General features: G+C 41.7%; 4 protein-coding genes across 19 annotated transcripts in view; 1 reads left to right on the top strand and 3 right to left on the bottom strand.

Annotated features, from left to right (window-relative positions):
• Window positions 1-6,861, bottom strand: part of CNOT3 (CCR4-NOT transcription complex subunit 3) — a 27,305-nt gene extending 20,444 nt beyond the window's left edge. For 3 of the 14 annotated variants that reach the window (XM_075190119.1, XM_075190121.1, XM_075190117.1), the window contains exons 1-2: window positions 6,538-6,861; window positions 631-693 (exon numbers count right to left, since the gene is read on the bottom strand). Coding sequence is in view for 7 of the 14 variants with exons in the window: in XM_075190116.1 (XP_075046217.1) it covers window positions 631-678 (48 nt within the window). In the remaining 7 variants the exon portion in view is untranslated. Of the gene's footprint in view, window positions 1-630; window positions 694-6,537 lie in introns of those variants that run through there. The other 11 variants (XM_075190115.1, XM_075190122.1, XM_075190113.1 and 8 more) reach the window with 9 other exon arrangements.
• A 23,886-nt stretch (window positions 6,862-30,747) lies between these two features.
• Window positions 30,748-38,270, bottom strand: PRPF31 (pre-mRNA processing factor 31). Of its 2 annotated transcripts, none has more exons than XM_075191188.1 (13): window positions 37,928-38,270; window positions 37,389-37,449; window positions 36,878-36,961; window positions 36,336-36,433; window positions 35,424-35,530; window positions 35,164-35,333; window positions 33,410-33,567; window positions 33,230-33,319; window positions 32,998-33,125; window positions 32,834-32,906; window positions 32,547-32,675; window positions 32,189-32,287; window positions 30,748-31,346 (listed from the first exon to the last, which is right to left on the bottom strand). In XM_075191188.1, exons 1-13 carry the CDS (start codon window positions 38,099-38,101, stop codon window positions 31,221-31,223), a joined length of 1,497 nt encoding a protein of 498 aa, XP_075047289.1. In that variant the 5' UTR covers window positions 38,102-38,270; the 3' UTR covers window positions 30,748-31,220. The 2 variants fall into 2 exon arrangements, with proteins under 2 accessions (XP_075047289.1, XP_075047288.1); XM_075191187.1 differs by having other exon boundaries at window positions 32,998-33,146; window positions 37,928-38,269.
• A 42-nt stretch (window positions 38,271-38,312) lies between these two features.
• TFPT (TCF3 fusion partner) lies at window positions 38,313-44,511 on the top strand. 2 transcript variants are annotated; one of them, XM_075191189.1, is made up of 6 exons: window positions 38,313-38,506; window positions 41,238-41,484; window positions 42,059-42,129; window positions 42,896-42,965; window positions 43,724-43,966; window positions 44,061-44,511. In XM_075191189.1, exons 2-6 carry the CDS (start codon window positions 41,248-41,250, stop codon window positions 44,193-44,195), a joined length of 756 nt encoding a protein of 251 aa, XP_075047290.1. In that variant the 5' UTR covers window positions 38,313-38,506; window positions 41,238-41,247; the 3' UTR covers window positions 44,196-44,511. The 2 variants fall into 2 exon arrangements, with proteins under 2 accessions (XP_075047290.1, XP_075047291.1); XM_075191190.1 differs by lacking the exon at window positions 38,313-38,506 and adding an exon at window positions 39,915-39,983.
• Window positions 44,512-48,944: 4,433 nt separating this feature from the next.
• On the bottom strand, window positions 48,945-53,247 carry NDUFA3 (NADH:ubiquinone oxidoreductase subunit A3). The gene is made up of 4 exons (XM_075189785.1): window positions 53,162-53,247; window positions 52,486-52,560; window positions 51,139-51,216; window positions 48,945-49,194 (listed from the first exon to the last, which is right to left on the bottom strand). The coding sequence occupies exons 1-4, from the start codon at window positions 53,175-53,177 to the stop codon at window positions 49,103-49,105; spliced, it is 261 nt and encodes an 86-aa protein (XP_075045886.1). The 5' UTR covers window positions 53,178-53,247; the 3' UTR covers window positions 48,945-49,102.
• Between the last annotated feature and the right edge of the window lie 7,701 nt (window positions 53,248-60,948).

Here is a 60,948-nt window from a genome sequence, read left to right on the forward strand (position 1 = left end):
CTGAACAGGTAAAGGCCAATATGGTCTGGTCACACGATTTAGCATACTGAACACAGGCAAGCAGCCTGTGTGAACAATCATATAGTATTTATGTACTAACTCACTGGTTTGTAAAGTATTTTAATTGGCTGATACTGTTTATTTGTCTGGCGGCTGCAATTACTGTATCAAAAATGACACTTGTACAAGAGCCCAATAACGTTTTTGTAAAACAGTTCTTTTCACAAAGGCTTAAAATGATCCAGATACAATTTTACTTACTCTGGGGACTGACAATTGTATTTGATTACAAACAGACATTAGTTTTTCTTTTTATTGTGATTTATCCTTGGACTAGCACACTGTAGCCTTGTAGACCAAAACACCGCTTAGTGGTGGTACATGTGTGTGATTATCAACTTTAAAGACGAGCTTACATGCAAAAGTTATTTTAAATCTGACTTTTAAGCATTCACTTTTCTTTCAGTAAATATGTGAATTGTCTTACATAGTGTGACAAGGACTCTATTATGAAGGAGAAAAACTAATTGTGAACACAACTGTAAGACATAAACATATTTAAACAAAGACCCTGAAATGACTGATTTTAAACACAAATTGGCAATTTTAAAAGGGTTACCACAAACTCACCTTCTGTTGTGATTCTTGGCTCATGGACAATTGTTCTCTCAAGTGCATTGGTACACCATCTACCTACAGAACAAGACAAATTAGTAGCTTATTATGCTGACAAATGCAAGAAACATTAATGATTTGCATGACATCCCTCTCTAATGCTCAAATAAATTTAGCATTAGGCGGCCCTCCAAGCTTCAAAAAGGTAATCTTGGTAAAAAGTTAAAACAATACAAAAAAAGACACCAATCTGTAAGAACATATCAAAAGGCATTTGAATAAGTGTCATAAGCAATATCAAACATAAATGACAAGAAAGCAGGAACGACCTGTGGGCTGCCTCTTGCCCATCACTGGTATACAGGAATAAAAATACAAGCACTAAATCCAATGTGGCTAGCAATAGTGAAAGAGATCCCTGCCAGTATATGCTGGATCATTTAATGACTAATATTTTACAAAGACCAAATTAAACTTAAACATGTCGAAATCAACAGAAATCAGCCTACTAGTAGACAATATTTGAAAATGCTATAGTAGGAAAATGCTGCCATGCAATATAAAGCTACAGACAATAAATATATATAAATATATATATATATATATATATATATATATATATTCAGTACAAATGGTGAAAAAGGTCATCTGATTATGGGGCGAATTCAATTGTTCACAATGTTCCAAAACATACCACAACACACTTTTTCACCGTTGCAATGGTAAAAAGTAACTGAATTTAGCTTGCACATCTATGGGGCGTTACTTCTGTCAAAAAAAATAAGCAGTGCGAGGTGTCTTGCAGCCGTTCCAGAGACACCTCACGCGGATGTTTAGGGAGTTGAATCTGCCCCCATGTGTCTGAGAGGTCTTTACTCTTAGATATTCTACTGCACATCTACAGCAGTCTGAAGCTGATGTACAGAATGCCAGGTTAGATTTGTGCCATGTTATCATGAGAGGAGCCAGGAGCTGGGAAAAGTACCTACATTTTTATTACTTCGCTACCTCCTCTCCCCAACAACAAAAAGGGGAAAGTTTGGGGTGGAAATACCCTATACATAGCCTGATCCTGCTGTTCCGTTTGAGCACCGGGCAACGGATTAACATCCAACTTTACCACACATAGTGGCCAAATTGGAAGAGATGTAAACGTTAGGCCCCTAGGGCTGGATCACTTCCAGCATGACTGTTGTCTGTTAGCCTGCGGCAACCCATGAACAAAGGACAGTAACAGTTGCGTGCAGCAATCTTCTGACCACTTTTATCATATGGCTACTAATGATCTGATTGACTTATCAGATTATTAGTGATTTTCAGGCCACATTCTGATATTTGGCCAATTACACAACATCAAAGTGTGTAGCCAACATCACATAGCTACAGAAAACAAGCACAACATAAATATTATCTATACCTGACCATATAAACAACAAAATAAACTTACAAAAGCATTTATCGCTTTACCACTAGGACTGCTGTCAAAGGTTTTAATGAAATCTCTGCCAGTTAAATAGTTAACATCCCATACATAATGAAACTGATGGCTCTTGTAGAGACAACCGAAGTGCTTTGAAATCTTAATCTGATGATGTCAAGAGCCATAAACAGATTGACGATATAAGAATAAGAACAGAAGATTTGAATTAGTTGACTTCTTTAAAGCTGTTCTATATTAGGCTAATCAAATCAAACAAAACTACAACTAAAATTTGTTTCTGCAAAAACCAGTGTATACTTTTTATACTATAAATAGAGTGTATGCCATCTCCTAATTTAATGCAAAAGTCAAAATAAATATTTTAAAGCATTTCTACCATATTTCCAGTGGACCTAATAAGGGTGCACAGGAAAACTCAGCAGATTAGAGCAGATCTCATTCAGTCTGGTAGAGTGAAAATGCTTGAGAAATTGTGCAGAAGGCTGAACTGTGCAGCTTTTCCTCTAGAACTGAAATGCAGTTTATTTGGCAGAGTATGTAGAAGTTTCTCACATATCACAGTCAGTACTCTGAAAGTTCGCTTTCCATACGTAAAACACTGACTTTGCTTAATAAATAGAACTAATAGCAGTGATATAGCCTACAGCATGCTTACGTCCTTTAAAAAACACTTTTTTTTTTCTTTTTTTAAAAGATCTACAATGAGGGTAAAGCATATAGGTTATCAATGAATTGTCTTTGCAAAACACAGAGCTGTAATGCACAATTCTGATGGCAATTCCTAGCCAAATAAAGCTGTAAATACAGGTTTAAATGTCTATAACTTCACAGGAAACAACCAGTGGACCTACTCCAAAGCTAAACAGATGGACAAATAAAATGTTGGAGTCAGTAAGTGTTGATATTTAAAACACCCACAACTCTTGCCATTTGTGACCTTACGGGAAAAGGCGGGCCAAAGAGAGGAGTATTGATAACGAGGGAATCAAAAAGTTGTGCTAAAAGAGTTATATGCAACATGAAGCAAATGGAGGGCCACATGTGAGGTCCTCCAGGCTTCAAAGAGGCCACTCAAAGGAAGGAGGGAGAGCACAGTGCACTCCCGCATACTCCGGGGTATGCCGCGTGTACTCCCTCCACTTGTCACATGACACAGAAGTAAGCTGCCCCTGTTCTGAGCAGCCTGTTGGTGGCCGCAGGCGAAGCCCGTTACCCAACGATGTTGTAGAAGGGCCATCACTCAATTTTATGAATGTGGAGGATTTTTACAGGAACATTTTCAACTTTGGCTAGAATTCTTTTTGCATGAACCTCTGTTGCATTCTATCTTCGTAGACATAACCTGTAAAGTCTCAAAGTAAGTTGCCTTTTAACGGACAAACTGACACCATGACCCGGGATACAGACTGTTTTGAGACCAGGTGATGACCACATAGTAGGGAAATTGAATGGCAGAGACTCAAAATACGAAAAAAAAAAAAAGCAGATGTGGGAAATTAACTTCATAAAAAAATCCTTTAAGCTTTTTAATTATTTTTTTTGTGCTAAGGCCAAGTGTACAGATGAGGATATTTTTCTCATCTGAAGGATGAAGACTCAGAGACAGATATATTGTATTATAAGTGAGAGTCTAGGGTGGCTTACTGTATGACCATACAAAAGAATACATTTTGTAGGACCACATTCTGTATTTTGAGCATTGGCTGGGCATCCCTACGTATACACAGTAGTTTCCTTTTAACAGCAGGGAACTCAGCGTTTCTGTTATGTGGGTAGTGCAATGTTGTAGCTTTATTTTTTGGGGGCCTCACACAATATTAATTCTCACTTGTATTCCTAGAGTGTGCTATTGTGTCTGCCAGTAGATGTAGGATCGACTTAATAGCAGAAAGCAACAACAAAATGTAAATGCAATATTGCCTGAATTACATTCAATTTTATTGTTTTCTACCACTAAATTGGATCTACTACATCCACAGGGGTTTCTAAACTATGCTCTCCTTCCAGACGCAACTAGAACGCTTATTGAGTTCTACATTTACTAAAGCATTGAAAGGTTTTTTTTAACTAATTAGCACTTAAAATGCTAATCAATTACAATACCTGAACACAATTCTGCAAATTGGTGTAATCCAGGCTTTAGGGTTTCGCGCATACTTCACACATGAATACCTACTTTCAAAAATATTCAAAGTACTGGTGGTTATTGCATTGTATGGATACATGTAGATGTGTCATAAAATGTTTCTCATAAGGTAACAACCAAGCTGCATTAAGACCTGTGCTACCAATGGTTACTATGAACAATGAATTAAAAATGATGGGGTGGGGAATGCAGAATGAACCATTACTCTTGAATAAAATGTAAAAGTAGTGTGTTGTTCTCTTGCCGAGGGCTACGAGGAGTTAACTCTGTAGATAGCCTCCTTTGTGGGTGGAGTTAGATTAGTATAAAAGGGAATCTTCTTACTGGACCCCTGGTTTTTCATCTTCATTACCTTTCCTGATCTGTCAGTAAAGACCCAACCACTGTGATGGCTCTGAAATCTACAGCAGTTCTATACTATGTGCTGCACTTCACAGGATACTACATAAAGGGCATCTTGGACTTCTTGAAACAATTGGGACCTACTGTAGCAGACCTAAATCCATTAAAGCATCTCCATGCCAGTTGACCAGAAGGGACAAGATATCTGCAGGACCATGACAATTTGTTTTGCTGAAAAAGGTAAACAAGCATTAAATGAATTGGAAACTAAATGATAAATGCTGAAAAAAAGTAATAACTGCTATGGAAGACCCTATCATCATACAATAAAACACAGATTAGGACTATAAAATACAAAATATTTGCACAATCTGAACTTCCAACTAAACTGACAACAAGTTAAGAGGCTATTGCAATTGCTATTTGATAATTGAAGTTTACAAATAATAAGACATTGCTGTTTTACATTTAGCTGTCAAACTTGACAATATTTGGAGCGTTGCAGAAATTGGAGCACAATACATTTACCCCTAAGACTTGCTTGTTACTTTGATTGTCAATTTTGGACAAAAAGAGAATAAGAAAATGGGCATTACAATCCTATGTGAATGAGCAAACCATTTCAAAAGACCTTTTCCCCCAAGGAAAACACTTTCCATTGGTTGCATCAACAAATCTTCCATAAGCATGATCTATCTTTTCAAAATAATGCTTTTACAGTATGATAGACTACCTATATTTAAGGAAAATAAAAAAATTATTAAAAGAAACTAGATAGTACAAAATAAAGGGTACTAGGGCAAGCAAAACCACTCGCAGTCTTAAAAATAATCTCAAGCCATATTTGTAATTGAAAAGAACCAAAGCCAAGTGGCTCATACAATAAATTTGGAGAGGGGGGGGGGGGGGGACAACAGAAGTAGTAAAGTTTACAAAAATGTTTGCAAAACACTGGAAGACAAGGCAACAATACCTGCTAAATAATAACTGCATAACTATCTGCTTTTGTCTATAGGAGTCTTATCTTTTTTTCTCTTTTAGCTGCATTGTATACCTGCACCTTAATTTATATCTTTGACAGCAAACAAAACCTGCATTCAAAAGCAATGCAGTGCTAGGTGTGCAGGAATTCAAAGTTCTCTTCAGGACCCAGAAACCTCTTAATAGAGAACACATTTTAGAATCGATAACTTTAAATAAATCCTGATACCCCCAATATCTTCTATGGGGATACCTGTGTATCCCAAACATCAATGACTCAGACAGACTGCATAAAAGTACTCATTCTCAGTAATCCTAAGTAAATACTATACCATGCTACATAAAACTGCATTTAAGATGAAAATAAAGTCTGCTAAAGCTTATACATTTTACTAATGCACAGAAACAGGTTGAACAATCATCCTGATGTGCAAATACTTTAATTTAGACAACAGGCCCATTGATAACCAACTAGTAAGTCTGATTGCCTAGTATAACTTTTGTAAACACCTTTATGAAGCAGACAGGTCATGCCATCTCTAACTTTCAGAGCAGACAAGAATGTATGTAAACTCATCAGCATTTGCTGTGGCACTTGTAGAAGCAACACTTAAATCACACATGCCCCTGATGCCATCTGGCTCATGACAGAGCAATGGGTTAGGTAAATAAGAAAAAAAAAAAGTAAAATAACTTGTAATATAAAGGAACACACAGCACAACTGTACCCAGTTACACATGCAGAATAAATGGGCATTATCACCATGCACACTCTAGCTGTATTATGACCTGATGTTACATGCAGATCACACAGGGGGCAATCAGACGGATCGGGGGGGGGGGGGATTAATCTTATATCAGATAATTAGCCCCCCTGCCCTCTGGTACCCCCCTGCTAGTGCCCAGGCCTATCCTGCCCCAGCCCCCGCCAGTGCCCACTGCCCACTCTCACATGAGGGCAGAACACCTAGACAGACAGACAGACACAAAGTGGTGAAGGAGAAGCTCTCACCGCCCCCAGTAGGATGCAGAAAGGTGGGGAAGCCGCTTCCGGCTTGAGGGTTGTTTTGGGTCTTATTTTTCCAACGTTACTGTATTGTCACCAATGCTATTCTTAAAAACAAGGAGCTCGTCTCCCAAGGCGGGGCGAGGACGCGGTTATTTCCTTGCATGGGCTATTGGGAGCTTATTTATTGCCTCTTTCGCTCTCCGTCCACTGCTCGGTGGGATCCAAGATGGCGGCGACGGGTTCGGGCCTCCCCCCTCTCTCTCACTCGTTTGCTCTCTTTCCCTGTCTTTCACTCTCCTCCGCGGAGGAACCGAGGCACACGCCCTCCACACGTGTTCTGAGACCACACTGGACGGCTCTCCTGTCAGTTAGGACAATGCTTCTCCTCTATTGGGGAATGCGGCCGTCGCTCAAGGAAGCCCGCCCTTTCTGGGTTTCTATTGGACGAAACCGCGAGCAAAGGAGGCGGGATGGAGGTTTTCCGTTGGACAGCCGAGCGTCAATCAATGTGATCCTTACAAGAGCGGGAGGGATTATAGAAAAAAAAGACAGATTGATTGGTTATAGGGAGAGGTGGACGTCAGTCTGTGAAGGAGAGGACAGGAAGCGCTTGTGGTTTGTCTATGTTTATGTCAATCGCAGCCAGCTAGGAAAGGAAGGGGAGTATGATTGGCGAGGAGAGCACACAGCATTACCGGGGACACCGAATGGATTTGGAGTTACAGGGCATCAAAGGAAAGGCGGGTGTAGGCGCTGATTGGAGGAGGGTTCCGTCAGTTATCCCGATATGCGATACTATTGGGTACAAAAAGTTTACCTGCAGGGTCTTAATTCATTGTATGAGCGGTGGCACAAATGGAATGCTGTGATTGGCTGGTGCTATGTCACTCAGGAGACATGTGTCATTGATTTAGGTAACCTGTGCATAGTTGCTAACTGTCCCTAACCTCTAGGGACCGTCCCCGTTTTTAAATATTTTGTCCCTGGAATTTTTTTTGTTTAGGAAAATGCCCCTATTCAATATTTATTTTTTACAACAAAAGTAACTTTTATTATGTAAACCTTATATGCTTATTATAGTGGAGTGCTTGAAATTCAAAAATGCATTATAATGGTGTTCAGTAAGAAATGCTTACTAAGCATGATAGACATTGTGGTGCACCACAGTGTACTGAGACTTTAACGCATATCATGTGGTTACATGCACCTGTTCAACAGCAAAGTGTCCCTAGAAATCTATTTTTTTTAAATGCTGGCAACTATGCTTGTGATATTCAAGATGCTGTAGAACTAGAAGTCTCAGCGTGCTCTGACTGCCTTTTACTGTTGGTGTGTGTTCGTAGGTAGTTCCACAACAAATAGTCACAGTTTGCCCTCCTCTGTTTTATGCATTCAAGCCCCTGTACTTTTACGTGGCCTAGTTTGGAAAAAACACATCACCTTATTTTCATCTTCCGCCATTTTCCTCAAAAGTGGACATTCCAGTCCTGTCATATAGTCTACTAACCCATTTCGTTTATGCATTGTTTTTGGTCAGTTTTACAAAACAAAATAGTAAAAATTAAGTATTTCTCTACTACCAACTATTGTGGTTTTAATTCTGTTTCCCACATTTTTCATCAATCCCCAGCAGCTCAATGTAATACAAAGCCATTTTTCTGACATGTTACAGTTTTTTGTTTTAAGTCAATGCTGTTAACTTTTTGGAGAATTCTGTCCGCACAGCTCTTGTGAATTAAATGATCTTTCACTGTGATGTTTACACGTAAAAACAAGGTATTTTCAAAATGCTAGAATTAACCCACTATAATGTTTTCATATGCCTTTAATGCTAGCAACAGCCATTTTTGTCTGCTAATCTAGTCCTTTTAAACCACACTAACCCAAAAGTATGTGTGTGCCCAACATTTTTTTAAATATGTCCTATCAAATGAAGGAATTTGTGTAGGAAAAATCTGGTCAAATGGTGGTTGATTTGGTCCGTTTATGGTCCTGAACACTCCTCATGGGGCCTCTCATTATCAACATCAGCAACATTTATTTATATAGCATCAGCAAATTCTGTAGCACTTTACAACTGGGGCCAAACACAGTAATAAAACAATACTGGGTAATGCAGAGGTAAGAAGGCCCTGCTCGCATGCTTACAATCCATGCCTCTGCTATCAGATCACCATATATATAGGGCCTTTACCAATACTTTGTCTGTAGACCTAGAATAGAGCATCCAGTGCTGAAGAAAGTAGGAATTATTAAAACCAATTTCACCTTTTGAGTGGAAAAGTTGACAATAACTCTTTCTACTCCCACATAAGGCTGTAAATAGCACTTTGTTGGCCCCACATCCTGTCCCTATCATTGAACTGACAACATGCTTGGCGTCATGAGTTCAATTTCCAACCATGGCCTTATCTGAGTGGAGATTGTTCTTCTGTGTTTGCGTGGGTTTCCTCCGGGTGCTCCAGTTTCCTCCCACACTCCAAAAAATACTAGTAGGTTAATTGGCTGCTATCAAAATTGACCCTAGTGTGTCCCCCTCTCCCTCTCGCTCCAATGGGGAAGAGACTGATGTGAATGAGTTCTCTGTACAGCGCTGCGAAATCAGTGGCGTTATATAAATAAATGGTGATGATGATGCTTGTTCTTCACTTTAAATGACAGCAGCCATAGGGTTTTGATTAGACTGGACCGATATAGGGCATAATTTGCAGCCCGCAAATCAGATGGGAGTGAGAGTTGTCATAAAGTGGACAATCCCAGTAAATTATTTCTCTTATGTCAAATTGGAGTACACTGTGATACATAGGGGTATAATAAGTGATACCAGGAGTCCAGGCACTTAAAGTTAAGTCTGTGAGTGTAACTCCACCCCTGCTATATCCCTCCCGTAGAAAGGATATTCAGTTTAGTTTTGGTGCCCTCAGGAATCGGGCATGTTTTCCAGGGATCCTGCCCTGGATTTAATTTTATTTAATGTTTATTTTAATTTATTTTTGTCTCCTTTTATTACAGGGGGAAAATGCTAGGCTCAGGGATGCCTCCCAGGGGGTGGACAGCTTGCGGCCTTTCTCCACCACGGGTCCCTGAGCCTGGGTGAGTAGCTTTGATAGTTGCCTCATCCCCAGCAGAGCCAGCCACTGTCTTTTACTAGGGATAGTTTCTGCATAGCCGGCAAGAAGGGCGACCAGAGGCAGCCACATAAGATCTCTGTTGAATCTGGGGGGGGGGGGTGGTCACCGGTTAACGGAGAAGATCTCCGTTGTCGACGTCGGTGCAGCCATTTTTTCAAAAGGAAGTGGAGGTCCTGGACTGGTGTTATAGACTGTATATATATTTTCACCATGACTGACAAAGGGACCTCTAGGAAGGGAGCTGCTGCAGTGTCTATTATGAATTACAATTGTGCCAAATATAACGCAAAGTTGTCTTGTGGACAGTCTAGCCCGGAGGTCCTGTGTACAGCTTGTGAGGCGGAGTTCCGGGATCATACCCAGACCCAGTCTGTGTCCAGGTCCGTGGATGAAACTGCTTGGCTGGGTCCTTTGACTTCGACTTTAACAGAGCTCACAGGGGTAATATCTCACCATGAGGTAGGTCAACCTTCTACTTCTGTTTCTGCACTACATCAGTCAGATTCACAGTCCGGACAGTCCACTTCAGGGGCGTCCCAAGTAGAATCCTCTTTAGCACAAACTCTTGCTGTCTCTGCCCAGGGTTTAGTTGCGGCTACGTCCTCAATGGAATGCTTACTGTACACAGCTAAGAGATGTCATAAGTGTCTGAAAGCTAGGCATTTATTGTCCACTTCAAATGTTTCATCAGCTAAAGAGTGAGGTTCACCGAGATTCTGGGGAAGAGGATTCGGCCAGTGTGGAAGACTTATCCACAGTGCAGAGTGTAGAGGACCTGCTGCTGGGGAGTGCACCAAACATACCACCAACCCAGAGGTATCCCGGGAAGCTGGTTTTTCTCTGTTTACAAGCAGACAAAACAGCTTTTCCTTTCTCCATCTTCTGAATTAAGGAAATCATTTCAGACACCTGGAAAAAGCCTGATCGGCGTTATAGCAGACCAGGAAAATTTAAATCTCTCTACCCTCTTCCAGATGAAGATTTTGACAAATGGGAAGAACTTCCTTCCAATTGTGGACCCTCCCATAATCAGGTTGACTAGAACAACCACTTTACCAGTTGAGGGAGTTATTTACCTCAAAGACGCCACGGACAAGAAATGTGATTTTTTTTTTTTATTTTTTTTTTGCTCCGGTCGGCTTACGAAGCAGCTGGTAGTATTTTCAGGCCGGCTATGTTCACGGCCTGGGTCAATAAGGCTAGCCAAGCCTGGGCAGAGCAGTTGTCCAGAGGTTTCCGGGATGGAGCCCCTAGTGACGAATTAATAGTGCTTTCTGATCATATTAGAGAGGCTTCAGAGATTGTAGAGCACGCTTCATTGGATGTTAATTCTGTCATGGCTAAGCTCTCTGCGTTAGTCATAGCAGCCAGACATTCTCTATGGTTGTGCTCTTGGTCCACAGATGTGGATTACAAAAACACCTTGGAGGCTGTTCCTTTTGAAGGCATCTCCATCTTTGGAGCCAGATTAGCCCAGCTCATTTCGGAAGCCATGGGAGATAAAAGCCCATTTTGGCCGGTCACTGAGACCAGGCCTAAACAGCTTAGGTTTTAGTCCTTTCAGCCATTCCACAGATCCAGAGGATCCCCTGCTAGGGGCCCGTCAAATGCCCCCGCTAGGGGCGGGTTCCACAGGGGACATTTCAAACGGACAGTTGGCCCCACCATGACGTGACCTCCATACAGAGCTGTAGTGGGGGCATGTCTTCTGCTTTTTCGGGACAGGTGGCTGGACTCATCGTTAGACCTATGGATCAGGGCCATTGTCATCAAGGGGTACGTCATAGACTTACCTCAGTCTCCTCATTGCCATTTTTTTCACCACGGGGCTTCCAGCCTGCGGCATTCGGCACAAAGTCCTGCAGATGGCAATCCAGAACCTGCTGAACGCGGGAGTCATCGTTTCAGTTCAGCCACCGGAGAGCGGTTTGGGACTAGGAGAAGGTTTGAGTAAAACCCAGAGGCCGGACTACTCTTTCAGACCAATATTAAATTTAAAGACCCTGAACTTACAAGTCAGTCATGGGATTCAAGATGGAATCTCTCGGGTTAGTGATGGTGGTCATGGAACAGGGACAGTTTTTAGCTTCCCTGGATATAAAGGACGCTTACTTGGACATTCCCATTTGGAAGGGCCATCAATGCGTACTACGTTTTCCAGTAAAGGAAAATCATTTCCAATTCAATGCGTTACCCTTCGGTCTAGCGACCGCTCTGAGGGTCTTTACAAAGGTAATGGCAGCCCTTCTGCAATACCAGGGTGTCACGGTAATTCCTTACTTGGACGACCTTCTTTTGAAGACTCCATCGGCTGAGATCCTGTCACGACACATTCAGTTGACCAGATCCTTCCTGGAGGAGCATGGTTAAATAATCAATCAACCTGCCAAAGTCATCTCTAATCCCATCGCAGTAGATGTGGTTTCTAGGGTTAGATTTTGACACCAGGTGTCAGACTATTTCTTACTCCAGTCCTAGATCAGAGACTTTTTAAGCAAGAATCCGGTGTGCCTGCTGGGGACAATGGTGTCAGTCTTTGAAGCAGTGTCTTATTCTCGGGTCCATTCGTGAGCACTTCAGTGGGAAATCCTTTACAAATGGGTCATGCTCTCTCTCACATCTGGACAGGCAGATGATCATTTTATCATCTCAAGTCCGCTTGTCTATCACTTGGTGGCTGCTCAGGTCTCATCTCTCCCACGGACGATCCTTTGAGACAAGGGAATGGACGATTGTCACCACAGACACAAGTCTGTCAGGTTGGGGAGGATTTATTTCAACCCTCAGATTCCAGTGTCGGTGGGAGCCGCTGGAGTCATCCTTTCCCATAAACGTGTTGGTACAGGCTCAGGTGTTAATGCTCGGAAAGACGGTCAGAGTCCAGTCGGACAATGCGTCTGCAGAAGCGTACCTCAATCATCAAGGCGGCAGGCGCAGTGCAAGGCCATGACCAAAGCGACCAGGATAATGGTGTGGACAGAGAGACACATTCCGATTTTATATTGACAAATTCATTCCAGGAGTAGACAGCTGGGAGGCTGCTTATCTCTGCCGAAACATAGTTCATCCGGGAGAATGGTCTCTACATCCGGAATTCTTCGATCTCCTGGGTCAACACTGGGAATGTCCAGAAATAAATCTGATGGCTTTGCGGTTGAACTTCAAAGTTCCTCTCTTTTGCTTAAAGACCAGAGACCCTGCGGTGAGATTTGTGGACGCTCTAGTAATTCCTAGGCGATTTCACCTAGTTTACTTATTCCCTCCCCTATGATCCCAAAGTTTCTCAAGAAACTGAAGAGGGAACAGGTGAAGGCCATCTTAGTGGCTCCGGACTGGCCGCACCGAGCCTGGTACTCAGATCTGCTAGGAATGGTAGTAGAACGTTCTAACTACCTCTCAGGTCAAACTTAATCATTCAGGGTCCCCTTTGGTGCTACTCGTTAGGTCGGCTGACTTTAACGGCGTGGCTATTGAGACCATGATTCTGAAAGATAAGGGTTTTTCAACTAAGGTAGTTAAGACCATGATCAAGGCCAGGAAGCCTTCAATTAAGCCAATTATTACAGAACATGGAAATCTTATGTACTATGAATCAAATCACGTTCACACTTCCCATTTCAAGATTTGTAGGCTGCTGGCCTTCCTTCAAGCTGGTTTGGACAAGGGCTTGCGCTTTGCCTCGTTCAAATCACAGATTTCAGCATTGTCCATTTATTTACAGCGTAAACTGGCCTCTCACCATCTTACAGGGAGGACACTTCATATCTTGCCTCCATATGTTCATCCTGTTGAGCCGTGGAACTTGAATTTGGTTCACCAGGCTTTTTATTAAAGATCCATTTGAGCCTTTACATTTTGTGGAGTTAGTTACTTGGAAAGTGGCGTTTCTTTTGGTGGTGTCTTCAGCACGCCAGGTCTCTGAGTTGAGGGCTTTATCTCGTCGCCCCCTTTTTGTTATTTTCCTTTGTTCCTAAGGTTGTTTCCTGCATTCATTTCAATCAGAAACTTTTTGTCACTGCTTTTCCTCAAAGTTCTAGGCCACGAGACCAGCCCTTTGTGGACCCCACAGCCGGATTGCGCAAAACCACAGATCTTTTTGTGCTGTGACGCGTAGAAACGAGGTTGGCCTACTTCTAAGGTCTCTTAGCTTGGTGGATTAACTCCACCATCAAGCTAGCCTACTTGAAGTCAGATAGGCCGTTGCTGGGAGGTTTGTCTGCTCATTCTACTAGGACTGTGGGTGCTTCTTCGACAGCGCGTCGCGGAGTTTCTGCTGAATAGCTGTGCCAGGCGGCTACATGGACATCTGTTCACTCGTTTGTAAAATTCTATAGGTTACAGGGCTTTGCATCACAGGTTGCCAAATTTGGCCATAGGGTTCTGCGTGCAGCCGTGTCGGAGCAGTCACTCCTGTTACACTCAGGATACACTCAGTCTAGATTTGGCAGACCTAGCAAGGCGTGGAGTCTAACAGCCCCCTGGTTTTCACCAAGAACCACTGCAAGGTGGGATGGACTTAGCTGCTAGGGAACTGCAGGTCGCGGCCCTTGGTTTGGCCCCTAGACATGAGTGGATAGGTGAAGCTGACAATACAAAGGAGTGGAAGTAGATACTGTGGTGCTGTGGTATTCACTGGAGGATAGTTGAGGACAATCTGGACTGAGCAGGCGGAGAGCTGGATGCGACCTGATAAGTGCACAGGATAGATGACAGTCGCACTCTGGAGTGGACAGAGAGTAGTCCGGTATACAGACCGGTTCGATACACAGGTCAGATGACAGCGGTACTTGAAAACGGGAAGGAGCGTGGTCTGGTATACAAGCGAGTAGGTACACAGTTCAGATGGCCGCAGTACACTGGTTTAGGCTGAAGCGTGGTCTGGAATACAAGCCGGTTTGGTACACGAGTCAGGCGGCTGTGATACTTCGAGTAGAATTACACTCACAGACTGAACTATTTAAGTGCCTGGACTCCTCGTACCACCTACTATACGCCTATGTATCGCAGTGTCCCCCAATGGACTATGAGAAAGGTATTTTACGGTGAGTACAAAAATCATATTACACAGCACTGTACAGACAATATATAGTCATTCACATCGATCCTTGCCTCCATTGGAGCTTTCAGTATATGTTCTCTAACACACACACACACACACACACACACACACACACACACACACACACACACACACACACACACGTGACCATTTAAGCTAACTAACCTACTGGTATGTTTTTGGACTGAGGGAGGAAACCAGAGCACCTGGATAAAGCCCACATAAACATGGGGAGAACATTCCACACAGATAAGGTGCTGGTCAGAATCGAACCATGATCCTAGGGAAGAAGCATAAATACATTTTGTGGACTTTGTTTTCTAGTTATTCGTTTGACTTTTATAGAAGTAGGCATGTTAATAGGTATACTACAATCTTATGATAGCTGAACACATTGGGCCTGACTCATTAAGGAAAGTAAAACAAAAAATTAGTAACTTTGAACCTTGGCAAACCCATGTTACAATGCAAGGGGTTCATCTGCGTTTATTATTTTGCACATAAGGGAAATACTGGCTGTTTTTTTATGTAGGACGCAAATACTTAATAGCTTTTATTTTTACACTGACATTAAAAGTTGATTTAGGACATGCCTTACCCCAATTATAAATCTGTCCTCACATTATTATTATTATTATTATTTATTTGTTAGGTGCCACAAGATTTCCGCAGTGCAGTACACAAAGCAAACAGTAGACTATACAGGGTATAACAGTACAGAACAATAAGCAAAAATGCCAATGCTTCAGAAACTCCAGTTAGGTCAATGCAGTAGAGGCGGAGTAGAAGAACAGGTGTGGAAACAAGAGGGAAGAAGCCCTGCTCCTTCGAGCTTACATCCTAAGGGTGGGTGAACGAAACAGACACAATTGGAGGAAGCACATTTTAAATTTACCTTCCCCTCCAATACAACATGGTTTTGCCAAGGTGAAAACTCATATTTTTATGAATGAATAAGGCTCCTTCTCTCCCCCGTCACGTCTCTTCAGACATGAGGAGTTGTAAGTGCTAAAACTTTGCAGGTCTCAACAGCCACAAATTTATTTGCACACATTTTTGCCAGTTGCACAAATTTATTTTGCTTTACTTTTCTTAATGAATCAGGCCTTTTGTGTGCAAACACTAGAACACTTTAAGCATCATAAGTAGCCAACAAAAAAGGACAGACAAGACAGGGTATATGGTAGGGATAGGTGTCGGGGTAGAATTGAATCCTAATCTTGACGAGGGATCCAGAGGATACTTGTATAAAGAGGCTGATCACCATCATCATCACCACCATTTATTTATATAGCGCCACTAATTCTGCTGCGCTGTACAGAGAACTCATTTACATCAGTCCCTGTCCCATTGGAGTTTACAGTCTAAATTGACAGACAGACAGACTGACGTCAATTTTGATAGCAACCAATTAACCTACTAGTATGTTTTTGTTGTTGATTGGATTCAAAGCTATGAACCGTGTCCAGGGGTTCCACAGCATCTGATTGGTAGCTCTTACTCGGCTGATCATGTCCAGGGCAGGGAGCAATGTCATCTTGAATTGGTAGCTATTATGAACTCTGTTGTGGTGAGGCAGGACCACCACATGTGGAAAAAGTTGTTGTCAACTCTGTAAACACAGCTAGGAAGAAGTCAATTGAAAAACTGCTTAAACGCACTGTAGTTCAGTAACATCTGTAGCTGCTTTTAATGGTCACACAAGGAGATCCTCTCCACCATCTCCCAACACTGTCCAAAAATTAAGGAGTATCCTGATGATGGCGGCAATTCTCTGGCTGATCCAGCTTTGGCTATGCATAACCAGATCTGATAAAGCTCCATTAGGACAGTCAGATGGGGTCATCATTCAACTCTATCTACCATCCGTCCTATTCAACATCTGATGGCCCCACCATCAGATGTAAATCCAAATTTTTCTGCCTATGCTCACTGCAGTTTGTAACCAATAGGTATAAAGCAGGCTATGTCATTTTGTAGAAAGTACTAAATAAATGAAAGCTAGAATCCGATTGGTTGCTATAGGCAACATCCCCATGTTTTCAAACCCGCAGTTTAGTAAATATACCCCTTAGTGGCTGTTCAAATAGTAGTGTGTATGGACATTTTAAGTCACTGTCCCAACAGTCCATGTAAGGCAGGGGTGTACAACCTTTTAGCTTCCCTGGGGCACATTGGAAGACAACAAGTTGGTTTGTGCCGCGCATAAAATACACTAACGATAGCTGATCTTCCAAAAAAAACATAGAAAACATAGTTAACCTATTAAACTTACTTGGAAATGAAGTCCGCATGCGGCCCGCTTGGTTGGACAAGCCTGATGTAAGGATTCAAGCTCTTAATGTTACTTGATACCGCAAAATAAGATGATCTTATGAAATATGGAAAATTATTGGTGTTAAAGGGACCACATGAGAGAACGTGTTTGATCTGTAGCTTTTCATAGGAACTGGTGATTGGTACGGCATTGTCACGCCTTGGTCCCGTTTGTGGGCATTTGTACCGTTATCCCCTTCTAATAAACAGTAATGCCGGCATCAGTGGCTCGCCTATATCATGAACAGTTTGCTCTGCGCATGTGCAGTACCGTACTTCACCTATTGGAGGACTCCTCTCTTCCCTCATGGGCCGCAGTATCATGGCTCGCTATTTAAACCTCCCAGGTACACCTGCCTATTGCCTGTTCTTCAGTTCACTTCCTGTGCTCTAGGAGCTGGCTTCTGTTTTCCTCGTGATATCAGCTGCTCTACTCCAGCATTGAACCCGTTGTTCCAGTGACTCCTTTACCATCACCTGAGTTACCTGTATCGTGTCAGCCTCGGTTCTCTCCATCTGCTGTCTCTCTGAGCTCCCGCTGTTCCTGTGACTACCCTGCAGCCGCTCCAAGTTACTCAAGTGGTATCAGCCGCTCTACTCCAGCATTGAACCCGCTGTTCTGTGTTCTCCTGCATCTACCTCCAGCTACCTAAGAGGTATCAGTCGGTTCTCTCCCAGCATTGAACCTGTTAACCAGTGACTGTTTGCTCTATATGCTGCCTCCTGTATTGTGCCACTTACACCCTCCAGTCTCCATTTGTCTCCTCCTTGATTCTCTGCTGCACACACTTTCTCTCAGGACCGTGACCTGCGGGATAGGTGCCGCTAAGCCCATACTCCCTTGCGGGGGTCCCTGGTGAATACCACCTACTCGTTATACTCCGCTCCTACAAGAGAGAGCCCAGTCATCCTGCAGAGTTCGGGGATCCATCGATCTCTTAGGCCAACTGTGGCAGGCATGACCCTACAAGGGCCTTGAATTTAAGCCTTAATAAAATTGGTAAGAGTTAATGAGGCCAGATAAAATCCATTGTTTGAATACTGAGAAATGCAATCACATGGGAAAGTCAGCAAAAGAACATCCCATGAGAGAATCTAGGGCGGTGTTGGCTAACCTGTGACACTCCAGGTGTTGTGAAACTACAAGTCCCAGCATACCCTTCCAGCAATAAGCTGCTATATATTGGCAAAGCATACTGGGACTTGTAGTTTCACAACACCTGGAGTGTCACAGGTTAGCCAACGCTGATCTAGGGTATTTAAGTTTGTATTCAAAAGTATGCCAATCCCAAAGTATAGGCAATAATGTAAAGTCTAGAGTGACATAGAGGGGAGTTTTCTCTGAGACCCGGGGTTCAAGTGGTAGACGAAGTGATTCTCATTGGTAAGCCAGGGCATAGGAATAGCCGTACTAGTTGACTGTTGAGGCTAGTGGACTGGCCATACAATATCTGGTCCGATATGTTTGGGCCAGCATGTCGGGATTGGTCTAAGATATTGCTCATGATTACTTTTAAATCGCCCTCCACAATGATACATCTCCATCCAGTTTGTTTTTCTCTTATATTAGGGGCGTAAAATTATGCTATAGTTGCAACCTGCCCTGCAGGAAACTAGAGACAATCGCATAACGGTCCTGGAATCAACCAATTTATTCTCCAGTTGGAACTGGGCTAAATAGGTACTAGAAAATTGCTAAGGTTTCAGTCTTAAAATACCTCTCTAAATTGTGTTTCCTGCAGAAGGAATTTTACTACAATTCATAAGGGCAACTTTTCTTTTACAAGGACTATTGAACACACTGACAGAATGCAAGATCAAGGTAAAAAGCAGAAGTGCTCATTTAGGCAGAGAGATCGTCGGGGAGTGGATAGTCAGTCCCCTGACTCAACTCCATTCCATCGGAGGCTGAGCCACTCTAATGCCAACAGAGTTGATTCTGGTGCTTAAAGACAATAAGGGAGAGAGAAATGGGAAGAGTGACAAACAGAAGAATAAGCATAAATACTAAGATGATAACCAATATGTAGTCTGATCCTCTAGTCATAAATGGGGTGAAGCAATTTTTATGAAATGGGATCTAATGTCACTGGATATTTAAGTGAAGCATGAAGTCAGAACAAGAGGAAATGTGGTTGTTCTCAACCACATTGCCCTAAAAACTATTCTAACATTATATTCATCATCATCATCATCATTTATTTATATAGCACCAACATATTCCGTATTGCTTTGCAATTGGGGGCAGACGTAGTAAACTAATAAACTGGGTAAAACAGACAAGGAGGTGAGACGTAAAGCACTACGGAATTTGCTGGCGCTATATAAATAAATGATGATGATGATAAGGCCCTGCTCGCAAGCTTACAATCTATGGGACAAAGGGAGTTTGACACACGAGGTTAAATCTACATTTTGCATTTCGGCCCAGCCAGGCTGCAAAGGTAAAAGTGACTCATAAGCTAAATGATCCTGTCACACAACAATGTTGGTCAGGGGGTAGTTGTCTTGTGTGAAATTGTGTAACGGGTGTTAATAGGGTAAGATAGTGAGGTTAAGAGGGTGGTTGAGGAATATTATAAGCTTGTCTGAAGAGGTAGGTTTTCAGAGAATGCTTGAAAGTTTGTAGACCAGAGGAGTCTTATTGTGCGAGGGAGAGAATTCCATAGAGTGGGTGCAGTCCAAAAAAAAGTCCTGTAACCGGGAATGGGAGGATGTAATGAGGGTGGATGAGAGATGCAGATCTTGTACAGAACGGAGTTGCCGAGTTGGGAGATATTTTGAGATGAGAGGAGATGTATGTTGGTGCAGCTTTGTTAATGGCCTTGTAGGTTAGTGAAAGTATTTTATATTGGATTCGGTAGAAAACAGGCAACCAGTGTAGAGACATACAGAGTGATTCAACAGAGGAATAACGATTATTGCATATTTTTCACCATAAGGGAGCAAACAGTAGAAAAGCATTGGGTTACATATAATAATAAACTTAATTTATCTCTCCAAAATAAGCAGGTCTGGGAGGGGGAACCACACAAAACTATAATCACTCCTGTGTAGAATCAGACAAGAATGCTTATCGTATTGGAGGACAAGTTGGTCAGTAAGCCCAATATTAGATGGAGATATTCAGTCATTGAAGTATTTAATTGAGTATCATCATTTTATCATCAGATCTGTTGGCAGCAAGATCACCCCCATAGCCATTTTCATTGTGTGTTGACACTGGTTTGCATTAACAGCTTCCATTACTCTTGTATAGATTTTTTTTACCATACTTCCAGCTCATTCATATAAACAACATGTTTGGGGTAAGTTCTAGGGACTAAGGCCCGATCAATTATCTTCAATATTGACTTTAAAAGCCTTATTACATAAATGCAGCTAGACAGGAGCTCTCCTGGACCTAGATATCCACTTAACATAATTTTGTTTCCCAGTTTCTCTTACATGGACTTCTACAATTCTTTTAGGACAACCTCCCCTTCCCCCCCCACCCCCCTCAAATCTATCTAATTCTATCATTGGGTACTTGAAATGTCAGGCAAGTCCAAGAAAATGGGTCTAACTGCTTTAAGTTATGTATCACAGGAGGCCAGGCTATCCACTGTACACCAGCTATAGATGGTATGAAACAGGATGCCAAACTTCCCTATACAAAATAGTTGGAGATGTCCAGGCTACAGGTGGTATAAGCAGAGCAGCACTGTGCATTGTTGGGCTTTAAGGCTTGTGAAGCAGGCTGGAGGCCACCTCTGAGCCTCTCCTGCTGCTGAGTGGAGTGAATCACAGATTTTGCCATGGCTGAGCCAGACAGCTGCTCGAATATTGTCAATCTTCAGGTTTTGGGAGCCTGACAGAAGGTCCACCCACAGAGTGCTAATGTTGCAGAGTGAAGCAAGCTGAAAGGTGAATGGGAACCAAAATTCTGCTCTAATGCCATAATGGAAGCCGGAGAGTTCCTTGTGTGGCTGTGGTGAGGAGCTTTCAAAGTAACCTACAGAAAAATAATCGTTCGAGGTGTGATCCGAAGGAGATAAGGACGGGAGAGTAAAGCTTTATAACTGCACATTTCGCTTATTCCTCCTACTTCAAATTGCACAGTAAACTATTGATTTTTACACAAGATCCACAGAGTAGGGTCTGCATGATGATAGTGTTGGTAAGAATGTGAAAAGTCTCTTAACATGCCATAAGACAACCATGCAACAGAAAGTTGTCAACTAGGAGCACTGTGCCACTTCTTTTGTATGCTGGATGTAATTTCTAGCAGCTGTTCAAATAAGTGTGTTGCATAATTAAAGCTGTGTAAAAAGACAATAAAATATTTTAATGCCAATAAACTTTGTGTTGGTAGTTAATCTTCACACTAAAGCTGGGTACACACTACAGAATTTTCCACCAACTTTTTATGCCGATCGATTTTACATGCGATCGATGTTCTGATCGCTCGGTCCATGGACTGCATACACACTAACCTTGTTTTAGACGATAAAGGGAAGAGCGAACGTCCCTTTAGCGACTTTTTACAGCCATGTTGTCGTGAGCAATGATTGCAATTTCTGAAGTATTTGAGGAAGTATCGGAGGATTGTCGTGGATCGGGCAGAAGTTTATACACACTACACAACGGAAACGAGATTGGAACGAAAATATTTAACGGTACGACCAACCAAATGAGGCGACAATCGTCCATTTGGGCAGACTTTCGACCATCGTGTCACTACACACACTGACCCGACTTTTGAACGAGCAGTCGTATGTCGGCTGGTTGAGCCGATTATTGGTCAAAAACCCTGTGATGCGTACCTAGCTTAAGGCGGCAGCCATATTTTGGATTGACAGTGGTTTGTTCATACTATCTTCTTCTTTTTGAGCAAAGCTTCCTGTTAGATAGTGCTCCATTAACAGTCAAATTATTCCCGTCAACACTGTTTATTTACTGATCTTTGGTAAGGGAACACAAAGGTGCACTGTCAACAGTACTTTCTGATGCAGAGATTGTAGGGTAAACAGAGATGTAATTTTGGTTAAATACAGGATGTAGCTCTCATTATCTCAAGAACAATGAGTGAGCTGCCCAACTAGACACACAGCTTAATAACTCAATTAGAGAAATCCTATGGGGGTAAATAGGGGTAATATGTCTATAAAAGTGACCTGTATGACAATTAAATAGTGAACTTGGTTTGTACAGAAAAGTATTGTGACTTGCAAAGTTGTAGGCCTGAACCCTGAACAAGTTTTATTAACAAGTTTCAAGGACATGCAAGAACTGCCAGTATGATTTGTAACAGGGCATGTATATCTTTCTTTGTAATATTTGCTGATGTTGGACTTTGTGTTTTACGCATGCGCAGTGTCAAAATGTCTACGTGACTAAAACATTATATATAGATGAGGATTTGTTTTGATCAAATCAGAGCATATACTACACTCCACATGTGCATGTAATTTATTGTCTCTCTGGCCGTTATGATATATCTTATCTGATACCTGACCACTGAAGAAATATCACTATCAGCAAGTAAAGGGGTTGAACATTGGCTGTTTACAGATTTTGATTTAATGTTCTTTTTAATTAGGGTGGACCCTAGCAAAGTCACAGAGATCATCTTACATTCACTGACAGTCTCCCATCATCCACTGAATAGAAATATTTTTTCTGGTTTAGTTCCGTGCCCAAGTCTGCATCCCACATATCCAGATTGTTTTTCCACTGTTTCAGTTGTTTTTGTTTCATTTTGTGTTCATGGCTAATTTTGAGCTTGCTGACTACAGTCATGTTAAAGAAGAACTTGGAGGACTGTGAAGATTACTTATCTACCAGGAAAGAGTCGGATGTTTTTTAAGGTTGGCCAGGCAACCGCTCCTCGCGAAGATGTGGCCACTTTCAGAACGGTCTAAAGCGATTCTGCAGCCGAAATGTATATGTTCTTGTTTAATGTATGTATTTGCTTACTTTTCTTCCTGTTTGAAAAAAAATCAAGCTTGACTGTGGCAATTCATGGCACGTACATCGATCTGAAGCCACTGCAAACAGAATACTGCAACATGTCATAGTGAAGTTTTAATTTTCTAGGCTAACCTGGGGTTTGTCAGCCATGACAGGTTAACTGCAGTGAAAAGAAGAGAAGCTGTGGAAGACAGGATTGTGAAAGATAGTTGTGTGTGTGTGTGTGTTACATATCTTCCACATAAAATAGTAAAATTATACATTTTAGGTGGCGCAGCCATCTTATTTGTGTATTCAAGTCTTGCTAAAGTCCTTGCATCGTGTGTGTGTGTAACTATTTTCTCAGAAAGGGCTCATCCAATTGACCTGAAATTTGGTATACTGACATTATTTGACAAAAAAATTATAATAGTGAAGTCAGTTAACTTCCATCATCCCCCGTGGGAGGGGTAGTAAAGGCTAAATTTACCAGTTGAGGGCTCAAACTCTTTTTCGTGAGGTAATTTTACCTCATGAACACACATGCGTAGTATACTTAACACAGTGAAGAAACCTGATGAAAGCACCATTCTAATATATGTTGCATTTTCACGAGTACGGAGAAGCAGTGATGTGAAAGTGCAGGTTATGAATACTGCCCTTCAAGGAAGACTGATTGAGCACAGCGATAAGGTGTTTAGCAGAAACGTAGTGTATCGAGAGGTTTTAGAACAGTAAGACGATGGAGATTAAGGATGTGGCGATGAAGATGAAGGATGAGGTGATGGAGAAGAATGATGAGGTGGTGACATGTGGACAAAACCACGTTAAAAAAGGGCGCTTACATCGGGAAGTAACACTCTTCCCCTGAGAAGGCCTGGGCTAGGCCCAAATGCATGACAAGAACCTTTTTAACACCTTAAGTAGCTTGATTTGACTAGAATGCATGAGTATCATGCACGGGTTAACTTGTATGAAATCAGTTCTGAATGGCCTCCTCCAAGGTCAGGTTTTAAAAATGTCTTGAATTATTATGGAAAATATGTCTGCATAAACATTTATGTATGCATTTTCTTTACATTTGCAAATAGTGATGGTTATTTCAAGACACACAGATTAATGGTTCAAATAATGTGTTAAGGGCAGCTAAACCAAGAAGGTCGGTGCAGTGTCAGAACAGGGATCTTCAGAGCCAACAGGAGGGAATCGGGTAATTTGTTCCACAAGGAGACAAAGAGAGTAGTGTAGTGACTGTATCAAATGTAGTGGGCACAGGTGCGCTCCACCACAGAATCTCTACCTTTCCATCAGCTGCTCGGTTACTATGGACACCTTCGAGCAGCAGGGCAGGTAGTCGCAGTGCGATCATACTACAGCCGTATGCGGCTGCTTGGCTTCTCAGAAAAGGCATTTTGATATGCTGCCTACCCTTTCTTATGGCTTATTATAAGTGCTGTTTACTGGGCACTGTGGATCTGGTTTGCTGCCAGTTTTTCAACTTTTCTATGTTCCCTAATCTATGCCTAATTATGACCTTTTGCATGAACCGTGATCATTCTCTGGATTTACACTCTCCCTGGCAATTGGATTGCTGCCTGCCCTGACTCTTGCCTGGATGCAGACTATTATCTGGATTGCTGCCTGCCCTGACTCTTGCCTGGATGCAGACAATTCTCTGGATTGACACCTCTACTTGGCACTATTTTTATTTCCTGCAAGTGTGTTTTGCATTTGATTCCCATATTTGTGTCTCCAATATCTCTGGTGCCAGCACCCATTTCAGAATAAGTCTCTATTACTGTATAAATAAAACCTAAGGGCAGCTAAATACCAATGTGTACATCCAGCTCTAAGGGAAAGAGGGCTGCAAAAAGTGAAATCCTGCCTAGTCAGGTTGTAGAGGTTTATTCTGGGAATTCAGCATCTGGTTGCACAGACTCGGCATTCTGGGGTGCATTGCTGTCGCGCATCGGAGTCCGACTTATTTTTCCAACCCGCTGTCTGGCACACTCCCTCTACTCTTTCCTCCGCTCCAAGTGCAGATCCCTGTGCCACAATTTTACTCTGTACAACAGAAGGCGCATGGTCCTTTAAGAGCTCTGAATCTGTGGTCATGTGTTCTGACCTGAGACCCTCCCTATTCATCAGCACCAATATTTAAACCTGGTCTGCGCACGGGTTTGTGCCAGAGTATTAGGCTCCAAACCTTTACTCTAGCGTTCCAGTGCTTCTTGTGGCTAATCTCTGTGAATTATGACCGTTCCTGACCTCTCTTCTGCCTGTTGTTTGGTACTGTTTATCCTCCTGCTTGTTGCTGACTCAGCTTGTTCTGACATTCCTTATGATTTGGCATTCTGCAGTCCATTTGTGTACCAGTTCCAGCTATGTTGACCAGTCTCTTGGTGTAGTGTGATCCCAGCTCGTCGCACCTGCAGGGAGCGCAGAAGGTTGTGACCTGCGAACCTACCTGCACTGAAGCCCAAACCTTCTGGCAGGGGTCCCTGGTGAAAACCAAGGCTTCATTAGTCTCCGCTCCTCTGTTACTGCCAGGTTGGCGAAAGAGAATCTGCTGTGTCCGGTAGAACCGTGACAATTACTCTGTGTCCCCCTACAGTATTTAAGAAAAGATTTAACAAGAAGTGCAAAAAAAAATAATAATTTTTTGTCATGTGCTGTAGGAATGAAATGGCTAATAAGTAACATTCACCTGGAGACTTTCATACCAAGAAGAACCTGTACAAAGGTGATAACATCTACTTTTTTTTAAGTTTGAGAAAATATAGAAGGTTGAAGTGGTGCCCGCTCTCAATATCTGGTCTATCAAAGCCCTGTGCTTCAACTCACAAGAGTGACAAACCACTCTGGTTGTGGGCACTGCAAGAATGGAGAGCATCAGTAACCACACCAAATAATTATCTGGATCCAGACTATGTAGGGTGCCAAATCCTTCTTGGTGACCAGCAAAAAGAACCACCTGGGACTTCTGAGAGCTAGACTTCCTGGTTCTGGAAAAGTGCTACAGTAGACCATATCTCCTAGTATGGGGACACTGAGATGGTACCACCAATTCCTAATTTATGTGGAACTCAGTAACCACTTTTGGTTTAAAAGAAGGCCCACATTGTCCTTGTTGAACACAAGGTCACTTTTTCCCACTAGTCTCAGTACCAACTTGGAGCACATCTAGACAAAACAATATAAAGGAGAAAGTACATCTTCCAGGTAATGAAGCATAAGAGGAACAAATAAAGGAGTACACACCATCAGCACAGTGTTACGGTTGCTTCTTTGAGTATCTGAAAAGAGAATAGGTGGTCATACATGGCCCACTACTTCAAGAAAATTGGACTTTGGGAATGAGATCTAATGGGTTCTGAAAAAGTATACATAAGACCAGGGCCGGATTAACCCGAGGTCTAACTGGGCTATAGCCCAGGGGCCTCGGGCATCCAGGGGGCCCTTCAAACTCCTCAGCAGCATTATTGATCGGTCGGGGGCGCCCCCGGCCCGATCGATGCTGCTGAGTACTGTCAGTGCAGTCCTCCGTCCCGGCGCGCTGTAGTCTGCTTACTGAGGATATCTCGCGAGAGTTCATGAACTCTCGCGAGATCTCCTCAGTAAGGAGCTTACAGCGCGCCGGGACGGAGGACTGCACTGACAGGTAAGTGCTTGGGGGGGTCCTCGCGGGGGGTGGGGGGCGGCGGACGGCTCACATTGGGGGCCTTGCGGGGAATGGAGGGCCCCTTAGCCCACGGGCCTCCATTCCCTTAATCCGGCCCTGCATAAGACCCTGCCTGGAGTGATGGGAGTATATGGAAGAGTGGAAGACCTCAGATAAGAACACCTGTTCCTGCCACCACTGCCAATCTCTCTTCTAAACCCTGTAATAAATGGTGGAGGAAGATGGTTTCTACAATCTGAGCATTGTGTATATTATTCAGCAAGAATTATGGATTCATTAATTGCGTTGTTAATGCCAGCCCTTATAGGCTCAGATGGTAAAAAAAAGATATTTGGAAAAGTTGGTCTGGCTAAAGTGGGAGACGCTGGGCCTGGTCAGTGAGGAAGGTTGATCAGATTGGCATACCTGGATGGTATGGACCAATTTGGATATTGACCATTATCCACGACCTTTACTATCTGACCTTCGGAATTTAAAAGGGTTATGGGATAAAAAAGTGAATGATCTTTAGGAACAGTGATATTAATTTGCTCAGAATATTCTCCCAAAAGATCTATTATGCAAAACACCCACTTTAAGGTAGTAGATGTTACACACTCTTTACGCAGAGCATTTTTGCCATTTATTTAGTTTACAGTTTGATTCACCTTGTATGTGAATCAGCCTGGGCCATGGTCTTCTAGCATTGTGCTCAGTGGCAGGGACGTGTGACTTCTCCTCTGCCCATGCACTGCTAGAGTGAAGGAGTTCTCGGGCCTCCCTTTCCACCATTGGTCCACTAAGTCTGAGGTCAGAGATTCATCTTTAATCTCCCACCCATTCTACCTTTCAGGATCCCTGCTCTAGGGTCTAGCCCCTCCTCGAAACTGAAAGTGTCTCCAGATTAGGTAGTCAGACTCCAGAGCAGCAATCTCCCCACTGCAACTTCTACAGGGCTCCAGTGTGGTGCTCTGTCTCCTTGATTCATTTGAATCTTTGTGGTGACATTAGAAGCCTCTTCAGTGATACTGCTCTGTGGCTACTGGCTGGGGCTGAAGTGTGGCAGCTATTTGCAGCTGCTCTGTCCAAGGCTGTTGTCAGAGTACCAAGGATGAGGGACTCTTAGGTACACCAGTGCATCCACTTCCCGATGCGCCACTGGATTATGAGACTATGTGATATATAATTATTAACATCTTTCACATTATTTTCCGTTATCACACAGGCTCACTACACAGATCAAAACATTTCCGGCATGGAGTATGGGGAAAGGCGGACTTGGCTACAATAGTATAGGATCCAGACAATCATGCTACCACCATCCTGGCAGCCATGCCCTTGGTGAAGCCATAACGAACAGGATAGCCCAAAACTCAGTGCTTCAGCTGGAAGCCACAAAATGGGAAGTAATGAAGTTTCACCGGAATAGGGTTGGTGTCCTTGACAGGAAAGAATTCCCCTTCCCTCATGCCCTTTTGGGCAACAGGAAGAGGATGAAATAAAATGTCAGATCTCGATGTCCAGACTAGCAGAGATGGCTGTAGTTTCAGCAACTCCTGCATGGATGCGGGATAGGAGAAAACCCACAGTTGATGATATTGAGGACCTAGCGGTTGGACAGAGTGAGAGCCAAAGTCACTGAAGAGGAGCAAGTCAGCCCCCGCCAGTTTGACTGTCTGCTACTGGAGACACGCTACTCCTGGAACAGAGATGCTCCTAATGATGTCAAAGTAGCAGGTTGTTGACATCTGTGCAGGAGCTCAATGGCCCTGTATGTTCCTGTGGGACAGTCCAGGGACCCTTTATATAGTGCCAGCATACGCCGTAGCGCTTTGATATTTGGGACAAACAATAATAAAACAAAACTAGGCATTTACAGACAATTATTGTACATTTGTCCAGTGTTCACTGCTGTCACAGAATTCATTACAGTTCTTCCACTTACTGTACATTTCCCTCTCCGGAAAATCCAGGCCTCCCTTCTGGAGTGGTATTGTGGCTTTTGCTCTCCCTGCCCGTGACACGGAAATAACTGGTAGAGCAAGATTGGAGATGATGTAGGAGTCAGCCCAGTGGTATTCCCTCTCCTAACCCCAGCCAGTGTAAGGTCAACTCTTCTACCTGATCAGCTATCAGGGATAGGTGGCAGTCACAATGTCTTGCATTGTGAGTGGTGCCTACTGCTATGCAGGATACTGCAGAGGAAAGGGTTGTAGGGAGGGGAGGGTTTTGTCCGGTTCCCTTTACTCAGGGGAAAACTATAAACCTGTTACCTGTGCCCCCTTGCTGCAATTGCAGAAAGTCTTTATCTGTTGACATACTGAACTGGTGTTTCTTTTATGGGTATTTTTCCCAGGCATCTGTATTACAAGTACAATTGATCAAAACAATGCACATACCAGAGACTACATGCAGCATCTTTTTACTTAGTGGATTTACACTATTACAGAGAGATCATTAAAGTGAAACAGTAGGGTGGTTACCTACGGTGTTGAAACACTCTGACTTGTTTAAACAGAAGTGCAAAACATGCAAAGGGCATCTAAAAATAAAGCCCATTCAGTTCTGTGTCCATTTGTGTTCATAGTTGAATCTCTATGCAATGTTTTTGGACACTGCTTCTTCCATTGCACTGCATTAGAAAAAGTCCATTCATCTCTATGGGAACACACGACCCACTAGGGGCTAACACAAGCTATTGAACTAGCATGGTGTTGTATTTTCCCATTGATTTCAAGGAAGTTATGTGCTACATGTAGAAACTCAATTGAAATGAGTGGGCTATAGAAATGAATAGTTTCACAGAACTGGTAATTGTTATTTTCTTCCTAACCGTGATAGAGATTCATTTAATTGATATTTGATCAAAGCAGGGATTTTTCCATGACCCATCTTCATTGCCAACCTATCACCTCAGGGCTAGGACGGTAAACTGCTTGTAATTGGCTTAAGACAATGTAATAAAGTGGTGAACAAGGGTAGTGTTTTATTTAATTCAACTGTATTTTTACAAATGTGCAGGTTTACTTTTATACTATATTTGTATAATAGCAGGGTTTTAAAAGAAACATGTGTCCATTTATGATGTGTAGCACTACAACTACCAGCATGCACCTGTGTGCAATTGCATGCTGGCACTTTTGGTGCCACATAATAATTGCCCCTTAAGCTGTTTGTTCACTTCATACTATTTAAAATTAATATGTTGCCACACAGTAACATTTTCAGATGGATGTCAAAACACCTATCATCCTAACTAATTCTTAAAAGTACTTTAATTACTTTTTTCCTATAGTCTTTTACCCCAGTGAGTAAAATCAGTATCATTGATTGGTGCAACATTGTAGAGAAACCAGTAAGCACTGCTCTCACAGCCCTCCAGAAAAGTGGGATAACTACCTCCTACTCTACTTTATTATCCTTGTATCTCCTTTGTCCCCTAGTACTGTATGTCAGGGCCCTGGCAGTCAAATTACATTTTAGTATTTTAAGGAGTGGCCTCAGCTACTGCAGAATGTAAAATTTCAGTTTTAAAATTACAGCCAGATAGGCCCATTTTTAAAGGATTTAAAGACACTATATAGTTCCAGATATGGGTGACAAATCATTGTAAAGAGTTACTCAACCCTTCTTTTTAGCATGTTGGGAATGCTGTAGAAATCCAGGAGTTGAAAGCAGCCAGCACTGTTTGTTATAACACCGTTTATAACCTTGATCACACTAGAATAACAAACTGTAAGAATTATGACTGGATAGGATATATACAAGTCTTACAAAGAGCCATCCGTATATACAAATATGCCCCACATACAGCAAATATGGAGGCTGTTTACCTAACTGTCCTCTGTAGGAGGTTTCCTTAATAAAGTGAGCAGAGGTTCATGGCACCACTCCCCCCAGTCTGAAGCAGGGGGCATGCCCTTCTCAGATTAACACTTTTCTCCGGGCCGAATGAGCACACTGCAAAGATGTAGTGTAGAGCTATAGCCTCATGTCACTCCTCCACCGCTGAGAGCTGCTACCTGCTGGAAGTATAAGTTCTGAAATATCTACTGCAGGTACAGAGGTCCTTCTACTGATGATAACTTGTGCTCATAGATTAAGGAACCAGAGGATTGGAATATGCTCTTTTATTCTATACAACACATATGAAAGCGCTGACACATCCAAAGTGATTAAAAAAAATAAAATAAAGTCTAGGTCCATTGAACATAAAACTTAGTAGGTACTTCTCAAATTGACGTCACTCAAAGTCTCCTTTATAACACCTTTGTTACAGCCAGGTCTACATTACAAGACCCAGAATCAAATCGAGAAGAGATGGCAAATCCTTCACGCAGAACTCGTTCTTCACAGTAAAAGGATTCATTTTCTGATCACTTCCAGCTCAAAAAAACATGACTGACTTTGCTTTAAATCATGTAATAGATTTTCTTCACACTCTTGTGCCACGTACAGTCTAATATTTATGGAGTCTGTTCGTACTTGCTTGTGTAGGGTTTCTGGATAGCCTGGTAGTTTCTGATTTTTACATAGCATTAAGAAACATCACACCACATAACTGAATGAGTAGAAGAGACAACTCAGGTCATTCTGTCATTGTCCCACTCTTTTCACTCTTCACTTTCAGGAACTCTGCCATACTGGAAAAATATTTCTGATTTGCCTCAGCCACCTTCTTCTCTGCAGCTTGTGGGTTAACAATCTCCAGACCCTACAGAGAAAGACAGACAATCAGAAAATAACGCAAGGATTCCACCTGAGAATCAGGTCAGAACGCAGCCACTGAAGCAGGTTAAATGCGTAACAGCTCAGGTGTAAAACAAGGTTAGATAATCATCTAGCTATAAACTCTGGTGCAAAGATAGACAAGTTAACACCTTATCAGAGTGCTGTCTATGGTTGTGGCCTGTATGTGTTTTATTGGGTTGGATGATAACCGCAGTCAGATGTAATCACCATCTGGCTGCATTTTATGCAATGTCTGACCAACTTCTGAAACAATTACCATCAGAAGTTAGTTGGCATCGTCAGTGCTTTTAAATAGTTTGTTTTTTGCGGAAAGTCTGGCCTAAAACCAATTTATTGATAGAATAGCATTGCGCCTGTCCACTTTTGTACATATGCACACAGGTTTAATACTCCAGTACTTAGGTGAACAAACAGATGAACAATGAAGTAAATAGTTCTCGGTGTCAAACTGGTATTCCCACAGTTAGTGCAGTGGCTGCAAAATATGGAATACGGAAGACTGGATAACTTGGATCTGTCAGATTGCATTTATAGGCTTGGGAGTGTGCAGTAAGTTTTGCAAGCATGCATGGCTGACAGTATAACAGTGCTGCCTATACACAGAATAGATATGGTCAGTTAAGTAACGCAATGTATGGGTTTTAGGTATTGGTGTTATTTTAAACCATTATACGGTTCTACCGTACAGTTGAACAATTTCTACTTGGAAACATCTTGCTGGTAGGTCCTATTTAACGATCAAGAGGCTCTCATGTTTTTACAGCAAGTGACCTTATTGTTGGAGACCTATGCAATGAGGCTTACCTGAAGGGGAGTGAAGGCAACACTAGACGCAGTACCCGAAGACCGGTCTCTTATTGTGGACTTTCCACCATAAACCACACTTTGCTTCTGTAGTGTACGCTGTTGAGAACAGGGATTGAAGGAGAATTAAAAGGCGTTAAGTCAACATAACCTGCCTATATACCTTTACTTTCCCACCACAGCAATATGTGCACCACAGCACCAAATTGTGCCAGCATTTTTCAAGCAGCACTGTCCTGGCTTCTGCATTTCAATGGAAGCCCTGCGATCTCATATCCCCATTAAGAAGAAAGCAGCGACACCACCATACAGGTGTATCCAACCAGTTTGTAGAGCAAAATTTGCCGTTTAGATTTACCTGTAACGTTTTGGAGATTTTGGCCTTTGTAGCTTCATTGACCTGGGCCTGACGAATTCGTCCGCTTCCAGACTTTCCAAGATGCCCCAAACTGAAACCCAGATCTTCTTGATACGCATCTTCTTCAATCTGAAGGAGGACAGAGAAACGTGTTGGATATTGTACACACCTTGTAATACATTCTCAGGACCATCCATGTAATATCCAAACTTTGGGTAATCTTTTCAAAACTATACTAAGAAACTTTTGACAGACAGATATGTAAATAGCAAAAGAAAGAGGCGCACCTCCCCGAAGCTCATCCTATTAGCCTGTTTGCGGATCTCTGTTAATCCTAGTCGTTCTTTCATTTTCCGGTACCTGATAAGAAAAAAAATAAGTGAATAACACTGGTACAACCATAGTCTTTTGTTAAAGTCTGCTATGGTATCCCGGGGAAGGAAGTCCTCACCTGCGGCCACCACGTTTCTTTCTCTGTCCATCAAGTGGTGCTGGTAGAGGTTTCACCTGCTTGACTGGAGGAGGTTCTTGCCATTTGTCAAACTTTCTTTCAATCTCTTCTTTTAGGTCGTAGCCAACCTGTAAGTTAGGAGACATGGACTAAGAGCCCCAAGACCATCAGTAACCAAAATAGATAAACCAAAATCATTATTACGATGAATAGATTGTGCTTCAAGACTGACCTTTCCCTCGGAACTCTCATGGAAGCTATCTACACGTGCTGCCAAGGTACACTTGGCAGACACCAACCTCGCTGCCTTTCGATGCAAGTCCTAGAATGGTAAAAACCCAGAAGAGTCACATAAGGTCAATTTCTAGAAGAAAGAACGACAACTTAACATGCAAACAGTTCCATAACTTACTGATGGCAAAGTCTGTACAATGTCACTGTGATAGATGTAACCAGTGTGCGGCAGAACGGAGGTACTAGAGAACCCAGACAATGTTTTCCTTTGAGCACCCAAGAGCATGACGTTGCAGGCGGGCATCTTTGAGAGGTTTGTAAGACCACCAGCTACACCTGAAGGGAACAAAGCCAAGTTGTAGCACATCAACTTTATACAAGACTAGCCACATTCAGTGCATTGTCTAACAGCAAGTGTTGTAATTTGCAGCAACATTTTAGTCCAGCCTATGTTTAATTGCTTGTTTGCACCAAAGTATGCGAGATATGTTTCTGATAAAACACGCACATGAAAAGCGTATGTATTTGTGAAGCACTGTGGCGGGACTCTAACTGCAGAAATGAAAAATGTGAATTAACCAATGGAAACTGCAGCATGCAAATGTTTTTGTATGTACCACACAGCCTTCAGCACGATGTGGCCCCAGAACGTTCAAGGAGAATGGCTGCTCATATTTCCTTACCGTAATGGCCGGCAATGTGTGTAGCTGTATATTGTGGTGACATTGCCGCCAACTGACTTCTCCCATATGTTAAACAGATGAACAACTTGACCTGTTGTGGATATTTGGGGTGTGGAGCCCTTTCTACAACTTCACATAAAAATCAATCCTGCATAGAAACTCATCTCATGGGGTTTTTTTTTTTTTTGGGAGACATTAATTTATTTCTACCATGGAAAAACAATGTCTCCCAGAAACCCCCCCCCCCACCCCACCCCATATGAGAGGAGCTTCTATGCAGGATTGATTTTTATGTGACGTTGTAGAAAGAGCTCCACACCCCAAATATCCACAACAGGTCAAGTTTGAGGATTTCTTTCTGCAGGAACAGGTGTGGTAGCTACAGAGGCTGTTTAACAGATTCATTTACCAGGTCCTACTTATAGAAACCCTTACATGGGGATTCTAATGAACAGAGTTAAGAAATGCAGTGCTGTTCAGTTGTCTGTTTGCTCATTCTGTGTGGCTATGCTACAAATGAGGGGCCCCTTTATAATCATCAGCTATTTATATAACGCCACTAGTTCTGCAGTGCTGTACAGAGAACTCGCTGACATCAGTCCCTGCCTCATTGGGAGCTCACAGTCGAGAGAGAGAGAGACACACACACACACATACATACAGGGGGGTATTCAATTGTCAGCAAGTTTTTGATCACCAGACACTACGAAAAACATTAAGGCCAAGGATGGGGAAGGTGGTATTGTAATACACAGATGTACACCTTCTTGCCACCAAGGGATGTAGGGGAACCCTCATTTGAAAGAGAAGTGTCCCCTCTTTCAAAAAAGGTGCCCCCTCAGTAGCTATCGTTTGGTGAATACCAGACAATGATACCCTACACTACAGAAAGTGTTAAGTCATCCAGAGATAAGTTTGGGGGTGGGGAGGGAGGAGATGTGAGTCGCAATTCCCAGATCTCCACCGTCCTAGCTGCAATAAACGCAGTGGTAAATGCATGTTTATTGTAGTGTTGTCTAATTTTCAAAATGGTATGCCTTGTTAGGCTACCCATATTGTTCCTACACATTTTTTGCATTTCATTCAAGATAGTGCAAAGAAAGGGGAAAAAAATGCAGTATTGTTTTCAAGTGCAGATTTTATCATGAGAAACTAGGTGTAGAAGAATACTGTGTTTTTGCGGTTTTGGAAAGGCTATGCAGTTGAAGAAGCTCCTAAAATAGCAGAGAGAAAACCGCCCACAACTCACCCATTATTTTAGCTGCAGTTGAGGCCCCAACAATGATTGAGAGATTGGGAGCAATGAAGGACATACGAGATTCCACGTACTCATAGATTCTGTGCTTGGATTGGTTCAGTTCCAGTGCCATATCGCATGCTTCTTCAATACGCCCCAGTTCATCATCAGTCAGCTGCTGCCTGTACATAAAGCAGACACCAGCGTTATGATCCAGCAGCATGTTGTAACATAGCAAATAAAAGAACGTAGCTTCTACTAGAACGACTTACCCTTGGGTAGTGGAGGCAGTTACACTGACAACCATTATAGTCGCATTGGTAAGTATTTGTTGAAGATTCTCATTGTTCTTGCATTTATCCAAACTGTTTCCCAACTCCTGCAAAGCAAATATTTTAAAGATGCTTATTTTAGCTGCAAGATTAACTGCTAAAAACAGAGCTCCAGGTACAGATTGCATACAATACATACATTACTGCCAACAAGGCAGTTTATATATGGATTCAAATCACAACATATAAATGATTTTACCAAATTAACAGAAAGATAGAGTAAGAAAAAATTAAATACAAATATTAAAACATACTGGTTAAGCTAATCTAGACTTAACTTTTTTCTTTTTACAGCCTTTCAAAGTATGCACCAGTGCTAAGATAGACTTTTTTTTGAATACTCATACTGGCTATTTTACAGTTCAAAAGAGTTTAAGAAATCGCAGACACAATCTTTATTCAATGGGCTGGATTCCAGTCAGGGGATTTTTGATTAACTAAACTGTATAGACAGTTAGAAAGTTGCAGATTTTGCAGTTATAAAAGTGCTAGCATTTAATTGCATGTGTTGAAGTAAAAGAGAAATAATCGTTGCTGTCTGACACAAGTGGATTTAAGTTCTGAAGAAGCTGTAAACCATGGTTTCTCAGCTTCATTTCAGCAGTGTGACACTAGAGGAGCATTGCCTGTCACCATGGGAAGCAATTAAGCACTGAAGAACACTAACAGATTTTCTATCTGAAAAAATTAAACTGTTTATTATTAGATTAAATTATGCAAGGAAATCTAAAAACACAACTGAAATAAACGTCTTCTTTTACCAGTATTACACGCAGTGTCTCAAAACTATGAACCTTATACAGACTAACAGCATTTTGTCCCTTCACTGTATACATCATAACAAACACCTACCTTTACTGTTCTTATATAGTCCAGAGCATTTGGAACTAAGGACTCCAGTTCAGGAAACCTTTTGGAATATTTATCTCTGATAAATTTGTGAATGATATCTGTAGGAAGAAAAAGTAGACCGCTTTAGAATGTTGGGCATATACACAGGTATTAAACATTATCCCAAAGGGCAATTATTGACATAGAACAGCCGTTTTCTAGTTTTACAAACAATATATTCTCTGCATCAACCGCTCATTGAATAGATAGCAGCACTAACGCTGTCATGGCTGCAAACAACAACGTGAAGTAGCATTAATCTGGAAATTGTGCTTGGGGAATGATCTGTGCCTCACTCTCACGACTGCAGATGTGATATACTTTCTACACTTGCTTAGCCTGGAAGTAAGGTTGATGCCACAAAACATGGGTTAAGGTTATAAAAAATAAAAAAAAATAATGAAAAATGAATCCAAGCCTGGATGCAGACCACATTGTAATAATTGGACAAGGACACATTCAGTGATAATTTTATTTGAGGTATACACTATGATCTAACTTACTCAATTCATTCTCGATTTCCACGGTCAAATTGTTTGCATCAACGATCACTTTGTACTCAGGAGCAGCTTCCACAGGTCCCATGACTGAATGTTTAAAAAAATAAATAAATAAAAGCTTTAATAATATTATAACATTTGAGTTTGTTAATGAGCGCTTATGAAAAGCATTGTCAACAGAACCCTTGGGTGATTTCCCATTGTTTTGTTTTTTAGTTACTGAAACTTTAGAATAAATCACTGTTTACTTCCTGTCCTGTTTCTAGACATAATCTGTCAACACAAACAGGTCCTAAATTTTGGTTATATTTAGAATGTGCATTACTAGAAAGACTTCGAGGAATCTCAAACATATTGTAGCAGATTTGTTTTATTATCCATCTATAAATATTAAAAAAGCAGATAACATTTCCACATGCAAACAGAAAATGTACCGGGAATGTTACTATATAGCATGACAACAACCAATGTGTCTTCGCTTGCTCTACAAACACCCAGGATATACGGACAATACCTTCAGATGCTTTTGGCTGTTTTTTCACATATTCTTCAATCTTAACCAGAATTTCAGCAAACTAAGAAAAAAGAAAACAAACAATATTTTCACACATCATAATTATTCAGCTCCTAGATTGCATCACCCTAGCATGTTGGGACAAAATGTGAATTGTGAAGAGATTTGTGTAGGCATGGGCAGCATGGTCGCTTAGTGGTTAGCATGAGTTCAATTCCCGACCATAGTCTTATCTGTGTGGAGTTTGTATGCTCTCCCCGTGTTTGTGTGGGTTTCCTCCCACACTCCAAAAACATACTAGTAGGTTAATTGGCTGCTATCAAATTTGACCCTAGTGTCTCTCTCTCGGTCTGTGTGTGTGTGTGTGTGTATGTTAGGGAATTTAGACTGTAAACTCCAATGGGGCAGGGACTGATGTGAATGAGTTCTCTGTACAGCGCTGCGGAATCAGTGGCGCTATATAAATAAATGGTGATGATGATGTAGCATATCAAGTGGACCCAGTGGTGCTTGACATCAGCTACATACATCAGACTCACCTGTTTACTATCCCACAGCTTGGCTATACTCTTCACCGACTCAGCATTAAGGTCCACCTGCATCTCCTCCTGCACTTCTTCAATGGTTTCCAAATCATCCTCATCTATTAAGTTTTCATCTTCCTCCTCTGCTGCCTCCTCCAGGTCAGCCAGCAATTCATCCGCCAAAGACATTTCTTACCACTGAGGAAAGTGTCAATCAGAGGACGGGTTTAAAAAAAAACCGATTACCAGCACTCAGCAAAGTAATAATATGAGCAGAGACTTCTTGTCACCAGGCTGCACGCACAACAGTGTCTACAACTCTCTGCCTGCCGGAAGCTGAGGCGCCTGGTTATGACGTCACTAACAGGGCAACCGCTGCCTGTTCTTCCGGAAAGGTTTATATCTCTCCTATTGGTCAGGATTTACGTCGAACGCACAGAGCACCGCTAGAACTCTCAAATAGGCAATAGTGATTGGTCTATAAAACACCTTTTTTTTATTTTTTATTTTGTAATCAAATAACTTTATTTAAATCTACATATGTGATTATTGTTCCCGATGGGCTGGGATTCAGTGAGCCTGAATGTGATACAGGTATGTATGATACAGTGTGTGGTACAGGTATGTATGGTACAGTGTGTGGTACAGGTATGTATGATACAGTGTGTGGTACAGGTATGTATGGTACAGTGTGTGGTACAGGTATGTATGATACAGTGTGTGATACAGGTATGTATGATACAGTGTGTGATACAGGTATGTATGATACAGGTATGTATGATACAGTGTGTGATACAGGTATGTATGATACAGGTATGTATGATACAGTGTGTGATACAGGTATGTATGATACAGTGTGTGATGCAGGTATGTATGATACAGTGTGTGATACAGGTATGTATGATACAGGTACCACGTGTATGTACAGTAGTAACACCATTGTATTCTGCTGGTTGATAATGTTGATAGACAATTACCTTTGGTTAACACATCTTCAGTGGTGTGGAATATGTTTTGTGTAAAGATATTAGTGCCTGTATATGTCATAGCATCCATTTACATTGTTATCATTATTGTAGTTTATTTGTTGTGTTATTTGCATGACAGTGGGGGAGACAGGACATACATATATAAGGAACAGTCCAAATAAATGCAAATGTGAAAATAGAGTACAGACAGGACCCCGCTCAGGAGAATTTACAATCCAGTGGAAGGGCAGTGCTGAGATAGATTGGGACAGTATCTACCAGTGTAGTATAGGTGTGAGTATTACAGGCTTTAGTAGAGATTAAGAGAAGAGGTTCTGAGGTACAGTCTGAATAGGTGTGGTGGGGAATATCTTAGGTCAGTAGCTGCACAGGAGAAGACTTGTAGGTGCTTAGTGGTTACACACAGCACTGGGGTCATGAGTTCGATTCCCAGCCATGGCCTTATCTGTGTGGTGTTTGTATGTTCTAACCCATGTTTGCTTGAGTTTTACTTTCCACACTAAAAAAATCCCCCAAAAAAACATACTGGTAGGTTAATTGGCTGCTGATAAAATTAACCCTAATCTGTGTGTGTTATGAAATTTATACTGTAAGCTCCAATTGGGTAGGGACTGATGTGAGTGATAAATATTCTCTGTACAGCGCTGCGGATTTGGTGGCACTATATAAATAAATGGTGAGGAGTGAGAACTGATTACTAGAGACAAGGCATCGGCCAGAGGTAGATCTAAGAGGACGTGGGACAGAGTACTTTGAGAAGAGATCTTAGATGTATGAAAGGGTTATTTAGTTGAGGGTGAGTAATGCGAGTTGGATTCTGGTTACACAGCTGTAATCATGAATTTTAGAGTCCTAAACTGTCTCTACGCCATGGACATCAAAGATAAGTATATGATCATAGTAGTGGAATACTTAGTAAACTACACTTTATGACATCCTTTAAAGTATAGTGTAACTGTGCACTGTCTGGTCATTTCTGTCTGAAATTCTGCAGCTATATGTTGGCTTCTATGGACACATCAAAGTGCATCATTTCAATTGCTGGATACCATAGCAAGAATTTAAAGGGACCACTAAACAAGGTCAAGTGCCATTTACCAGATTCTGTTTTAGGTTTTCCTTGTATACATGTAATCTTTGTATTAGATAAAGACATTGTTCATTCTACCTTTTCCCACTGAGGGAAAAATTCAAAATAATACTCACTACATGCTGCAATATCAGGCATTTGGCCATATCTAGGACAGTGCTGCGGAATTAGTGGCCTTATATAAATAGATGATGATTATATTATAGTGTGACAAAAAAAAAATGACTGTAAATAATCTCATGGAAATCAATTTATCTTTATTGTGTACTGTCCTCTTCCAAATGCATTAACAGGCCCAAGTGACACTGGAAGGGGTCTGACCACTTGGCCCAAGTTGACTATCCGCATGTGTTGCTAAATTTTACACCGATCTTGTCACTCAGCAATCTGTTTAAGCATCACTATTGATCCATGTGTGGACACAAAATGTAAATGTAACTTTAAGAAAATTTTGATAGTGTGCTAAGTAGGTCTGCTACGTTTGGAGGGCATGAATGGTTAATTTTCATGTGCTTTACCCAATGGTAAATGCAATGTTAACGGACCTCAGATTAGTAATCAATATTCTATCTGTCAGCATTCCGAACACAGCTTGATGCACTTTTATCTCTGCAGTTCTCTAGCTTCTGTTGAACCACAAGTAGCTCTATCACTGTCTGTGATTATATACTCTTAAAGTACTACCATAAAAACTGTGTACAATGTACGGTATATTTAAATTTATAATTAAAAGCATATCTGTTAGCTTTTCTTCAAATCTGTAAGTTCATACTCTATTTGTGCACTGGGCTTTTCTTCTCCTGCATAAGCTGTTAAAAAAGCAAAAATGTATTATAAAAGCTATTGTCTAAACATTATATCACATAATATTATTTACTTGGGGCCCTGATTTGTCAGGTTCTCACATATCCGCTACATTCTGGTGCAGGCTTGGCTAACCTGTGTTGTGAAACTACAATCCCCAGTATGCATTGCCAGCTAATAGCCAAACAATAGCTGGCAGGGTATGCTGGGACTTGTGGTTTCTCGACACCTGGAAAGCCACAGATTGTCCAGCCCTGTTCTAGTGAGTCTCTACTCACATCGGCCAAGGTAGGCTTTTTTTCCTACATGGACAGGATTGCTGGTCCCAGTGAATTGAGTTGTATATCGGACCTCCAGTAAGGAATACTCTGTGATGGTGGATATAATGTAGTTTTGAGTGGTGGTGGTTTTGAAAGCTGCTTCCTCTCCTCTTTCACCACAGATTTTTCACTATGGCTGCTGTGAGCTTTGAAGAGTTTTCTGTCCCGCCTGGGTCTGAGCTCGCTCTTCCACCACTCTTTGGCGGAAACATCTTGGAGAGTGAACTAGAAACAGAAGTGGAGTTTGTTGATGGAGGTCTTAGTGGAGATAACATACAAGATGAGGAAGAGGAGGCTCAGCAGCGGATGAGAGAACTCAATAAAAGAAAGTTCCTCGCTTTGAACCGGCGCTGCAAAGAAATTGAACAGGTGCGTACAAAACAGACATGGTGACTCCTTTCATTTGTTTCTACTTAATACGTCTAAATCCTCATTAGAACATCTGTTCACCACATCTTATTCCATATTCTATTGTATCTATTCCCTGAATCGCCATCCAGAAGTCTTCCGTCTTATTTTCATAAGAGAGAATATTGTCCAACATTGCTCAAAAGTGCAAATTTGCACCAAAACAATCAATCAACCATTAGTTTTTATCTGTATGCTACAAGTTACACAACAAATGTCTGATTTGGTTGTTTTGATTTTAAATGGAGATTTGCACCTCTAAGCAATGTTAGTAAATGGCCTTCATAGAAAGGCTAGGATTAAATGGTAGCAATCTTAGGCATACATTGAAAAGTGTAATATGCTGATTATGTACATTGATATTTATGAAAAAACAAACTATCATGGTAAACGTCTAGATTAAAATATACTGTGCCTACATATAACTTCATCTGCCATCAGCCATTAGCTCTTGTAATATCTTGCATTACAATTACTGTTTTGTATAGTACTGATGGTTAATCGTTCTGCAGTATAATACTGGTTGTCGTTTAAGGTCAATGAGAAGATACTTAACAGACTTCACCAAGTGCAAAAGATAACACGAAGGTTAAAACAAGAAAGGAGGTTGGTAGTTATAGATCCTATGGCAATTATTATTATTATATCTTGCACATCATATGCTTAATAATTTGTGTATCAAGTGCTCCCCACACGTCTATGATTAAAGCTCATTTGTGCGGGGCCATGTTTACCTTCTGTTTTATGTTATTTGTTTGTGTCATGATCACCTCTATGTAAAGTCCTGTTTTCTCTGTCAGTGCTTTACAAATAGACGATGATAATATGATGATGTCTTTTGAGAACAACATCTGTGTATGCCATCTTGTGCAAGATGGGACAGAAAAAACTGCTTATAATTATACCAGACTGGACATAAATAGAATAAGGCCACTCACTGACATTAAGCAGAACACAGATTACTGAAAGCATGTTTTAATCCTGTAGTTATCGCTCATTGTGGCCCCACACTAAGCCATATATTCATTTGGCCAATTTACCAAACAACCATATCTGTTGCCATTTTGGTTGCATAATATTACAGATTACGGTCATTTAGCAGTTGGAAGTCTTGATAGACAAGGGTTATAATAATTCATAGTCAAATGATAAGTCCATAGTCATTCTGATAAAGTCGTCCGTTTACCTTGGTTTCTGACGTATCTAATGAAATCGGATCATGTTGTTCTGAGGCCAAGAGGACTATGTCAGGTTCGTTTAATCAATATCAATCGCCAAGTTGATGACCAGATAGATATGTATTAGTAGCTTCACCAGAAGCTTGATGACACTACACAATCTATCATGTAATACTTTCTTTTTTTTTTTTAAGATGTCTGATGAAAGTCTTGGATTCCTATGGAGATGATTATAGAAAGAGCCATCTCACCTTCTTGCTGGTGGTAAAATATTTTACCTATTCTATCCTTACACAAGCAAACCTACTTCACTTCTCTAATATGAACCCAGTGTGCTCACCCTTCAATACTTTTTTTTTTTTTGCCACCAACAACTTGCTTCTTTGCGACCTATGTGAATAAAATAATTGGCACCATACGACAGGATATCTTCATGCCAGAACCCGCACACTTCCTCTCCCCAACTGCATTCTGGCTTCTAGCTCACACCTTCAGCCTCTCTCTTTCTCCACTGGCACATTTGCATCTGTCTTTCACCATATGCTCATCTCGTGAAGAAACAGATCTCTCGACCCAGCCTCTCTCTCTCATACTACCGCCATATCTCTTATCTCCCCTTTGTCTCTAAACTTCATGAACGGTTTCTGTATAAATGCCTATCTTGCTTTTTCTCCTCCATTGACTTTTCGATCCCCAACATTCCACTGAGACTAAACTCACAAAAGTGATCAACAATCTAAGAGAGGAAAAAAACCGGTAATCCTATTGGGGGCACTCGGTCAACACAGAAGCAAAAGTCCTATACTTGAGTATTACTCATGAAATGTGTCAAACACAAAATTAACCTTATGAGTAATCGTGAAATATTAGCACATTTACTATATTGTAAGCAATTCCTTTTCTTTCTTCTTTCGCGAATGGTCCATGTATTCAGGAAAGCTCCCCAAAATAAGCCATATTTATACTAACAAAGTTTCATAATTGTTCTACATAATTTATATTTGAAAGTTTTATTTTTGCAGGATGAGGACACCCGCACGTGTAATACACCAACCCCTGCAAACTCTGAAAACGAACCCCCGGAAAATGAGGACCTCTCAAGGTGTCTCTCTGGGCCGCCCCTTGGCTTAGAGGCTACTAGCCCAGAAAGTTCGTCTCTTGCAGAAGGACCACCGGCTAAAAAAAGGAAAAAGTACAAAGAGGAGAAAGACCATGGGAAAAAGATAAGCCCGTCTCTTCTTCCAACAGAACCACTTCTAGCACAGGTAATGCAATGCCATCAGCAGATAACCATTTATCAATATATATCTATCTGTATATACTGCCAATAATGCCAATTTACTCATTGCTCTTCTGCAGGTGAAGATTGAAGAGGATTACTTGTGTGACGGGGATGAGGAACTCCCTCTTAGTTGGCGTCCCCTCAGCCCAAGAGACAAGATTCTACAGTACACAAAATTCTCCAGCCCGGGACCCTGCCCCGACTTTGATTAATACTCCCAGCAGTGATGAGATTTCTGGAAATACTGTGCCTTCTTCCACTGGAAAAACGTAATTTAGTCTGTTGAGAACTCTGGACATTGTAACTTTATGGATTTATCTGTTGATACAATTAAATGTAGTATTTATTTCTGAAAACCCCAATGCTAGGTTTCCTAAGAGGCTAGTAAGTACGTTGGAGAGACAGTGACCTCGATAGGGTAAAATCATGAATTAGAATAGTTGAGTGGAACCTTACAAACCTGAAATGTGTTTAGTAAAGATGCTTTGCACAAGAGAACAGTTGTCAAAAATGAAACTATTTAATGTTGCTTGTCCTCGACTAGTAAATCAATGGTTCTCCTGCGAAACCCACCATGCATCCCATGATGCAGCATTAACTGCATGAGCTCTACATTGTCCAAAACGCTGCTTACTGAGGATTGGTCAGCTCTCATTCTGCGAATTAAGGTAAACGTTTAAATGTAAGCCTGCTTATCAATGTATAGAGGAAATAATGTTTTGGAGTACATATGGGATCTGAGGACTAGTGGGTGCATTTTGTGGCAAATGGGGAGAGAGGGGGACTGAGGACAGAAGTGGAATTTTGAAGCAAGTGAAAGACATGGGGGGACAGTTTGGGTTGAGTGATAATTTCCTATTGAAATTAGGGTAACGAGTGGCCTTTTTGAAGGTACAAGGGCCACACATGCCTTGAAGTATATGAGGTTGCCCATCTAAGGTATAGAATAACGGTGATTTATACTTTTTCTATGTAAACTAGGTTAAATAAGTGATTGTATCAGATAGGTGAAGTTGGTCTTTTTGTGCTTAAAAATATTACACGCTGATGTTTAATTTGAATTGAATCACACAATGTTTTGTGCTCAGCTGGGCCTCGATTACCAGAGTTGCAAACACTTTTCTTATTTTGTCCCTCTGGAGATTCCCAGAGAACCTCCCCAAGATCAATCAAACCCAACAATGGAATCACTCATTGTCATTCTCAAATAGCACCGGACTAAGTAATTGTTTTTAAAATGTGTTAGGTGTCTTTGAATATCACATGATCATCTACCATTTGTTTGAAAGTATGCGGAAGATACGAATACCAAGTGGTGAGAAATTCCATGGGCCGAGGAGATCAAGAGAGATATTTTATTTACATCAACGATAGGCACAGGCTTAACACTGCACACAATCCTAAGAATTCTATCAATATAGTGGATTATATTGATATAGGGATGCTTCTCTGCTTCAAGAACTGGAAAACATGTCAAACAATACGATATAGATACATTTTGTAAAAAAAAAAAAACATGCAGTCTGCAAGAGACCTGTGACTTAGGAGAACTGAACTGTCCTGGAGTTGTCCAGTCCAAAAAACAAAAACAAAGTCAGTGAAATGATTTAAAAATCGCTGTTCCCCAGGAGTCCCTGAAGGAGCTTTTACAATATTGCAAAGATTGTTGGAATTTCAGTGTCCATATGTGCAAAGCTGATGAGGACTTATCCAAAAAGACTCTCAGATAAAGTGCTCTAACACAGAAGATGAATACACATATAACCAATGATTGCCTTCTTTAATTTACAACAAAAAATAGAAAAAGATTTAGAATGTTCTTGTTATTTGACATGAGTATTTTGTGTTAATGAGGGGTAAGAATTCCTAAATAAGTTTATTTTGATTCAATAATGTAATAAAAAAAATAGAACTCTAGAAAAAGATCAAACAGATCCCAAAACACACCTTACAAAGAAATATCTACCAACCTTTAAATCCCAAAACATATGGAGCCCAAAAAAGGAGAGAAAGATTCATAAAAGTTATGCATGAAGTATTAAAGTTTCAATAAGGGAAATAATACAATAGAAGAGCACCTAGAACAAGTAAGGACCTCATTTTTAGACAGTTTAATTAGCACACAAGATCTGATCATACCTGAAGTATCAGAGTTAAATACCAGCAAGAGAGCAATTTATTTTTTTTATTAATATTTTTTTTTAAAATGAAAGCTCCAACAACCACACCCCGACTCTATGGACTCCATACAAAGACAGCCCAATAGGAATAAAAAGGAAATTAAGGCCAGGGGCTGTAGAGGTAAAGGAAAAAAAAAAAAAAAATTAGGAGGATGACCAAAAATAAAGAAGTGCAGATTGAGGCATTTTCAACCTTAGCAAAACCCAGCTCACTGACCCAGAAGTCAAATTACTGAATAAATGCATAAACTTTGCACTAAGTAGTAAATTGAATAAATTAAGTACATCTACTGACCTGCATAAATTCATTTGAAAAATAACCTTCATAAAATTCTTTGCCATAATAAATAAGGATCTGCATACACCAATCCTGAACCCATAACACCCTTCAGAAGGATTCTGAAATAAATCTACTTTATACCCCGAGCTACCGGAAGGGAGGCCCCATGTAAAAATGTTTCAGAAATTGGTGGATGACATTTAGAGAGACTCCCCTCTAGACAAACATACTGGAAATGGAACATGACAAAATCAGAGCTAAAAGCTCTTGAAAAACTAGAAAGAAACAAGGACGTCATTATTAAATCGGCTGACAATTTTAAATATACCACACTACACCAGAAAATTAGAGACAACTTGATGATCAGTCAACATGAACCAGCATCCAAAGACCCTACCCTTGCCTATGACAAAAAAACCTGGAAATATTGTTGGAGACGCCCTCTCTAAAGTTATTCGGAAGAAGTCATAATTTATTTTGTCCACATAAAAAAAGATCCAAAGCTACCAGTCATATACTGCCTCCCAAAAATCCATAAGACTGACTACCCCCTTCCCCCCCCCCCTCGCAGGCCCATCATCTCTGCCATTAATACATTAACTTCCAACTTGTTGGAATATAGTGACTACTTTCTACAACCATTAGTCATACAACAGAAAAGCCTTAAAGACACCTCACAGGTTTTGAGAATAATTGACAGCACTGAGTGGCAGACAAATTACACACTTATGACATGTGATGCCATGAATAAGCCGGACAGAGTTTCAGGTGAAACGCGTAGGTATTTGGAAAATCTTCATCAGGTGCCATCTCCAGAACCTGACGTGCTTGGAGCACTCATCCCCCCGGGGGTATCACGGAGGTAACCATAAGTGCCTTGAAGTTTTCCTATATTTGCAAATATTCATATCTCCTGCATAACTATTATCTTGACTACCTTGAGTGAAATACAGTGGCCGGATATCCACTACTATGTATAACTGCAACTGTTACTTAAAGACAGAGAGCACTGCATTGCTATATTGTAGGAACATAGGAGATTATACCAACTTCCCAAAACACTATAAACTTCTTAGGACAACTATTGTGTGCACATATATGTGCAAATAATTTTTGAAACATTGTACCCTCAACATTATTGGACTGAATATTAGGTCTCTAGAACAAAACTTAGTGCTGATTTACGGACAAACTTTTAAATCATCTAGTAAAAGGGTTTGTATTATTTTAAAAGACCAACCAAGTGGTTTCCTGAATCAGTCATCAAACAAATCCATGTATTTATAATATCATAAGTGTTTCCACCTTCCAACACCATTTTTAGTACCTATTTTGTACTACTGTAATCCTTGCTGGTCCCTTTATTACTCATTACACTTTCACCTTGGAAAATATAAGGGCATCATGGTGGCTCAGTAGTTAGCACTTCTGCCTCACAGCACTGGGGTCATCGGTTCAATTCCCGATCATGGCCTTATCTGGGAGGAGTTTGTATGTTCTCCCCATGTTTGCGTGGGTTTCCTCCAACACTCGAAAAACATACTGGTAGGTTAATTATCTGCTAACAAATTGGCCCTTGTCTGTTTGTGTGTGTTATGGAAATTAGACTGTAAGCCCCAATGGGGCAGGGACTGATGTGAGTTCTCTGTACAGCGCTGCGGAATTAGTGGCGCTATATAAATAACTGATGATAGTTGGCAGTACAGGCCTACTTGCCCAGATAATTATTTCACATTCCTTCTTGCCCCCATCAAACGCTCTAAAACATACCCCATATTATTCCTGAAAATGTAACATCCTGCAGTCAGTTGGCTTGTGGAAATTATAATGTGACTTCCTATTCAAGAACAGAATAGACTTTAAGGGAATTCCTCATCACTCACAAGCAAAGCATCCCTATGTGAAAATCTATTTGACTCATTTGTGTTTAAAAAGATAAATATCTTTAAATCTGCTGCTATCAGCTCTGGATCGATGCAGAACTAGTGTCCGTATCCCTATTTCTTCTCAAATATTACTTCTCTGCAATCATTACATTTTATACTTGTGATTCAATATGGGTATTCAGGAAACAATCTAAGCCATATTTTGTCAGTTACAAATTAATCGAATTAGCCGGCAGCGGAGCTTAACCAGCACTAATTGGGGTATGTGTTCTAGCGGTCTCTAAACTGGGCAGAATAATTGCATCTTCTCACTTGGTACTGTCATTGTTCTTAAGCAAACAAACCAAGCACTTAAAGAGTATTGAAACTTCTTCTTTGGCCAAATAACATTCATGCAGATAGCACTGCATAAAGAGAAATGTCTTACGAGGCCGGGATCTGAGATCAAGGAAACATTTCAAGACGTAGATATATGTAATAAAATGGCAAATACCAGTTATCAAAATAAAATCAAGCCCACTTTTTTGGGGGGATAATAGACTACATTGTGAAGCATAACAACAGACCAGATTTCTTACAAAGGAGCTTTTAGGAGACATGAATTTTTGACATCTGTTCTTTAAAAACATTTTCAAGAGGATAATTTATTTATTTTCTTACAACATAATAACCAAACTGCCATGTTACAAAGTGTAGTCATAAAACATAACAAGAACTTGGAGGCAGACCACAGCAGTCTTCTATAGGAGGTCTTTCCATGTATGTCCATATAATTATAAATTCTTCAACCAATCCAAGTTGGGCCCAACTTTATCAGAAGGATGACTGGGAATATCAGGCATGTTTCCATCATCTCGAACTGGAACTAAAGAAAGAGTCAATTAATTCAAGGACTGTAAATAAAACAAACAAGACCTAATAATATTAATTTGGAACTGAAATGACCCTCTAAAGCCTTCCTCTGCATAGTCTGACGAGTAACATAGGTGCAGATAATAATATTGCAATAATATAACAACCTGAATGAACAAAGAAAATAACCAAGGCAAGAGAGCTGTGCTAGGCAGGGCTGACCAAGATTCAAAAGGACCATGACCCCCACTGCCAATATAACAATAAGATGGTTGGTTTTAAAAATACCATTTATAGATGGGTTAACAGGGGCAAACACAATAATTGTAGAGGGGGGTTTCCACACCATGTCGCCAGTGGGCGTGACCAGAATGCATGGGGGCGTGGCTATAATGTTAGACAGTGCTTGGCTGCTCTCCAACTCTTCCTATCTCCATAATATACATGAGCAATGCTGCGTGGACTACTGTTAGGTGCACGCAGCTCTCCATTTTCAAGCAGAGCTGTGTGAAGCGGGAGCAGGGTCCAGCCACCTCAATTATACAGTGCCCCAGGCTTGAAGAGGGGGTTTCCAGGCACTAGTAACCCCCCCCCCCCCACCTCGGTTTGCCTATGGTTAGCTATGTATAGTACCGCTCAGCTCACTGAATCAAAAGTGTAACCATTTCCCTGTATATTCCCATTGATGCGTGAAGCAGTTTATTCTAGAATGCATCACCACTATGGTTGTATCCAGGGGAAGGCTGGCAAATTTTAGCTTGGGGGTAAGACTCGGCTCAGCTGGAACATTTTAAAGGAAAAAATAATGCTGGTGGCCTAGTAACCCAGCCCAAGGTAGCCCACTTTAGGACAGGACCGGAGGGGCAAATGCTCCCTGGCCCCCACAGCCCCTGGCTGTATCAGTGCTGGGTATATGTACGCCACTAAAATTACATAACGGACAAAATAAAACGGATAGGACACATTGACAAATTACTGTCCGCAACTCCCTGCACTGCTTTCTCCACGTAAGAGACATGGCAGATCATCAAGAATATGATGCAATATACACATGCATAACAGCAAAATAGAGCAAACTGATGAATGCTATGTTATGTTACTTCATTAGTGGAATCTCTCTTATAAATGCACAAAACATCTTATTTGTGTGTTTTACTGAACATTCACATTAATATGGAGAGGGAAATAAAGCCTGCTTTGTAGACAATGCTTACAGGAGCATTATGTTTTTTGCGCTCTTTCATTCTCTAAAGCTGCCACATAGCAGCCATGGCCTAGCTCACAAATATATCAGTTAGCCAAAACTTATCATCATCATCATCATTTATTTAAATAGCGCCACTGATTCCGCAGCGTTGTACAGAGAACTCATTCACAACAGTCCCTGCCCCATGGGAGCATACAGTCTAAATTCCCTAACATACACACACACACACACACACACACTAGGGTCAATTTTGTTAGCAGCCAATTAACCTACTAGTATGTTTTTGGAGTGTGGGAGGAAACCGGAGCACCCGGAGGAAACCCAAGCAAACACAAGGAGAACATACATATGGGCAGTACGGTGGCTTAGTGGTTAGCACTTCTGCCTAACAGCACTGGGGTCATGAGTTCAATTCCCGACCATGACCTTATCTGTGTGGAGTTTGTATGTTCTCCCCGTGTTTGCGTGGGTTTCCTCCAGGTGCTCCGATTTCCTCCCACACTCCAAAAACATACTAGTAAGTTAATTGGCTGCTAACAAAATTGACCCTAGTCTCTCTGTCTGTGTGTGTGTGTGTGTGTATGTTAGGCAATTTAGACTGTAAGCTCCAATGGGGCAGGGACTGATGTGAATGAGTTCTCTGTACAGTGCTGCGGAATCAGTGGCGCTATATAAATAAATGGTGATGATGATGATGATGAACATACAAACTCCACACAATTATGTTCTCAATCAAACATACTCTCCTACCTGGATAAGTGTACGGCACAGCTTTGTTGTACATTGAAGCGTATTTCGAGTACGGACTGACAAAGGGAAGTATAACCGCTGTAAAGACAAATAGAGAGGATACATCTTACAGATGGGACGACCACCTAGTGTTGCATACTGATGAGATCATATTACACAAAAACATATTCTAATAAAATTATTTTTACATTTTACCCAACATAAAAAATGTTGATGCTGCTTAACTTTTAAAACACAAAAAGTTGGCTAAACCAATATTCATTAGAATGTGGCCGACTAATTCACTAGGAACCTACAATATTCTGTAACCAACCCTACATGCATTGTGTTTTAAACAGTTAGAAAAATAGATACATATACTTCCAATTGTTATTCACTATAACATTAGAATTTCTTTCTGAAAGGGTAATGTCTCAGTACAAAGGAGACTTCTGTAAACCTTACATAAAAGCAGTGTAAAGGGAAACATCTTCAGTAATTTGGTAAGGTATTTTTACAAAACAGCAGTTTTTTAATCTAAGGAAAGTCTCATTTAACATATGTGCAATCTGTTCACCTCCCTATGTACGGCGTTGTGGAAACTTTGTGGCGCCTTACAAATAAAAGATAATAGCAATAATTAGGAGGGGATACAATAAGAAAACAATATTTATAATTTGTAACCCGTCCATAACTATTGAATGATGACTAGCAAAAAGATGGACAATCGTTCACCTTAAAATGGATCTCTCTCACCCAAATACAACTGCACTTGTGTTTTTAAGACAACAAAGAAGGATGTTGGTTTAAAACAGAAATTAACCACTATAATTTGTGTATCCATTCCCTCCACAGAGTTCAGTTGCATAATGCATCATCCTTTTTAAACTACTTAAAGAGCTTCTGAATCTGTTCACATAATTTCATCTGCACAATGAAGCTACCAGCATTTGGCATAAAATCATACTAGCCGACCATTTTAAACTTCTTTCCGGGAAATCCCAGGCAGGGGAGCATGGTTGAAGGGCGGGGAGGGGCGCAGCGCGGTAAATTGCGTCATTTTAGCCCCACCCCGTGACAAAATGCCGTTTTTGTAGCAGGGGCGGGGCCAAAATGACGCGATTCACCGTGAATCGCGTAATTTTGACAGCAAGATGTCGTTTGTGGGATACTTACCTGCTCTCCCGGGAGTCCAGGAGACCTACCCGAATTTCGGGAGTCTCCCGGACATTCCGGGAGAGTTGGCAAGTATGCATAAAATACCATCAAAAAAGTGACAACACACTTTAAATACGAACAGAGTCCCTTCAGTTTAGAATCACACTTTTTTTTGGACAAGTGTGGTTTTGTACAACAGATAAACATTACCCAAAAGTCCTATGCCTGCAGACACAGTTAGGACAGGTTCTTTATTCCAGGCATTTTTTAGGAATGCACCCACTTCTGCAATGACAAAAAGAGAGAAAAATTTAATTCTAAAAATAATTACAAATTTTCCTTGCTAAAGTAAACTTGCAAATAAGTTTGACTGTTAGACGTGATGCAAACAAGATAATTCCCAAACAGCAGTCAGAAAAACTCAATGGTTTCACAATGAAGACAATACCGTAAATCTTAACCAAGAACTGAATGTTTTATATAAAACAAAGATTTAAAACAAAATCCCATGCTTATATCAGTGGATATGGAACTACAAGTCCCAGAATGCCCTGACAGTCACGAGATTCTTTCTCTAGCTGAGTATTTTGAAAATCTAGATGAATAAGCTGCAAAAGAGAATCCCAGATATGCACTGTGCTGGTATCACCTATAAACAACTGCCCTCTGGAATAAACAAACATTCATGCACATAATATTTAAGGTTAACATTCATGACAAAGTTTAACTTTAAATATAATAATCTATGTGAACTGGGTCAGTAAGTTACATGTTATATGTCACTAGATGAGGCGACCACCCACATCCTCTAATCAGACTGCAGCTTATTTATATCAGGAATAATAAATAAATGAGAACAATTCCAGTCTCCTTGACAAGCACTTACTAGAGAACACGGCCATCTTGACTGTGACCTGCTCCCGGAAGTGAGAAGACGCGCCGCGGTGCCTGCCGGGATTTGTAGTCTTCTGGAGCAGTACGCGAGTCAAAGCGCAACTATAGAGCTATCGGTCATCACAACCGCCTGATATCGCATGCGATGTCACAGGAAGTATGAGGAACAGTATGTTAGCAGGAATATCGTTAGCTGTCTTCTCAATTTCAAGTTTATCAACACTTGTTGCATTGTCTGGCAAGTTTTGTAGAGTTGACAGCTGCCCATGCTGCTGGCACTAAGGTCCGGTTAGTAGTAGATAGTTTCAGGGGTCAGAAAGGGTTTTATGCCTAATGCTGTTAGCTTCATTCTGCAGATGAAATTATGTTAACAGATTCAGAAGCAGTTGAAAAAGGATGATGCATGATGCATAATGCAACTGAACTCTGTGGAGGGAATGGATACACAAATTATAGTGGTTAATTTCTGTTTCAAACCAACATCCTTCTTTGATGTCTTAAAAACACACGTGCAGTTTTATTTGGGTGAGAGAGATACATATTAATGTGAACGATTGTCCATCTTTTTTGCTAGTCATCATTCAATAGTTATGGACGGTTTACAAATTATAAATATTGTTTTCTTATTGTATCCCCTCCCAATTATTGCAGCTATTATCTTTTATGTTGTGTGTTCTCCAGAAACTTAAATTGGCTGCAATATCTGATAATCCACAGGCAGACAAAATATTGCTCTGTAGCAGGTGTGCAGCTACAGTCCCAGTGCAACAAGTGGTAATTGGCAGATTTAGGGACCCGAGCATCATATTGTTAATAAAGGGTTACAGACAGGGTTTCACTTAAAATGTTTGAAAAGGTTACATTAACCACCGTCTTATCTATCCATAGCCAGTCCAACGATTGGCAAAAAAAACCTACACTGATTAGACTGTCCTAACAAATGTAATCCAATCCTAGCGACTTTATTAAAAAATGGGATTTTACCAGTCTCCTGAGCATAGAAGGGGTCTCCAGTGCACAGAGAGCTGAGTTCAAGAGCTTGCAATAAAGGGCAGGCGCCCATTTTGCCCCTGTGCCAATGTCCTTGCTGAGGCTGTTTGTCGCTTTCCATTAAACTACGTTAAGTTGTCCTTAGAGCTGCTTTATGAAAATTATCATTTTTAGAGCCCCACACAATATGCAACGTAGCAGCCAAAGCAGTTTGGGGGTTAATTTATCACCCATCGTATTTTCCTCTTGTTAGTTATCATTTGTTATCGTATTGATAAGAAATTATATAACATGTCTATTTATTAACACTGTTCATTGTACAGCTGGGATAAGCAGCTCTGATAGGAGCCTGTTCTAGCAAATCGTTTATATGCGATCAATTACTTACAAGTTCTAATGGCCTGTCTAAAATTTCCAATGGGGCTGCCAGGTAGTGATCCGAAAGGTCCCTTTCATGCGATGCTCTCCCCATACTCTACAATGCCTACCGCCATCTTCAGCTGTTGGGGTCAAGCTCCGAATATCAGAGCTTAATTAATAGAGCATAATCGCACTCCCTGTAGACACTTATGGGGACTGTGAATGATGAGGCTGGGACCGCAGAAGATATCAGTGATATCTGCTGCCATCCTGTTATAATAAATAGCCTTGTTAACAATTGATGCAGTAATCCCTGTTTGGAGGTTAACAATTAAGCTCCTTTGTTTCCCCAACATTTGTATCACAAATATAGAATGTATCAAGTTTGTTCAAGAGAGCAGTGTGTATATCATAAAATATAGCTGCCTCAAAATTTTCAAGGGTAAAAATTACAATTTGACACTTGCACCAGTCACTTGCCACACACTGCAGAAGCCAGCACAGGGACTGAGATGGTGAGTGGATTAGGAGCGTAAGAGACAGGGAGGGAGAATGTTTCCTCTTCTATTCCCAAAGAAGGGGACAGAATTACCTTTTATTGAAGCTTAGTTTTTTTCCCACCCAATTAAAAGCAGTCACAGATAGGGCATTATGCTAACAACTTTTATTTGGTTACAGGTGGACATCCCCTCAGTTTTATGTCATATACTCACGTGTTGTCATTTTCAGGAGAAACAGCAGAGTTAAAGTTATGCAAGTACGTTAACAAATTATTGTTGGTTTCTAGGTTGATCACTACAGTAATGGAGGAATGCTCATGGTATCTCTGTTATAGTGAAAACAGGCCATGCTGCGCCGTTTTTTAATTATTTATTTTTATTTAACAGTGCAAGGAACTTCCTAAAAATGAGTGTCCTCACTCCTTTATCTCAGTTCAAAGACCTCACTCTGCAAAACAATGCACACTGATGCGCAACTTTAATGCCCAATCCCTAACTCTACCCAAATTCTCCCCTCTGTCTGAGCAAGCTTCAGGCCCTCCATAAATGCCATTGTGCACTGCAAATATGCAGGGGCACAATGGGTCAATGGCTGTATTTGCTCCACAAAGCAGATGTTTTGCCCTTTGTCAATGACTCCCAAAGTAATTATGCATGAAACAGAATGCACTTATATGACTGTATAATATACAACAGGGCAGGCATTCATACTAATAGCAGCTCATAGGCAGCAAAGGTTGATATTTTAGCAATAATGTAAGTCAGTATAAAATAACTATTGTCCTATAAGGTAAGTGCTACCACTAAATTACTTGAATGGTTAGACTACAGCCATCTCACTAACTATCTCTCCGACAACTCCCTCCTTGATCCTCTCCAATCCAGTTTCCAGACCCTCCACTCCACTGTTACGACTCTTCCTGTGTTTTGTATTTGGCAGCAGTACCTTGTTCCACCAGAGGTGCTGCTGTTCTGTCCTAGACTCTTCTGCATGCCTGAAGGAGTTAATCTCCTTACCTGAGCCCTAATTGGAACTGCACCTGTCACACTCCTTTAAAGACCTGCCTCAAGCTGTGCTCTGTGCAGTTCATCCCGTTTGTTCCTGGCTGCTACTACCTGCTCCTGTTCTTTTGTTATAAACCTGCTGGACTGACCTTCTGTGTATGACCCCTGCCTGTTTCTTGGACCTTGCCTGCTTGCCTGAGACCCCGAATCATTTACCTGTACTTTGGACCACGCTGTTTTGCCTGTTGCCCTGATCTTTCTGCCTGACTTCTGGACCTCGCTTATTTGCCTCATCTCAACCTGGCTATTTGGATTTATTGTCTGATCACTGCTTGATCCCTGGACTCTGTCTGCTCTCCTGGACAGCCTTGTGCCTTTTGGACTGGGGTAAAACGTATTATATCAGTACCTGCCATTGTTACTATACAGTCTCTTTAGGAAACCTGTTCAAACCTGTGGATCTGAGTCATCTTTTGTTTGTGTATTCACTTTAATAAAGATACTTTGCTTTACAAAGAGGGGGCGCTGCCCTTCCAGTCTGCTCCAGAGAGGGCGCTGCCCTTCCAGTCTGCTCCTGAGTTGCCAGTCCATGCGGTTCAGCCCGAGTTGCCAGTCCATGCGGTTCAGCCCGAGTTGCCAGTCCATGCGGTTCAGCCCGAGTTGCCAGTCCATGCGGTTCAGCCCGAGTTGCCAGTCCATGCGGTTCAGCCCGAGTTGCCAGTCCATGCGGTTCAGCCCGAGTTGCCTGTCCATGCGGTTCAGCCCGAGTTGCCTGTCCATGCGGTTCAGCCCGAGTTGCCTGTCCATGCGGTTCAGCCCGAGTTGCCTGTCCATGCGGTTCAGCCCGAGTTGCCTGTCCATGCGGTTCAGCCCGAGTTGCCTGTCCATGCGGTTCAGCCCGAGATGCCGGTGCATGCGGTTCAGCCCGAGTTACCACTTGGTGCTGTCTGCTCTGAGGCTTCTCACGGTGCTGTCTGCTCTGAGGCTTCTCACGGTGCTGTCTGCTCTGAGGCTTCTCACGGTGCTGTCTGCTCTGAGGCTTCTCACGGTGCTGTCTGCTCTGAGGCTTCTCACGGTGCTGTCTGCTCTGAGGCTTCTCACGGTGCTGTCTGCTCTGAGGCTTCTCCCGGTGCTGTTTGCTCTAAGACTTCTCACGGTGCTGTCTGCTCTGAGGCTTCTCACAGTGCTGTCTGCTCTGAGGCTTCTCACAGTGCTATCCAGTCGGAATGCTGTGCCCAATCTGGGCTTCCCGTCAAGTGTACTCAGCTTGCCGTCCCAGCCGGGGACCCCTGCCCTGCCGTCCCAGCTGGGGACTCTCCAGAGTCTGCCATTGAGCCTGAATGCCCAAAAGCTTCTTCCGAATCTTCAGACCCTCCTCCAGCCTTCTTTGATGATCCCATTACCCACAACACCATAGACTTTATAAATGCACTCTGTCAGAAATTTCTTTCATCTGCGGTCAAGACACCTGATCGGGGTCTCTCTATGCCACCTCAGTCTCCACAAGCATCAACCTTGGTGACTGGCTTTTTGGGCATACCGCCATCTTCTGATAGAATAAAGGGTCCTGTCCCGACCCTTGGCTGGGACTCGGACTCTGAGAGTGAATTCTTTGAGGATACAAGAGACTTAGTGGATGAACTGGCCAATTCTTTTGTTTTTGAGGAATTGGGTCTTATCTGTACTCCTTTGGAGAAGAGCCCAATTGGATCTTCAGGAAGATCCCATAAGAAGAAAAAAAAGAAGAGGAGGAAGACCTGAAGGGAACTTATTTGGAGCGTCTGGAATCCGCTCCTTAAAAGGGGGGGCTATGTTACGGCTCTTCCTGTGTTTTGTATTTTGCAGCAGTACATTGTTCCACCAGAGGTGCTGCTGTTCTGTCCTAGACTCTTCTGCATGCCTGAAGGAGTTAATCTCCTTACCTGAGCCCTAATTGGAACTGCACCTGTCACACTCCTTTAAAGACCTGCCTCAAGCTGTGCTCTGTGCAGTTCATCCCGTTTGTTCCTGGCTGCTACTACCTGCTCCTGTTCTTTTGTTATAAACCTGCTGGACTGACCTTCTGTGTATGACCCCTGCCTGTTTCTTGGACCTTGCCTGCTTGCCTGAGACCCCGAATCATTTACCTGTACTTTGGACCACGCTGTTTTGCCTGTTGCCCTGATCTTTCTGCCTGACTTCTGGACCTCGCTTATTTGCCTCATCTCAACCTGGCTATTTGGATTTATTGTCTGATCACTGCTTGATCTCTGCACTCTGTCTGCTCTCCTCGACAGCCTTGTGCCTTTTGGACTGGGGTAAAACGTATTATATCAGTACCTGCCATTGTTACTATACAGTCCCTTTAGGAAACCTGTTCAAACCTGTGGATCTGAGTCATCTTTTGTTTGTGTATTCACTTTAATAAAGACACTTTGCTTTACATTTTTGTTGCTATTAGTAAATACACTGGGATTCATAACATCCACTGAAACCCTAGCTAAAGTCACTAATGACTTCTTATCTGCCAAATCTAAAGATCACTACTCCTTCCTCATCCTCTTGGACCTTTCTGCAGCCTTCGGTATAGTCGATCACCCTCTCCTGCTGCATACCCTTCGCTCTTTTGGCCTTTCTGACACTGTCCTCTCTTTGTTCACCTTCCATCTTTCAAATCACTCCTTCTCTGTCTCTACCTCTGGCTCATCTATCACCTCTTCTTCACTTGCCATAGGAGCCCACAGGGCTCCATCCTTGGCCCTCTGCTCTTTTCTTTGTATACCTTTTCATTGGGTGATCTTATCATCTCCTCTGGCCTCCAGTATCACCTCTATGCGGATGACACTCAAATCTACATTTATTCTCCTGAGCTCTTCCCTTCCATCTTTGATAAAGTGTCCTGCTGCCTCTCTCTGCCATTTTCTCCTGAATGTATCAACATTTCCTCAAACTCAATATGGCCATATCTGAACATATAATCTTCCCCCCTAGAGACTCCTCCCCTCAAACCCTCTCCATCTCTATTGGTTCTATCATCATTTCCTCTTCATCCCAAGTTCGATGCTTGGGGGACACTCTTGACTACTCTCTCACCTCCAGCCCTCACATTGAATCCCTTGCCCAATCCAGCCACTTTCATCTCTGCAATATAGCCCTGATCAGACCCTTCTTCTCCTCTGAGGACACCAAAACTCTCATCCACTCTCTGATCATCTCCCGCCTTCATTACTGCAAACTGCTGCTCACTGGCCCCCCCCCCCTTACCCCTCTTGTTTCTCTTCAGTTCATACTAAATGCTGCAGCCCGACTTATCTATCTCTCCCGCTGGTCCTCATCTGCCTCTCCTCTCTGTCAAGCCCTACACTGGCTCCCACTCCGTTTCTGAATCCTCTTCAAACTCACCTATAAAGCCTTCTCTAACTCTACTGCTCCATATCTCTTCAACCTCATCTCCACTCATACTCCTCTTCTATTACAATCTTCGAATGACTGCCACCTCACTTCCCATCTGGTTAACACCGCTCATTCTTGAATTCAAGACTTCTCTTGTGCTGCTCCTCTTCTCTGGAATGTTCTCCCCTATTCTATCAGGCTTTCCCTTAGCCTGTCAGATTTTAAACTTTCCCTCAAAACCCATCTGTTCAGGTTAGCCTACCCTTCTTCCACCTAACCCTGCCCTCCTCCAACCCTCTTCTCTTTCTTTCTACACTAACCTTTCTATACCTCGCCCCCTCCTGCTTACTCCTATGCAGGGCCATCTTTTCCATTGGGCACGATGGGCAGCTGCCTGGGGGCCCCACGGGCAAGAGGGCCCCATAGGCACAGCTCTTAATGATAATAAATAATCCTGCAAAATAAAAAAACCTGCAAAAAAAACCTTCAAGGGTCACTGAGCAAGTACATCTTTCTATCTATCTCTATATATCTATATCTGTATATATCTATATCTAGGGGCCCCGGTGCACTGCTTTGCCCGGGGGCCCATAATGTTGTTAAGATGGCCCTGCTCCTATGCTTCTCTCCTCATCCCATCTTGCCACTCTGTGACTCCTGTTAGTCACTTTTGTAAGATCCCTTGAGTAGGGCCCTCCTCTTCCTGTTTACCTTTGCCTTCAGCCCCCCTCAGCTTCTCTCCATTTCGTCACTTGACCCCTGCCACTATCTTTCCTCTCCTCCCGTGCCCCCGCTTCTCTATCTGTGCCCTGATCCTGTAATTGGTGCCTACTCTACTGGGCACAGGCTCAACCCCCAAATTCACTCCCCACCTCCCTCCTTCCCTTCCCGTTCTTTCTGTACACTGGAATTCACTTTACCTCTTTGCCCTGTTCATCTTTGTCTGCTAAGTTAGTACTTATTTATACTTGTTGCACTTTGTTTTTATTGCACTATGTTTTTGTACTACCCTGTATTCCATGTATTGTTACCCTGTACTGTTATCCCATGCTCTATGAATGGTGCTGTTAACCCTTTATGGAGCCTCATAAATAAAAGATAATGATAATCTCCCATGATTTATTCTCCTCCTCTACCAAACCTGATGTTGAGGGTCAGTTGTTTCTTATCCCTTGTACTGATTCTACAGGCTGCTTTGAGAAACTAGTGAGCCCCAGGCAAGGTTTTGTTAGGGGTAGGTTCAGATTAGGGGTTTGGGCTAATTTTATGTCTATAGACAGGTTTTAATATAGATTTTTCTATGTTTTAGTTTAGTATTTTTCACATTATTTAGGCCTGGAGACTTTAGGGTTACCTTGGTCAATAAATGTAAAGAGGGAATTTACCTTTTGTGTTCCTAGGATATGAGGGATGGAGTTAGAATTCATTTTGCATCTCATCTATCAATGCTCAGGGGCTGGCTGGTGTGGGGGGCATCCGCTCCCCGGGCCGGTCCCATAGGGGACTACATTGGGCTGGGTCACTGGGCCGCCTGCATTTCTTTTCTTTAAAA

This window comes from Mixophyes fleayi, chromosome 11, assembly GCF_038048845.1.
Source record: "Mixophyes fleayi isolate aMixFle1 chromosome 11, aMixFle1.hap1, whole genome shotgun sequence".
NCBI classification, from domain to species: domain Eukaryota; kingdom Metazoa; phylum Chordata; class Amphibia; order Anura; family Limnodynastidae; genus Mixophyes; species Mixophyes fleayi.

Bases quoted from the DNA above. Each gene is read 5' to 3' on its own strand.
- PRPF31 (XM_075191187.1), bottom strand. From the start codon at position 38,101: ATGTCTTTGGCGGATGAATTGCTGGCTGACCTGGAGGAGGCAGCAGAG. The intron at 35,334-35,423 runs GTAAGTCGTTCT...CTTTATGTACAG, and splicing joins ACTGCCTCCACTACCCAAGG to GCAGCAGCTGACTGATGATG. The intron at 33,568-35,163 runs GTGAGTTGTGGG...TGTTCCCTTCAG, and splicing joins AACTGCAGCTAAAATAATGG to GTGTAGCTGGTGGTCTTACA.
- TFPT (XM_075191189.1), top strand. From the start codon at position 41,248: ATGGCTGCTGTGAGCTTTGAAGAGTTTTCTGTCCCGCCTGGGTCTGAG. The intron at 41,485-42,058 runs GTGCGTACAAAA...TTGTCGTTTAAG, and splicing joins GCTGCAAAGAAATTGAACAG to GTCAATGAGAAGATACTTAA. The intron at 42,130-42,895 runs GTTGGTAGTTAT...TTTTTTTTTAAG, and splicing joins AGGTTAAAACAAGAAAGGAG to ATGTCTGATGAAAGTCTTGG.
- NDUFA3 (XM_075189785.1), bottom strand. The intron at 51,217-52,485 runs GTAATGTTTATC...TTGTCTTTACAG, and splicing joins TGCAGGCATAGGACTTTTGG to CGGTTATACTTCCCTTTGTC. The intron at 49,195-51,138 runs GTAGGAGAGTAT...CTCTTTCTTTAG, and splicing joins TGTGCCGTACACTTATCCAG to TTCCAGTTCGAGATGATGGA.